Source organism: Esox lucius, chromosome 9, assembly GCF_011004845.1.
Source record: "Esox lucius isolate fEsoLuc1 chromosome 9, fEsoLuc1.pri, whole genome shotgun sequence".
Lineage (NCBI taxonomy): Eukaryota > Metazoa > Chordata > Actinopteri > Esociformes > Esocidae > Esox > Esox lucius.
In genome coordinates, this window is record NC_047577.1 from 4,184,327 (window position 1) to 4,256,415 (window position 72,089).

The window sequence follows — 72,089 nt, forward strand, 5'->3', positions numbered from 1 at the left end:
CTAGCCTACCTGTGAGCGGTGTACTCTCCCGGAAAGAAAGGGTGCGGCCAAGTCTTTTCTCTCTCTCGCTCCCTCTCTCACACACAAGTGTCTTTTTCCTTGCTTTGCAAAGCGCAACCTGGGGACTCAACCTCCGCCCCCGCTGACCCCCTTGGATGCTGTCAGTCAGGTTCCGACAACCAATGAAAAGAGGAGACAGCCTAGGTAGCTACGGAAACACGTCCCGTTGCAAAACGTTTTCCAACGTAGTAGACAGAAACGTCACGAGGAGGGCAAAATCGTGATCCCTCATTCCGTTACGCTCGTTCCACATAGGGTATTTCTATGTAAAATTTCGAAGAAATGTGGTGCTGCAAAACGCACACACAGTAGTTGGCTGACCGTAGGCAGTGGGGTGTAATTTTGTTTTGATTATTTGTAGAAGAGAACAATTTAAACGGGTTCCCAGGACAACAGAATATCATATACAGGAGTTAGGATATAAGCTTGAGAGCTAAATCAAATAATTTCTTAACACTGATCGTTATAAAAGCAGCGATGCACAGCAGTTGCGTCGTTGGGCCTGGGCGTCCGGGGCTTTAGCCCCGGCTCTTTTATGAATAGCCCCGGATCTCAAATTGAACAAAAAAAGGCCCCTGATATATTAATCTAGAATTCCGATCGAGCATTATGGCTATGTAGACGTGTTGGCCGCTATCGTGTACATCGAGATTTTCCGCATGTACTCTCAAAACCCTGTACCTTCTGTCCCGGCCAGGGCGAGGGGTGGGTTAAGCCCCGAATGTTCTGGAAGATCGCCATCCTTGAACACACTCAAAATAAAACGTATCAAGTCTTATCTAGAAAACCTTTCAAGTGTTGCCTAGATTTGCGAAGCAGGACAGTACATAAAATATGTAATGTTATTTCACAATAAATAAAATAAGAACTCCCTTAAATCACACCCTGCTCTAGTGACTCCTTGTGGCCAGTTGACCCCTGAAAACTAACATGGTTGTTAGCGAGTGTTCTCATCCGAGCATATTCGTCCTGACCAACCCCTGGATAAGCAAGAAGTGTGGTAAAAATAAAATCCATGTAACTCTTTACAAGTTCAGCATTGTACTATTATAAGATCAGTGGACAGGTCCTAGTGAATCATCCGATGTGTATCATCCGGGCGGCTGTGCAGTCTTCTCACATGCAAGGCTGAGAACTCTGCATGAACACTCCTGTGTGTGTGTGTGTGTGTTTCCATCCATATGTGTGCGCCATTGTTTCCAGTTATTTTATTAGCTGTCTCCACTTCCTGCTGTTCTCTATGTCACAGGAAGCTGTGCCACTGCTAGGCAACCAAGACAGGCATGCCCTGCACACCTACAACCCCCCCCCCCCCCTCCCACACACACACACACACACACAAACACACGCAAACATAAAAGCACATGCTGGTAAGTGTATATATTGCATCCATGAGCAGAAATAACAAGGCGAATCATCTATGGAGGAAAGGAGGAAGAAGAAAGGGTGTAACGTTGAAAGGAAAAGAGTGAAGTTATGAGAGACAGAAAACTGGAATATATTTTAGAAAAGTGAGCGAGGAGAGTCATGGGGTACGACGGCCAAACTCTCCCCATCAGTAAACCACAACTGCCATCCTAGAACAGTGACTGGGTGTGCGAGAATGGTTGAGCCTGTGTGTTTGTCATAAATCCCATATGGAGCTGCTTATCGTCATCTGGCACTGATTTAGGGAGAGCCTTGATGTCCCAGTGATTACCCCCATCCTCCAAAACGCTTCAAACAAAGAGAGAAAGAGGGAGGAGTGAGAGGGGACAGAGGGGGAGAGAGGGGACAGAGGGGGAGAGAGGGGACAGAGAGGGGGAGAGAGGGAGAGTTAAGTGTGAGGTGGGGTAGGTATAGAATGGAGAGAGTGATGGGAGAAAGAGAGATGGGGAGAGAGATACAGGAGAGAGATGGAAGAGAAAAATGGGGTAGAGATGGATGGAGTAGGGAGAGTTGGAGTACAGAGAGATGGAGTAGAGAGAGATGGAGTAGAGAGAGATGGAGTAGAGATAGATGAGGTAGAGAGAGATAGAGTAGAGAGAGATGGGGTACAGAGAGATGGAGTAGAGAGAGATGGAGTAGAGAGAGATGGAGTACAGAGAGATGGAGTAGAGAGAGATGGAGTAGAGAGAGATGGAGTACAGAGAGATGGAGTAGAGAGAGATGGAGTAGAGAGAGATGGGGTAGAGAGAGATGGAGTAGAGAGAGATGGAGTAGAGAGAGATGGAGTAGAGAGAGATGGAGTAGAGAGAGATGGGGTAGAGAGAGATGGGGTAGAGAGAGATGGGGTAGAGGCAGGTGGGTTGCTTCTTTGCATGTCCTGTGTGTCTGAGTACAGTGTCTTAGCCTGTATGAATCATTGTCTTTCACTGTACAGTTTCTGTTTGCTGTGTGCACACGGGTGTGTGATGTGTTTGTTTCCGGGAATGTGCTCTCACACGGAGGTGTCCACGTACGCCAGGTGGTTTACACACAGCTCAGACCAACGAACTCTGCTGAGCTGGGTCATCAATGGGGGAGTTCACAGTTTCCTCAGGAGAGTTCCTTGGAACGGACAGATGCACAGAACCAGAGAAACACGCTTTCCCAGTCACACATGCAAACACTTCCACACTGAGAACCTGGCAGCTCTTACAACCCAGCGAACTCGGTCCTCTCTCTCTTTCTGTTCCTCTCTTCCTTCTCATTCACCTACTCTCATACACCCCCCCCCCCCAGCTCACCACTCACTCATCTCCTTCTCATTTTCCCCGACTCCTGTACACTCACCCCCCGGGACCCCCCTCTCCCACACATCACTATCCCACCTCCCACCTTCCATTTTTAATCACTCCTTAACATTATTTGGAAAGTGCCACTTATTTTTTTCTCTCACCCTTTTTTTTTACTCCCTCTCTTGCATTTCCTACTCTCCCCCCTCCCCCAGACTCTCACCCTCATATGTATAAAGTGAATCTACACTCCTCCCCCTCCCCCAGACTCTCACCCTCATATGTATAAAGTTCATCTACTCTCCTCCCCCTCCCCCAGACTCTCACCCTCATATGTATAAAGTGGATCTACTCTCCTCCCCCTCCCCCAGACTCTCACCCTCATATGTATAAAGTGGATCTACTCTCCTCCCCCTCCCCCAGACTCTCACCCTCATATGTATAAAGTGGATCTACTCTCCTCCTGCTGGCAGTGGGCCCTGAGCTTGTGTTCTACTCAGTGAGGTCTGGGAACAATCAGTCTTTCAGTCACACCCTTGAAAAGTCTCACAAACAAAATCAGTATGGAGAGGCACAGTTTCTGGAGTGTCTGTGTGTGTGTGTGTTAAAGACAATGTGCAAGGGAACTCATTTGTAAGTCAAAGTTCTAGGATCTTTCTTGAGAGAGCATGGACAAGTTATACTTACAATCTGAGAGCAGGACAGCGTTGGACACACACACACACACACACACACACACACACACACACACACACACACACACACAGAGTAACAAAGCAGAGACAGAACTATCAGTCCTGTTAAGGTCACAGCCTTCCATACACAACAAACTCATGCAGGCCACAAACACAGCACAGGGGAATTATTAGGCTGACGCACACACTTAAGAGCACAGGGGATCTATTAGGCTGACGCACGCATGCACACACACACAATGTTCATTGCTGACACTATAAATCAGATGGCCAGCCACATTAGCTCAAAGATAGACTTGAATATCCTTTCTTTACACACACACCTTGTTTTTACTGTCCTTGAGTCCATTCCTTAACCTTAACCCTAATCTAACCTACTAACCCTAAACCCAACTTTATTAGTCAAACTTTTATGCCTAAACAAATCCCTAACTGGTAATGGCCAGACCTAAAGTAACCCCAATTAAAAAAAACAATTGCCCTTTCAGGACAATTTTGTCAGGTTTTATCTCTTATTGGTACTTCTTGTCCCCAATTAATTGTTGTTTAAATAAATTAACCTCAAAGCCAGAAATGGCCTTTCTCCCTTTGGGGACCAACAAAAAGATAGAGACCACATTCGTTAATCTTTTTTGTTGATGCTTTGATGCGAGGGCCATACATTTAGTACACTCAAAAAGCGGTTTTCCCCACATCCCAGCCCCTAACCGCAGATGTTAAACTTCCTCTAACCCTTATCCCAAATCATAACCTCAATTAATTTTTATTCCTGAACCTGACTACCTTAACCGTTAATTCCTACGCTTAACCAGGCATACAAAACAGTGTTGTCAGTGAGTGGAACAGCTGAACTCAGCCCCACCCTCTACTGGTCGCTACAAGAACTGTAGGCTCCTTACCACTCGGCTCTCAAGCTACATTTCCATTCCTCATTCACTTTCCCAACTGTACCAGACAACAACTGCTTAGTGTTTTTAGATATTTTTTAATAATTTTCTTAAAAAAAAAAAAAAAAAGAGATGTCTTTACTCCATAATCAGAACAGGATTAATCAACCTTAATACCTCACTCAACAACATAACCAAAGGGTACTCAAAACAAACAAACAAACAAACAAACAAAATAACTCAAACATAAACATGTAAGGGAGGGGTGGGTCATTCTAATAAAAATGAACACTCTGTATACATGGCAGTGTGTGTGTGTGTGAGTATATCTCAGGCCAACCTCGGTCAAGCTCGACCACAATGAGTCCTCACACACTTAGCAGAACAATGAATCACACACACACACACACACACACACACACACACACACACACACACACACACACACAAACGCACAGACAAAACTGCTAGCATGGAAACCAATGACAGCGGGAAAAAATTACAAATCAAAAAAGGGGAAAGAAATAAAAGCAAAGATACGGAGGGTGGAGGAAGAAGACAACTGCAAATAGGGAAGCAATAAAAATAATTGTCCTAAATAAGAAGCTACAGAGAATAGAGAGTAGTAACAGGTTGTTGAAACTACAGTACAGTTACATGGTTACAATGCTGTGACAGAACGCTTCCATGAGCAAACTTTTACCCCTTTACAGTGCAAACTGGAGGACAATGGATTGGATTTAGAAAAGGTAAGGAAATTAAATAATAATAATTAAAAAAAAAACGCATTCTTTAATATAAAGTGAAAAGATGTATTTTGCATTGGGTTAAAAAGAAAAAACACGGTGGATTTTCAGCACTCAATAAGATCAATTTTGGCATAGAGTCTAAAAACGACGGTGAAAAGGAGGACACGAGAAAGGAGAATAAGAACAAGAAAGAAAATACATTTTATATCATCAAAACAGTAAAAATCAAACAAAAACAAAAAAACATTATGGAAACCAAACAGAACCAAAGTGAACTGTGACCCCAACAACATAACCCAAGTCTCCACATCTTTATTTTTGTATATAATATATATATATATTTATGCATCTATTTATGTTCATGTATAATCTGTAGCGTGTTCGTTTACAGGTCAGGGCTATAAGGCAAGGGACACGTTCCAACACTCAAAATGCATCCTTCCCTCTTCCCCCTTTTCTCTCTCCCCACCTCCCTCTCTCCCCACCTCCCTCGTCTCTCTCCCCCCTCCCTTCCATCGTCCTTTGTCTTCATTACTTGCCCGGTAATTACGACAGTCAGACTCGACCAAATTCTGTGGAAACAATTTCATGGGAATCAGGCTTTCACACCTCCAACCTGTGTCAAATCAGGGATTTCTGCCTCAAAGCAAAAAAAGACGGCGAGAAGGAAAGGAAACGGGGGAAGGAAAGACCAAAGGGAAGATGGATCTGTACTGGAGCGTGGCCAAGGCGTCTGTCTGAGTGTCCTGAGAGAAACTGAACCCATGTCAAAGTGTTCCAACTGACACCCTAGATGGCACACTTCTTTAGACCAGACCTATGTAGCGGCCAGATCACCAAGAGTCCTAGCGTGAAGCGGTGTATCATAAAGGGCTGCCCATTGGGACGTGACCAAGATAACCCCCCCCACACACACACACCTCACCCAACTAACCTGTTTAAAACCAGACATCAAAACCAGACAGAGAAACAGACTAAGGGAGGAAACAGAAAGCAGTCAGCTCGTGCGCCCCATTAAAAGCCTCTTCCCTCCCAGACCACTGTAAGAACAGACAATAAGAACACCTTCCTTCTTGTTTCTTAAATTAAACCCTCCTCTTTTCTTCCCGGTGAGTCCTCGCCTCCACAGGGTTCAGAATACAAGAGGAACATCAAATAACCCTTGTCCTGTCGGTTTCCGTTTCCACTGTCCCCCGTGGGGCAACTCCGAATCAACAGCCGATAGATGGCCAGTTAGACACAAAAAAAAAAGCATCTGAAATCGCAGAGGGGAAGTGCGACACCAGTGTCCCCCACGAGGAGGCGTCCACTGCCTCAGCCAGTTGACCTCCTCGAATGGGAGGGAGGAAAAGGGTAGAGTTCGTGTATCTCTCTCTTCCTCCCTCTCAAGCATCCTTTAATCGCTCACTCGCTTTCAGAACAGGTTCTCCTCAAAGATGGCCATCAGGTCACTCTGGAAGTTAATGTCAATGGTGTCAGCCATCTGTAGAGAGAGGGATGAGAGAATGAGAGAGGGATGAGAGAATGAGAGAGGGATGAGAGAATGAGAAAGGGATGAGAGAATGAGAGAGGGATGAGAGAGGGATGAGAAAGAGGATGAGGGATGAGAAAGAGGATGAGAGGAGGGGTGAGGGATGAGAGGAGGGGTGAGGGATGAGAGGAGGGGTGAGAGAAGGAAAGAGGGATGAGAGGGAGGGTGAAGGATGAGAAAAAGAGGGGTGAGAGAGGGGGATGAGGGAGAACGAGAGGGATGAGAGGGAGAACGAGAGGGATGAGAGGGAGAACGAGAGGGATGAGAGGGAGAGACAGGGAGGGATGAGAGGGAGAGACAGGGAGGGATGAGAGGGAGAGACAGGGAGGGATGAGAGGGAGAGACAGGGAGGGATGACAGAGAGGGGGATATGAGAGACAGGGAGGGATGACAGAGTGAAGGATGAGAGGAGGAAGTCAGGAATCTTCAAAGTTTTTTTCTACTGAAGGTGATTAGTAAAAAAAAATTGAGGTACGTACCGCCTCTCTCCTCCGCCTCTCCTGCTCACGGCGTCTCGCCAGCTCCCTCTGCTGGTCCAAGGCATTCTGTGCAGCGGCAGATGGCGAGGGCGTGGCCTGTGGCTGGGTGGGAGGGGCCTGCGGTGAGTGGGTAGGAGGGGTTGAGGCAGGAGGTGTCGGAGTAAGAGGCGACTGTTGCTCCTGTCGACGGCGAGAGTCCTCTTGGACACGTCCCCTCCCTTGTTGCTCCACCGACTCCTCGTCGTCACGGCCACTGGAAACAGGAAGTAGGAATGGATTTCAGAGGGTTCTAGGAGATTATTGGGCACCTTCCCCCCTCTATCCATCCCCACCAACCCCAACTCACATTCATTCCCACCTCTCACATCCATCCCCATCGCTCACATCCATCCCCACCTCTCCAATCCTTCCCCACTCCATCCATCCCCACCTCTCCCCACCAACCCCACCTCTCACATCCATCCATCCATCCCCACCTCTCACATCCACCTCTCACATCCATCCCCCCTCCATCCATCCCCACCTCTCACATGCATCCATCCCCACCTCTCCCCACCAACCCCACCTCTCACATCCATCCATCCATCTCTCCTCCATCATCCATCCCCACCTCTCCCCACCAACCCCACCTCTCACATCCATCCATCCATCTCTCCTCCATCATCCATCCCCACCTCTCCCCACCAACCCCACCTCTCACATCCATCCATCCATCCCCACCTCTCACATGCATCCATCCCCACCTCTCCCCACCAACCCCACCTCTCACATCCATCCATCCATCTCTCCTCCATCATCCATCCCCACCTCTCACATCCACCTCTCACAACCACCGTAGTCTCCCCTGGTCTCTCCTGCACTCACCGTAGTCTCCCCTGGTCTCTCCTGGCCTGCTCTGCCTGGGCTCTCAGCTGTTTCTCCCTCTCCTCCTTCTCCCTGGCAGCACGGCGGAACTGTTCAAAGCTGTCGCTGGAGGAACGGACGGCAGAGGCCGGGGTGGACTGGGAACGTTGGGCCAAGCTGGCCCAGGAACCCATGTTCTTCAGCTTCACGTCCTGGGGGAGGAGGGGTGATGTTAACACACACGTTTAACATTAAAATGAGCAAGTGGTTAAGCAGGTCTCCAAAGAGACCAAAGAGACGCACACGCACACGCACACGCACACGCACACGCACACGCACACGCACACGCACACACACACACACACACACACACACCGGTGTCTTCCTGGGGGCAATGGGTGTCTTGGCTTCCTGCTTCAGCTTGCTGTCCTGCTGGGAGGTGGGCGGAGCCAGGGACTCGGGGAGGCGGGGCCCGGGACGAGAACCATCCAATGGCTTCACATCAGATCCTGCAGGTGACATGAAAGTAACTTTGTTGCTTGAACTTTTTAACTAAAATAAGAATTAAAAAAACAAACACACACACACACACACACACACACTCACTGTGTTTGTTGTCCTGAGGTGTGTCATTTCTCAGGGGGGGGCTGAAGGGGGGCGGCTTCTCCTCTTTCACCCCTAACAAGCCCCTCTGGTCCTGGAGAAAAACCCCAGGGTTAAAACACCCCCCACACACTGTATACATGTCCACCAGCGGCAGAATTCAACTTTGGAGGGGATAACACTGTATACACATCCATTACATAAACACACTGTATACACAACCATTACATAAACACACTGTAACACATCCATTACATAAACAAACTGTATACACATCCATTACATAAACACACTGTATACGCATCCATTACATAAACACACTGTATACGCATCCATTACATAAACACACTGTATACGCATCCATTACATAAACACACTGTATACGCATCCATTACATAAACACACTGTATACATCCATTACATAAACACACTGTATACACAACCATTACATAAACACACTGTAACACATCCATTACATAAACACACTGTAACACATCCATTACATAAACACACTGTATACACAACCATTACATAAACACACTGTATACACATCCATTACATAAACACACTGTATACACATCCATTACATAAACACACTGTATACAAAACCATTACATAAACATACTGTATACACAACGTAACGTACACACTGTATACACAACCTAACGTACACACCCTTTATACACAACCTAACGTACACACATTGTATACACAACCATTACATAAACACATTGTATACACAACCTAACGTACACACACTGTATACACAACCTAAAGTACACACACTGTATACACAACCATTACATTAACACACTGTATACATCATATAATGTACACAAACTGTATACACAACCATTACATAAACACACTGTATACACAACGTAACGTACACACACTGTATACATAACCATTACATAACCACACTGTATACACAACCTAACGTACACACACTGTATACACAACCTAACGTACACACACTGTATACACAACCATTACATTAACACACTGTATACATCATATAATGTACACACACTGTATACACAACCATTACATAAACGCACTGTATACACAATGTAATGTACACACACTGTATACACAACCTAACGTACACATAAACACACGGTATACACAACCTAACGTACACACACTGTATACACAACCTAACATACACATAAACACACTGTATACACAATGTAACGTACACACACTGTATACACAACCATTACATAAACACACTGTATACACAACGTAACGTACACAAACACACTGTATACACAACGTAACGTACACATAAACACACTGTATACACAACGTAACGTACACAAACACACTGTATACACAACCATTACATACAAAAACACTGTACACACACACACACACACACACACACACACTAGAAGATTAGCAACATTCGATGTCAGCACTTACTGGTCTCCTAGGCTGCGAAGGCGACTGTCCCATTGGTTGGAACTGAGGCATCTGGGGAGAATGCATCATCAAAGGGGAGGGGCTCTTCCTCAGAGGGCCTATCACAACCAGAGAAACGTGAGTATGCTAATTAGAGTGATGAGGGGTTGTCTCCTTGGGATTGTTGTGTGAGTGTGCGTGCGCGTGTGTGCATGTGCTTGTTTCTCAACTTTTTCAGGACCAAGTGTCTTGACATCACATGAAAACACGTTAAAGAAGCCTTTTGCTGTGTGTCCTGACTTTTCCAAAACCCTTTTTGTAGGCTTATGACTTATTACCAGAACGGAGCGTTTCAAGGTTTGGAGCTGCGAATGGCATTGAGCATCGCTGTGCATGTTCACTTTCCCCACATTTTGATCCCCACTCAATTATGTTTTGACTAATTGAGATCAATCAACACACAAGACCCCATAATGACAAAGCCAAACCAATTTTTTTCAAAATGTACCAATTTCTTGCAAACGAAAAACTCAAATACCTCATGTAGGCCTGAAACATTCACATCCTTCGGGCCTACCTGTACTGAAAGGATCAGCTTGTCTCCGTGGTGATGGTTGCTGCTGCTGTAGTTGCTGTTTAATCTGCTGTTGTTGGTGTTGTTGGTTTATCTGTTGTTGTTGTTTGTTTATCTGTTGTTGTTTGTTTATCTGCTGCTGTTGTTTTATCTGCTGCTGTTGTTTTATCTGCTGCTGTTGTTTTATCTGCTGCTGTTGTTTTATCTGCTGCTGTTGTTTTATCTGATGTTGTTGTAGTTTTTGTTGTTGATTTATCTTTTCTTGTTGTAGGTTTGCTTGTTGTTTTTGGTTTATCTGTTGTTGTTGTTGGTTTATCTGTTGTTGGTTTATCTGTTGTTGTTCTTGGTTAATCTGTTGTTGTTGTATAATCTGTTGTTGTTTAAACTGTTGTTGTTGTTTAATCTGTTGTTGTTGTTTAATCTGTTGTTGTTGGTTTATCTGTTGTTGTTGTTGTTGGTTTATCTGTTGTTGTTGTTTTATCTGTTGTTGTTGGTTTATCTGTTGTTGTTGGTTTATCTGTTGTTGTTGGTTTATCTGTTGTTGTTGGTTTATCTGTTGTTGTTGTTGGTTTATCTGTTGTTGTTGTTGGTTTATCTGTTGTTGTTGGTTTATCTGTTGTTGTTGTTGTTGGTTTATCTGTTGTAGGTGAATCTGTTGCCGTTTCTGTGTCTTCTGGGCCAGGTGTTGCTGGGGAAACAAAGGCCCCGATCCCACCTGTTGCATGTTTGTGTTTGAGTGTGTGTTCAGCTGTGTGTTTGAGTGTGCGTTCAGCTGTGTGTTTGAGTGTGCGTTCAGCTGTGTGTTTGAGTGTGCGTTCAGCTGTGTGTGTGGTTGCGTGTGCGGTTGCGTGTGTGTCATGAGTCTCTGTTGTTGTTGTTGTTGCTGCATTGAAGCGAATGTCTGCATGGCGGGCTGAGGTTGGTCATCGACAGAGGGGGGCAGGGAGGGAGGCAGGGAGGGAGGCAGGGACAACATATACATCTGCATCTGGTTCAGCGGCAGAGGAGTTTCAGAGTTAGTGGGCGTGGCCTCCTCGTCATCCTCGAACAGGGCTTGAGGAGGTTGGGCGGAGACCCCAAGGATTCCGTGGGGGGTGGGGGGAGAAGGAAGGTGAGGCCGTGAGGGCTGTGGGAGGGAGAGGGGGAGGCAAGGTTCGTTGGCAGGAGGAGCAGAGGCGGAGGAAGGGGGGAGGGAGAGGGGCAGGGGAGGCTGGATGGGAGGGGGAGTGGAGGAAGGGGGCAGGGAGGAGGGGGGAGGCTGGGGGGGTTTGGGGGCTGCTCGACTGCTGGGGCGGGACGGCTGCTGGGGGAGAGCATTGTGGAGAGCTACAGAGAGGAGGAGGACAGACAGGAGAGAAGGAGAAAAGAAAGAGAAGGTGGAAGCAAAACAGACGTAAGAATTAGAATATTTCAGGAGAATCCCACATTGTCAACACCTGGATACAGTTGAAATGGCCAGTGAACCTCATTAAAATCCTCTGAAAGTTGTTTCAGTTAGTCAGTAAAACAAACGCATTGCTCTAAATGTGCACTGAAAGGTTAATGAACCTTGGGCATCAAGGGAACATAAAGATTTAATTTCCACAGAGTAGGGTGTGTGTGTGGGTGTGTGTGTGTGTGTGGGTGTGTGTGTGTGTGGGTGGGTGTGTGTGTGGGTGGGTGTGTGTGTGGGTGGGTGTCCACATCTCTGCGTACCTGGGGAGGCCATGACAGCGTGTTGGCTGAAGAAGGGGTGTGTGCCCTCAGCAGAGGGCGTGGCCAGGTGCGCAGCATGAGCACTGCCAGGGTTGAGGTGGGCGGGTCCGACGGCGGCCCCGCCCGGTGCCTCACAGGAAGGATCTGTGTCCCCGCCCCGCCGGCCCAGGTGAGGGGCCAGGAAGCTAGCCAAGGGGTCAAAGGTCAAAGAGGAGTCCAGAGAAGTGTCAGGCGCCGGGGGGAGGGGCAGGGGCGCCGGTTGGGTCCCGGAGGAAGGGGGTCGGGGGGGTGTGACCCGACTCCCACTGGGGTTGGCCGGTCTCTTGGAAGAGGAGGCTGACTTCTTCTGCTGCTGTCTGGGGGCCAGCCCTGGGGAGGAGGGGGAGGAGGCAACACACACCTCCGTCAGATGAGACTGAGGTTCATATTTGGTTTTTTTTTTACTGCGGAAAGGATAATGTAGACGCGCGTTACCCGAGTCAGAATCGTCGCTGTCGGAGGAGTCACTACTGTCCGATGAAGAGCCGGTCTTCATCTTCATCACGCTGGTCACCTCCAAAGCCTTCTCCACTGCAACGGACACACAGACACACAAACACACACTCAGGCACACCACTGGTTTTATCTGTAATACAACGGCTGTGCTGCTTCAGGGCAACGGCGCCGTAGCTGGTTTTGTGAGACGGAGACATGAAGCTCACCCATCGGTCGGCGGCCACGGCTGAGCGTCCAGGCACTGACCTACCTCAAGAAGTCACCAAAGCGCCCCAACACACACTTGCCCCAGCTGGCGCGGAGCTAGTTTGCACCGCCTCTCCGGGACTCCCTGGTTAAATCGCCCCGACCCCCCAACCGCCCTTACCTGGTTGTGTTTTCTTCTTCTTCCTCAGACTCGTCGAGACGTATTTCTCCAGCTCCCGGAGTGTTGACGGCTTCAGCGTTTCGAAGTCTATCTCGATCTCGTCAGGGTTGGAGTTCTTGAGCGAGGGCTCCCGCGACTGGATGATGTGCACAACACGGCCGAGCTTGTCGCCGGGCAGCTTGTTGATGTCCAGGCTGAGCTGGCGCTTCTCCTCGTAGGACATTGGCTGGCACCTTTCCCCAGCCCCGCCCACCCCTGGGAAACAAGGAGGCGACAGCGGTTTAATAAAACAAAACGTGTTTCTGACATTTTGAACAAAATTTTTAAAGAAACAAGCAGGACGCTCATCCAGACCCACCGGTGTCATCCTCCGCTTCCAATGAGGCTGAGGGGATGAGGGGGGTGGGCGGAGGGGCGACGCCCGGACGACTGTTCTTCACCCATTCTCTCTTACTAGTGAGGACAAAGGGAGAAATACTGTACAGTTATTATTATTAGGTCTGATTCTGGAACAGAGACAGAGAGGCAGACAGACCGATACAGACAGACCGATACAGACACATGGGATTCTGATTATGTAACCTCTGCTGTCTAGGATCCTATTGGTCCGTCCACTCTAACCCCACCTGGTCTTCTTGATCTTTTTAGGCGTTGCCTCCGGCTCCTTGCTGTTCTTGCTCTTCCTGGCAGGCTGGAGGACGGCAGGGGGCGGGACCTCCGGGGGCTCCTCCCCTCCCATCTTCTTCTTGTGCTTGTCTTTTTTCTTCTTCTCCCTCTCCTTCTCCCTCTCCTTCCTCTTGGGCTTGGCTGCCTGGGGCGTGGACAGAGCGGCCAGCTGCTCGTGAACAGCTTTGAGCTGCAGGACAGAGAGACACATTTGAGCAGACCCGGCTTCCTCTCAGAACCAAGGCGCCGTTCACACAGGTAGTACAAATCTGATCTCCCATCACTAACCGGTCCTACGATCAGTTCAACCAGCACTGAAAAACACCCCCCTCTCCCACGTCCACGACTAAACACTCCATCAGGAGCACTGAACATCTATTCAGTCCTCCGCAATCGCCACCGCTCCTGCTCCTCTGACCTGTTCCTGTAGTTCAGCCAGTCTCTGTGCTCTGTCGTGCTCCGAGCCTCCCTCCGAGGATTCCGATTCCGAGGAGGAGCTGTCAGAGGAAGAGGGAGGTCGCGGGGCAGGGGGAGGGGCCGGTCTGGTTGAGGGGGCGGGGGCGGGAACGGACGCCGTCTCCTCGGGCTCGTCCGGCATTTTGGCAAAGCGCATCTCAAACACATCCTGGTTGGTTGGACGGATGGTGAAAGAGAGGGGTCAGGGGTATGCACCGTGGGAACTGTAGTCCGTGGCACCATAACATTTGTAGTACCTTTGTTTGTTTATTCACCACTGAACACCTGTTACTATAGTTGTCAGATTATAACAAGGATGCAATTACAGATAAGATTTCAAAGTAGTTTGAAGTTTCCCCTGTAGGTTTTACAACAGATTCATGTGCCTGTAGTTTTTGTAATGGACTGGTGTGCCTGTAGTCTTTGTAATGGACTGGTGTGCCTGTAGTCTTTGTAATGGACGGGTGTGCCTGTAGTCTTTGTAATGGACGGGTGTGCCTGTATTCTTTGAAATGGACGGGTGTGCCTGTAGTCTTTGTAATGGACTGGTGTGCCTGTAGTCTTTGTAATGGACTGGTATGCCTGTAGTCTTTGTAATGGACTGGTGTGCCTGTAGTCTTTGTAATGGACTGGTGTGCCTGTAGTCTTTGTAATGGACTGGTGTGCCAGTATTCTTTGTAATGGACTGGTGTGCCAGTATTCTTTGTAATGGACTGGTGTGCCTGTAGTCTTTGTAATGGACTGGTGTGCCTGTAGTCTTTGTAATGGACTGGTGTGCCTGTAGTCTTTGTAATGGACTGGTGTGCCTGTAGTCTTTGTAATGGACTGGTGTGCCTGTAGTCTTTGTAATGGACTGGTGTACCCGTAGTCTTTGTAATGGACTGGTGTACCCGTAGTCTTTGTAATGGACTGGTGTACCCGTAGTTTTCAGAACAGACTGATATACCTGTAGTTTGCGTGCCATGGCAACCACATCGTGGTCAGGGGGATTGTATTTGTAGCAGTTAGAGAACATCAACCGGACGTCAGCAGCAAACTCCTGAGCGTCCCTGTACTGTCTGTCGTCCAGCTTGTTCTACAAGACACGCACACCAACAAACACAGGCCAATGTTAAGAACCTGAAAACCTACAGCTACAGATGTCCACCTCTGACGTCACTGCAGATCACAGTAAAGTCTTGGCAAAAACCTCCTAAACCTGCCTCTATTTAAAAGGGGCGGTATGCAGGAAATATCACTGTAATATAAGACAACTACCACGATACACCTGGAATGAGTGTTTCACATATTTATTCACTGGAAATTATATTTTAAAAACTCAGTTCAAATGGCTAAATAAACCCGTATTTTACATAAAAAAAAAAAAATCAACAGACATTGTTCTGACAGTATTTGTGATCTGTTCACCAGAAGAGGAAGTGAGATTCACTAGCGTCTGTGCGAAACCCGTTCTCTCAGGGTCAACCTTTCAATCGCATCAGCGGCCACTCACCTTGATGGTCCCCAGGTCCATGGGGTGTTTGATGATGTCATGGTAGTCGTGGAGACCAAGGGCGCGCGCGTCGACAGGCTTGTAGAAGGGCCATCCATATGCCACGTGCTTCTTCGACAGCATCTCCTTCACCAGGCCTGCGCAATACCAGAGCTGCTCCTGAGGAGGAGGGCAGAGGAGGAACAGCGAGGTGATAGGCGGATGGAGGAAGAAGGACTAGGGATGAAGAGGTGGACAGGACTTAAACCGTACATGACCCAAGCCAGCGTTTGCTCGTAACCAACCCCGTTTGAACACAAACATATATTGCATTTGTACATCTAAAACTCTTAAACATTACAGCCATTTGACAGACTCGTATCCAGAGTGACATTTAGGCACAAATGTTATAGCTGTCAGATCGGGGATTAGAACCAACAACCTATTGTTTACTGGCGCAATGCTCTAGAACACTAGGCTCCATTTGGGTTACTTTACCCCAGAAATTATTCTTCTCAGCCTGGACTGCCACTGACGTGTCTCCTATATCAATTTTACCAGTTAGCCTACGGTCATATGTAGAAGACAGATTTTCTGTTACTCCCGTCAGCACTGGGAGTTGAACCAACAACCCTCCTGCCCAATTCAAATGTTCAAAATAAGAAAAATAATACCTGACGTTTGGGGCTCCTACTGGTCTGAGCTCCGCCTATGACCCCCGCCACATCCCCGGTGACCCCCGCCCCCAACCCCAGGTGGTGCTGGGAATCAGGCTGAGCAGGATTCCGTTTGGGCTGCTTCGGCGGGCGGCTGCTGCTCTCACGGCGGGGGCGGGGCTCCATCGACACAGGAGACGACTCGCTGAGCTGGTCATTGGCAGTGGGCGTGGTCGTGTCTGCCTTCCGCTTCTGGCTCTTTCTATGCTGTATGAGATCAGGGGGCGGAGGTCAGCACAGGAGATTACATCAAAGGGACTAACATAATAAAACTCCTTAACTGTTAAATTTTATGGCCTCTGGGTGCATGCAGAGTGCAGGAGAGGTAATGTTCAACTTGAAGTTTTTCCAGCTATTGGCTGATTCGAACTGGGAGTTCCAAAATCCGTTTACTACATTAAAAAGGTAGATGTAGTCAATGTTGTCGCAAAAACAGCCATTTAGCCACTGGAGAGCTCCATCACTCTCTATGGGACAACTCCACAGTTTAGCCACTGCAGAGCTCCATCACTCTCTATGAGACTCCACATATGCCCAATCTAACTGAATAACGAGACAGTTTATTCACGGCAGAAACAGACAGGTTTCAATCAAATCAGCTGTGGCCACACACTTTCAACCCCACCCCCCCTCACCTTGGTGGGGGGCTTGGTGCTCTTCAGGACCGGTGGGTTGGCGGGGAGAAGGCCAGGGTGGGCGGGGACAGAGGTGACGCCCTGGGCCAGGACATCCAGGGTGCTGACGGGGAAGGGCGCTATCGGCTGGGGGCCAAGGGATGGAGGGGTAGGGGGCACGCAAGCCGGCTGGGTCTGAGGAGGGAGGGTCGGGGGGAGGATGGGGGGCCCCTGAGGCACGGGAAGACCCCGGGTCTGAGGGCTAGGCGACGGGGAGGAGAACCCTCGGGTGTGGGGGGTTGAGGAGGGAGATGAATCCTGGCCCGAGTCAGACTTAGACAGCAGACCTGGGAGGGCGGAGGAGAAAGGGGGAGAGGGTGAGACAGGGGTGGGGATTTGGGGAGAGGGTGAGATGGGGGTGGGGATTGGGGGAGAGGGTGAGGATTGGGGGACACAATATTAATAACAATCAAAACACCGGAATGATCGCAAATATGATACCTTTAACCACTGCACCCTCCCTCGCTCCTCCCCCACACCCCCCCTCTCTACCTGCTTCTCGCCTTCCCCCTCTCCGCCCCTTGGTAACCACAGGAATCTCAGTCTCCTCCTGGGGCATCTCAGATATCCTCTGGAGGAACATCTTCTCTAGAGCTTCAGCCATCAGGACAATATCATCACCAGGCTGTGCACACGCACACACACACGCACGTTAATCCGGTCTGTGTTGCCGTCTGTGTGTGTGTGTGTGTGTGTGCGCGTTTCAGTCTCTGTGTGTGTGTGTGTACCTTGTTGTAGATGTAGCAGTTGGTGAACATGGTGTTGAAGTCCTGGATACATTCCTGTGCGTTGTCATAGTAACCGTTCTCCAGCCTCTTCTTGATGGTCCCCATGTCCATGGGGACTTTAATGATCCTGTAGTAGTCCTGGGGAGGGGAAAAACAAGGGTTCAACTGGAGTTCCATTCAGCCCCCCCTCGTCCCCCCCCCCCCCCATCAGCCACTACTCACAGGAAGGCATAGTTTAATGGCGTCGACGGGGGCCTGGAAGGGCCAGGAGAAGTGATGTTTCCACAGCGTCTTCAACACCACCTTCTGTAGGAACTGAGCAAAACAAGCCTTACTGATTAGAAGGGGCCTAAAAAACTGGGATCTGGGACGCAGGCAGACACACACACACACACAGTGGATTGGACGGACAAACATGGAGACAGGCCAATCTGACGGACAGTACCTGTAGCTGGTTGGTCTGTCGTTTGGGCCTTGACGGGTTCCATGTTTCAGGGGGCGGGGGATTGAAGAGGAGGGGCCGGGGGGGCGGATCTAGGCTGCTGCCCGCCTCCAAGCCGTCTCCCATAGTGACAGGGGTGGGGCGTGGCAGAGGGGGAGTAGTCCCAGTGAGACAGTTTGGATACGGGGAGGGGAGGGGGGGGGGGGCCGTTCTCAGGCCATCACCCACAGGACCGTCTAGAGGAAGAGGAACGTCCTCGTTAACATCATCATCACAACATTCCAGTCTCAGGACCAAAACTCACTCATGGAACCCTAATTGTTATGGTGTCTCTCTCAGCCTATTGGTCTCTTTCAGCCTGACTGTCTCTCTCTCTCTCTCTCTCACTCTCTCAGTCTCAACCTGTCTCTCTCTCACTCTCTCAGTCTCAACCTGTCTCTCTCTCTCTCTCTCTCTCTCAGTCTCAACCTGTCTCTCTCTCTCACTCTCTCAGTCTCAACCTGTCTCTCTCTCTCTCTCTCTCTCTCAGTCTCAACCTGTCTCTCTCTCTCAGTCTCAACCTGTCTCTCTCTCTCTCTCTCAGTCTCAACCTGTCTCTCTCTCTCTTTTGCACAGTCTCAGCCTGTCTCCCCCCCGAACCCCCGCACTCTCCCCCTCTCTCCCTCACCTCCTCCATCAGCCACTCTCTCTCAGTCAGCTACAGATAGAATGCAATTCTCTTCCTGGTTGGAGCTCTTCCCTTTCTTCATTTTCCCAGCATGAGCCAGAGCATTCCCAGCTTGTTCTCACATACACATACACACAAACAAACAAACAAAGGACTTACACATGGCTCCAACAAACACACACACAAACGGCACCAACACACAAACATACACACCTTGTAGAGGAAGCAAAACGAGGATCTGTTGGCACTAACAGCCTGTCAGTTCTACTCACATATACAGGAAACTAACCTGGCCAACTCTCATTTTATAAACAACACCAAAACTACACATTCCATTTGAGGGAAACAATAAGGGCATGTTTCATTTAAGTTTCACAATATTTCCATGCATAGGTTTAGCTACACAACAATCAATCAATCAATCCAATGTATTTATAAAGCCCTTTTTACAACAGCAGTTGTCACAAAGTGCTTTACAGAGACACCCGGCCTTAAACCCCAAGGAGCAAACAACAGTAGAGTTGAATTTCAGTGGCTAGAAAAAACTCCCTAAGAAGGTCGAATTTTAGGAAGAAACCTAGAGAGGACCCAGGCTCAGAGGGGTGACCAGTCCTCTTCTGGCTGTGCCGGGTGAGATATTAAGAGTCCAATTGGAATAATAAATACATTTCTCTGGGCTAAATCCAGAGTCTAACAACTCAATACTTTGTTAATTCTAGCTTTACAATAACTCCATACTTCATTTGAACTACACAAAACAATGTTCACTTACTTATGCAGGTAAATACTTTGGTACATTAACTGGAATTTTAATTCAGGAGCACCAGTAAGACTAGAAAAATCAAATATTCTAGCATGGATATCTCACATAGTTGTTATAGTGCCGCTAAATTCGTGCACACCCATTTTCCAGCCGAAAATGCTGTGTTTTCATTCATAAACAATTATGCTAATTACCGGAGATTCAAAACACTTGGTTGTAAACAGTGTAGAAAACCTCACTTCTAATATTAGATCACAGGAATAGCCTGCATAACGGGCCAACCAGCGATTCCGACGTGTGTGAATACTGCAACACTGACTGTGATTCAATCACTCGTGTGGCCCTGACGAGCTGTAGTTAATTTGGCGCAGAGATGCCAATGATTAAGTTCCAATAACCAAAGACCAGACAATACAAGCAGCGCGTACACACACACACGCAGAGCAGTTAGGGTTGGTCGATGGACTTACATGTTTTTTGTTGCGGTGGACACAGTTTAATGCAGAAGGGGTGTCATATCTTCCAGCGTGTAGGGGGGGGGGGTGTCCTGACCCGGGTGGACGAGACACCTGGGGGAGGTTTGGGTGACAATAGGACAGGCTGGAGGGGGTGTGACTGAGCTGTCGCAAGGCCAAGGAAATCACAACACTGGCAGTCGGACGGGAGACACCTCAACGGGAAACGGAGAGAGTCAGAGAGAGAGAGAGGGGAATAAAGTCCATGGTAACAGTTGTAGATAGTGTGACTGTGCATACATAACATCAGGAAGGGAGGCAACGTGCGTGAAACAGACCGAGGAAAACTACTACGTAGTCACGTATCATGAGAGAAAAACAAACACACAGTCAAAACACAACGAATATGATCTCAAAACAACAAAATGGCGTCGTTGTCACCTACGTCTGTCTACTAATCAAATAGCAAATCTGATAATTGCGAGGGTTGGAGGAGGCATAATTGATTGCTGTCCTAAAAGGTAATCGAGTTGTGAATAACCTAGTCATTACCGCTGTCTGCGTTTTTGACAGCTCCGTACGTAAACATGCTTTCAGAATACAACTTGGGAGGGTGTTGTTATTCTCGAAATAACCTACGTCGTATTGACATGTGCTTTCTGCGCCATCGAGACTAAACTGCGTTCGAAATCGGGCGTAACTTATGTCACGAATACGGCCTACGGGGCTACAAACAAACAGCTCGCTAACAACTAACGTTAGCCTGCTACCGTTCCTCAGCTGCCGTGTGCAATGACAATGAGGAAGATCGTTACCTATGAAAAACAACATTTTATTTGACACCAACACGCTAAAGGAAAGAAAACACAGCATGTGCAATAAACTGCACTTCCGTTAACGTAAAGACAGGGAAAATGCATCTCTCTGTGCACTCGGACCGGCGACAGGCCTGTAAATAAGACAGCTCACTGACAGCAGCAGAAATACCACCCCGAACCCGGCTCTGAGTGTTTTGTCAGACTACTGAGGTCGAATGTCTTCGCATGCCATAGAGGTGTCCGCGGACAGAAATCCCGAAACACGTTTATTTACCTTCTATCAGTTGTCAGCGCGCGCAGATCTTCATCACCTCAAATCCAGAACAAACAGCCCCGTTCGACGTCGTTGACGTCAGACGCAGGTGGGACGTCCGTACGTGGGTCGGAGGAATGTCACCTCTCCACGTTTCTCCTCCTCCAAGCTCTTCCCTGATCATGCAATACCATGCAATGATTTCGAACTTGGGTGGGGGGGACTCAGATTTCCAAATATTCCATTATATACATAAATGGCCATTCATATATACATACATACATACAGACACAGTAACATTATAAATCAATGCAGGGTGACGCTGCCTTGTTGTACCAGGACGGACCGTACTGTTCGTGACTCTGTGAAATTATACAGTTGAATAGAAGGCTTACTTCTGCGTTATGATACGGTAAATGGCATGAATGTAATTTCACAAACCACATAATTGTACAATGGTAAACTCGATTAAGTCCTCTTTTAGTGGAATTGGTGTGCCACCTAGTGGTCAGTAAACAGCATGTCGTCATTTGGCAGAGCGTCTTACGTACAGCGCGAGTTACCATTGTGGTTGGATTCATTTGTATCCCCCGTTGGAACTCGGTCCCTGCGATTAACGGGATGCTCCTAAAGGGTCTCATTCTGGTGATATGATGATTCATGCATGTCTGCCTACAAATACAGATGATCTTGTGTCTGATCCATAATATGTACATGACGTACGCGGTGTATCCAGCGCTTGACTTGGGATAAGTGCGGGAACTGCACATTATGCTATGTTCAGCAATATGTTTGTGTTAATAATGCGTGCCTAAAAAAGGAATCGGAACACTGTTTGCCCAAAATTTGTGTCCACACCAATTCCGACCCACTAAAGCAACATCACGGGCCAGCAGCAGAGCCAGTTCACATTTTAGATTTTTGTTTTCATAAGAAGTGCGCCAAAGTTTCAGCGCCATGGTTTGAAAGCGATCTAGCTGAGCATAACGCAACACTCGTCCTCGTTGTCACGCGAGTTGCTGGCCACAATTGAGTCCTTGTAACTAGGACAAACGTTAATTCCGAAAACTGTCTGTGTGCCTTAATTAAAGAGTTGTGGGATATGTACAATACAGATGTGTTTCTCTAATACTTTTTGTTTATTCTATCCAGAAGTCTTCATGCTCTTTCCAGGCTTTGGGAATTATGGCTGAGCAGCTTAGTCTTGCCTTCGTTTTAAAACTCTTTTCTTTCAGTTAAAGTGTGCAGTAAATGAAATGTCGCCTGTTCTACACAAGGTGAAAAATCCTGTTCTGACCATGAGCAAGGCAGTTAAGCCAAACTTGCGCCTAAGTTGTTCCTCTAAATAAGAATCAGTTCTTAGATTAATAACCTGGTAAAATAACGGTAACCAAAAACCTCCAGTGTATATTTGACCTTTTAGTGTTGATTATTGTCCTGATGAAAAGTGATCACCCTGGCTACTAGTAATCCAGCATAAAAAAAAAAAAGAAAAAAAGATCACATCCAGAAACAAATGGATATAAACATTTATTTTTCTGTCAAAGAAAATAAAAACACAAGATGACATTCAACGTAAGAACAATATCCTGCCCCTCGATCTTTGAATCTAAACATGAAAAGAACCCCACAATTTCAACAGTTGTGTTTTTTGGATGCGTGGTATCAGTCAACAAGAGGAACCAACCCAGTGACACCTCCTAGGTACCAAGTCATGACTCACTTGGGTGTCCAATTGTAATAACAGGTGTGCAGTCATCAAAATGGGAAGAAAAAAAAAAAGCTTCTCCGTCCTCTAGCTACTGAAACAAGGTCAAAGTTCACCAACATAGCCTGACAGATTTCGAGCAAAGGCACAAAAAAAAAAAAAAGTTCAAACACAAAGAGAACATAGGTACATAAAAACCAACGTATCTAGATGGGAGGCGGGATGTACAACAAGTATAAATAAATCTGACTGGCTGACTGAGAGGAACAGTGGGATTGGCAGGGAAGGGAGGACTGTGTTGATTGGTCCAGAGGGAAGTCATTTAAAGGTTAAAGGTCACTCTATGACGACCACATCACTGTTCTCTTTTCCTTCCTCCACTACTGCCTCCACACCATCATCTTCTCCCCCAACACCTTCATCTTCCTCCTCCTCACCCAGCTCCCCTTCCACTCCCTCGTCCTCCTCACCCAACTCCTCATCTGCAAATTCGTCACCGACCTCAAACCCTTCTTCCTCATCCTCTCCTCCCTGCTCCCCTTCTCCCTGCCCAGCTGCTTCCTTATCCGGTTTCACCTCCTCCAGTTTCACCTCCACTGGTTTCACCCCCTCCTTCGCAACCACCTCTCCCTCCTGAGTCTCCCCTTCTCCTCTGTCTGCCAACACTGCTCCCCCCTCCTCCATCTTCTCCTCCGCCCCGTCAGGCCCGGCAACTGCCTGATCTGCCTCTGGCTCCGCCTCTTCCTTGCTGGTCTCCGCCTCGGCCAGGTTGTCATTGGTCACCTCGGCCTCCGACACCTCCATCATGGAGTCGTCGGGATCTTGGTCGTCCTGGTTACCCAGGAAGGGGTTTTCACCCTGCAGAGAACAGCAGCAGGTGGTGATCATTATTCATAATCATTATTAGATTATAAAGTACTCAATTGCTGGTCCTCAAAGTCTAGTGAAACAAACCGGCCTCTAACCTTGAGGTAGCTCTCCAGCTTCTTGCTGATGACTTTGTGGTTCAGGATGCTGCGAGCCACTGACAGGCTGGCCCTCTTGGACTGCTCCATCATGCCCTGGGGTCAAAGATCAGGGGGCAAAAGGTCAGCAATAACATTTTATTTCTTAAAATGTGAATACAACCATCCATGCTCCCCACAGATGTCAGGGGGCCATCTGGTTGGGAAAGGAACGCTGCTAAATGGATCAAAACTGGAAACCTGTCCCATTTAGACTCCTGTTTTGGTTGCTAAACACTGGGTGAGAATTTGTTAATAAATAAAACTCTGTAGGTTTATATTATAACCCTGTTCCTGGAGATCTACCCTCCTGTAGGCTGTAATTATAACCCTGTTCCTGGAGATCTACCCTCCTGTAGGTTTATATTATAACCCTGTTCCTGGAGATCTACCCTCCTGTAGGTATGTATTATAACCCTGTTCCTGGAGATCTACCCTCCTGTAGGTATGTATTATAACCCTGTTCCTGGAGATCTTCCCTCCTGTAGGTTGCAGTTATAACCCTGTTCCTGGAGGTTTCGGGCCGAGCGGGGTTGTGCTCTGACCTTGCGTTTGAAGTTGTGGTCGTTGGACTTGAGGTGTTTCTGGATCAGGTGGAACTGCATGGGGATGAAGAGGTCACAGGCCGCACAGTGAGCCGCCTCCACCTTACGCATGAAGTGCTCCATGCCGAGCTCTGGAGGAGAAAACACACACTGTAGAGGCCGACACACACACACACCCACTGTAGAGGCCGACACACACACACACACACACACACACACACACACACACACACACTCCACAGAGCTTCAATAAGTGGACATGGCCTTCCTCTGCGTACCTCTAGTCAGGTCCTGCTCCTTGTAGACCTGGCAGATGGCGGCGCTGTGATTCTCCATCTGACTGGTCCTCTGCTCTGTCTTCTTGTACTTGTTATTTAGATACTCCTGTCGGGGCAAGAGGACGGCTCCACGTCACACGTCGGGAAGAATCAGAGGCAAGGACATTGTGTGTTTAAGGCAGGGGTGTCCAAACTGTACCAAGGGGGGGCCGAGTGTCTCCAGGTTCACTCTCACATTGTACTTGATTGACTAATTAGGTTACTGATTGGTTAGTTTCTACGCTCACCTGGTGGTTTAGGTGTGAACTGGGAATCAATTTATAGGAAAAACCAAACCGACAGACACTCGGCCCCTCTGTGGAAACGGCTTGACACGCCTGGTTTAAGCCCCTACCTGCAGGAAGTCTGTAGTGGGTTTGAACAGCTGACTGGTGAGGAACTTGAAGTGTTCTTTGTGGAACTTGCTTTCCAGGTGGGCGGCCATGTCCTCGTGGTAGAAGGAGCGGAACTTACACACGGAGCACGCAAACGTCACCCTGGCAACCACACAAACAACCAATCAGCTGTCAGAACACAAGCCTGCTGGGCCAACCACAGCCCAGTACGCTGGAGAGCAAGTGGTGACTGAAAACACAGCTATGAGACAGAAGGTATTTGGTAGAATGTCTCAGAGCAAGACATGAAAAGGAACAGAGAGGAGCATTTTGTGCCAACCCTGACCTCTGGGTTCGACCTCTGGGATTCAGTTTGACCCCGGAGTTCTCCAGGAAGCCCCTTCTCCTCCGGACTTTGCTCGTCTTGTCTTGCGGCGGAGTCTGTTTCCCCGTCTGCAGCTTCCTCTTCACTTGGGAGATCTCCTCCTCCATGGTCACCACTGGGCGGAGGAGCAGGGGGTTACCGCGGTCAACAGAGGGTTAGCCGAACGGTACACCCCGGGCCGGGTAACGGGCGGTCACAGCCCTACAGGCGCCGTTGGTTTCCGACCGGGGTTGTCCGTATGTTAAAAACGTACAATGAAACTAGGGCGCACAGGGTTCCAGAGAATAGTGCACTTCATAGAAAACAGGATGGGGTTTGGGACACGCTCATTTTGATGAGGAGACGCAGGAGAACGGTTGAAGGGAAACATGTTTAGTAGAAGATCCAGCTCACCTTTCTCGCCATCAGCCGGGCCCTTTGTTGCCTGGAGAAGAGAGACCACCACGAGATTACACTCAATACGTACACACACACACACACACACACACACACACACACACACACACGCACACACACGCACACACACGCACACACACGCACACACACGCACACACACACACGCACACACACGCACGCACACGCACGCACACACACACACACGCACACACACACACACGCACACACGCACACACGCGAGCACGTTTTCTGGTTACTCACAGGAACAGGGGACTTGACCTTGGCTTCTCCGTTTTTCTCGGCGGGTTCTGTTAGATGAAGACATGAAGGGTCAGGCAGCCCTTGCATGGTGTAGCACGGACGTGTGTGTGTGTGTGTGTGCGCGTGCGGTACCTTTAGCGGTCTCTCCTCCTGCGGTCTCTGTCTTGTTCATCTTGGACTCGGGTTCGTCAGCAGCCGTCACAGTCTGTTTCCTCTTCTTCTGTCCGTCACGCTGACCTCCTCCAGGCTTTTGTTGTTGTTGTTGTTGTTGTTGCTGCTGCTGCTGCATGGGGCAGGAGGGGTTAACACCAATGTTTCACATCCACACATCATCTACAAGACAGGCCAGAAGCCTGAAGTCTGGATTAAGTCAAAAAGGTCTGTCCAGACGGTTGTTCTCTAACTGTCTCAGAGCAGAACATCTAGCTCATTTCTAGGGGCAGCTGGTCGCGCAGGGATCAGTCAGATCGACTCCCAGAGGCTTCAAAGTGGAAAATCCTTCCCTGTCCCTGAGCGAGCTGACCCAACTGTCCCCCAGGTTGGTGTGGTGAATTACAGCTTTCTCAGTCAACTTACCTGGAAAACTAGGGTACAAGAACATGGAAGAGAACTTGCACCAGCTGAGATAAAGCCAGCCTTCTATTTCCATGCAGACTGAAACTAAACAATTAAAGTGGTACAGACATGTGTTCATCCTACCACAATACACCGCACACCCACGGAAATGGAAGGTGGACAACCAACGACAGGTATGTGCCAAAATAAAGGGAAACCAGCGTACTGAACACTGGGAGGCTCAAAAGTACTGTGAAGAGGCAAATATTTTGGACAGGTGCTTCAGGGGGGCAGACTGCTCAATGTGCTGGCATTTGACCTCAGCTACACAGGACCCAGACGTCAACTCCCATCTTATAGGAGATTCTGGTCCTGGCCTGAGATGGCATTATTCACCAAACGGAAAACACCAAATGACTACATTTTCTTTTGGAATTTCTTGCGGAAGAGTTCGTGGCACGGGTAACATCACGCGCCAAGGAACGGCAACGTTATCCCGGTGCCACGCCGTCCCCTCGGAAGACCGTTCATTTTGGCAAATACCCACATGCCGCGACGGAGCCGCCTTGGACACACCAACATGTGCTTCGACCCCTGATGACAGAATAACTTCCCAAATCCACACGGTGCCGGCTACACTACGGTTAACTTGGATCTGCGTAGATTCGTCAGGAACGCCAACAGATTCTCTTTCAATGGACCCTCTGAGGACTTCAGCCCGCCTTTACCATTACAGATGAGGGAAAACAATGAAATGAAACCCAGCGCAAAGCCAAAGGGGCGTTACAACGGGAGGTAGACGTCTGGATGCCTTCCTTTGGCGGGCATGTTTGTCTCAATGGGACTGGGGGATTGGTTAAATCAATTAGGCATCCGTGGGCACAGTGCCGGGAATCGGGGTTGGCACGACAACCAAACTGACTGGGGCTGGGATTACATGTGCAGGTCTATGGGTTCTGTGACAACATCCACGCCTCCCACCTCACTGTGAGCGGGGGCATTTTGGGGACGGGGGGAGGGGGGTCGTGCCCTACTGTGGGGGCTACCAGACTGGGGTACGGTAAGGTACAGTACTTACTCGGTTGAGGGGCCTCTTGCGCCCCCGCTGTCGGCCTGCCCTGGGACCGCCTCCAAAGTTGCGCCCCGGGAAGTCCTGGGGCCCGGTCTCGGGGTACATGCGGTGGCCAAGGAGGGACGGGAGCTTGCCCCTGCCCCCAGGGGAGTGACCGCCTCCCCGGCCTCCTCCACCCATGGGAGTGGGGTCGGACCTGCGGCCTCCAAACCCCCCGCGCCCCCCCCCCACCAGCGCCACCACCCCTTCTCGGGGAGCGTCGGCCAGCTCCGGCCCATCCTCCTCCTCCTCCTCCTCCTAGGCCACTGGAGAAGGAGTCTCTCATGTTCTGCCGCTGGAACTTAGAAGCTACGTAGGAGGAGGAGCTGTCAAAGCCTGAGCCCCCTCCTGCACCTCCTCCGAAGCCTGAAGCTCTCTGGGTCATCCCGTCCCCTCGGCCATCGCCGTAACCATAGCTACTGGATCTGTAGAGATCCCGGGAGGGGAGAGAGGAGGAGCCCCGCGAGTCGAAGGACTCGTATTGGTCAAACCTGCGAAAAGGGGGAAGGAGGGAGCGGTAGAACGAGCAGAGAGTGAGGGAGGGAGTGAACCGGGAGGTGGGGTTTGGGATTTCTCCTCTTCCCCTCCTTTTTACTCCACCTCCTCGATCTCTCTCTCTCTCTGTCCTTTTGATGTTGTTCTGGTTCATTCTCCCCGCCTTAGGCGAGCCTCATTAGTGATGTCATAACAGTGATGTCATAACGTCTCTGACATAACAGTGGGCATTCATGGCAGACAGGCACAGTAAACGCTCCCCCATCGTAAACATTGTTCTGGTTTACACACACTCAAGCACCCCCCCCCTTCTCATCCAGCCCACCCCTCTCTCTGAGACCCAAGGGGTTTCTGTCGGGTTAAGTACACCTCGGGTGGAGTGAGAGTGCGGTGGGGTTACCCAGTAGGACAGGGGGGGGCGTCCAACTGTTTGGGATGGAGGGACGGGGGGGGGGGGGGGGTGTCGGAAGCTTTTTGTGGGGTTGGTTCGTGGGTCAAGAGGCAGACAGTGGTTCCCCCCAGGTGGAAAATAGACCACCCCAGGAGGCTGGCTGGGCTGTACCACAATACTGAGTGGTGGGGGTGGCTGTATCAATCGTGTGTTCCATGTGTATTTAAAGGGGGGGGGGGGGGGCCTGGCCCACCCTACATCATGCAAACTCCCACTCAGACACAGAGAGAGTTCGACCCCCCCCCCAGGACTGATGAAACAAAATATAGAAGACAAATGGGCAGTCGAATGAGAACAGCAGAACACAAATGTTGAGATCAGAGACCTTGAAGCTGAGGGGGATGAGGGGGGCATGTTTGTTCGTCCAGCGGTTTTAACACAGGAGTGGTCAGGGGTCTGATGCACTTCTTCCTCCTGGACACAGGGGGCGATACACAGCCTCCTACTTCCTGTGAATAGGACTGACCTACTTGGTTTCAGTAACACCAGTTGGGGCCGGGTCGACACAGGGCTCTACCTCCACAGAGTGGCTAGACGAACTGGGGTCTAATCCTCCGCCAACACAGGTAGAAAACCAAACTAAACGCTCTCTAAGTAAAAGAGCCGTGGTATTGAGGCTCAGCTCTACTCATCCCTAGAAGTACCTCAACAACCAAACATGGACCACAAAAATCTAGCTAGCGTAGACTCCTCAACCGGCCCCTGTCAAACGAAACAACACGCTCTGCTTATGCTGCTTTATCAAACCCATAGAAAATGAGACGAGTGTATCTGTCTAGTAGGCTAAAGAGGCACCAAACCCAAACAGACTAACCTTTACTATTTTAATATCCCAGTCAGGTCTAGCGGGAAAAGCTTCAGCTGTGTGTGCTTAAGTGTTTACAGGTGCGTCTCAAAATGCATACACCTGGACTCCTCCCATGCTACGCCGCCATATATGCTCACAGTCAACGAACAGTCGGGAAGGAAGAGAAGCCCTGTGGAGATGCGCCGGTGGTGTTGGTTTGGGGGCGCATAGGCCGTTATGGAACGACGGGCATTTCACGGTGTGTTTCGGTGGATGAACTGTGTGGGTGGTGAGGGATGACCACAGCGCAGCGAGGTGGATGACACCAAGGAGCGATTGTCGGTTGGGGGGGGGTAAATGCAGCGAGGCTGTTGTCCGGGGAAACGGGCAGTGTGAACAATGGGGGGGGGTTCAACAAGGTGTCAAAGGTGGATGAATACAGGTGCGTGTGAAGGTGTGTGTGTGTGTCTGGGGCTGAATCAGGGAGAGTCGCTAGTTAGACAGTGAGTCAAGTCAAATGCGCATCAAAGAGAAATATACTTTTGCGACACCCCGAGGCTGCTGAGGTGACCACAGCGTCCGTAGGACGAGCTCCACGGGTCATTACCTGTCGCTCCGGCTGCCCCCCTTCACGCCACCCTCCAGCTGGGTCAGCATGTCCAGGCGCTGGTTGATCTTGGCGATGACGGCGTCCGCACTGGTGCCGGTCGACGACAGGGAAAGACCCCGCTTCATCTGACCCCCGCCGCCGCCGTAGCCCCCGCCGTAGCCCCCCAACCCTGACATGGAGTCTTTATAACCCCCCCCATACAGGTCATAGCTGCCTGATCCTGGTGGTAGAGCAGAGGCGGTTACACGAGGGTTAGTGGAGGTTTGTTTTGGTAATACTGGGCTTTACTCCTGCCCCAAGAAAACATCTAAATGAAAGGTCGTTGACACCAGCAGTTGAAGTAGCAAGAGAAAAACAGAGCAGGTAATTCGTACTAGCATTAAAAATCCCACTGTTACTCATAAATAAACGACTCCGCGAAACATGTACAACTATGTTCTCTGCCACCAACAGGCCACCCGTGATCCCGCGCTGCGATGTTGGCGAAAACAAAAATTCGCGTCAAAAAAGGGTGGTGTCAACACCCGGAGTTACATGAGATGCCCAGTATTTCCTATTTCAAGTGAATTTGGACAGCACCGGAATTGCTTAATTGATGTTACATAAAATATTACTGTTTACAGAGAATGCAGTATATAAGCCTCTGTTTCAATACTGCGTGAACAGGTAACCAAAGAACATAATTGGCCTTACCTCGGCTCCCTGAGCCCCCACCTCCGCCGCCACCCCAACTCGAGTATCCTCCTACATAAGAGGTAAAGGAGAAAATACCTTTCAAACTGATATCTTCAAACTACTCAAACTATGTTTAAAACGAATGTAATTGTAACGAATTGTTAGGACCCCGGCTAACAAAAATCCGTTCACACGTTGAACGTTCGACAACAAAGACAGCCGGCTAAAGTACAGGCAGTCAGTAACTGCAGTAGCAAAAACCGAGACCAATTTCTGCGACTGGTCGACAGAGGCAACGTCAGTAAATGACATTACCTGTATCAATACCAGTGGAAACACTAGTTATATACGCTGCACATAATTTAAGGCTGAGTGAGAGTGACTTATTTATGTTTTGTTTAAAGAGAGTGATTCTATAGCCTAGGTATGGCGGCCATTTAAGTCGTGGCAGGCCGACTCCATTTTAATGAGATTACGCTCAAACGTAACAACACAAATAAGGTTAGAGAATTACTATTTTTTGGTATAATGTCAATGCAGTTTGTTTAATTTTCATGCTAAATAAAACAACTCGTTTCTGCTAGAGCAGAACTCTGGCTAGTTAGCTAGCAATAATATATACCGTAACGGTGATTAGCTACGGTTAGCTATAGCTAGCGTAGCTAACGTGAATGTGGACACATTTATTTTACAAATGCATCTGGCTAACTCGGTGAAAACATTAACCCATTACAAAGCAAATGTTTTTGATAAATACCTGAACCGTATCCACGGCCGTCCATGATTTGAGAATTTGTTGTTGTTCACCGTAGGAATCTATATAGCTGGTTAGCAAACGCAAATCAAACCGAAACTACCAGCACATCCAAACCTGTGTGAGAAAGCGCTTAGGAGGATCAGCAAGATCCACCCCCCCCCGTCTCTCCCATTCGCTCAACGGTTCTCCCCGTGATGCTATTGGCTGATCTGAAAACTACATTGTGATTAGTTATTTGGTCTTTCTATCGGTTCAGTTATGGTAGTGATTGGTCAAATAGTTTTACCACGAAATGGAAAATCCTATGTCCCGCCCTGGTGCTTAGTTTCGTAGGTTTAGAATTTGCTGTACTTACAAAATCGTATTCAATAAAATTCATGAAAAATGTAGGGTCCATGGCGAGTGTTGGTACCCTTGACAAATAAAATATTTTGAATTGTTGTTTATTAGCTTGATCTCACACTGAAAATATGCTAGACACTTAATCATTAACTGAGCAAAACCAGTGAAAATAAGTCACAAACCTTTAATTTAACAAAAAGTGGTGAAAGAAAAACTCTTCATAAAGAAATATATATTTTACTTTACAATGTAACAGACTTCGTTATCCAGAGTGCCTTTAAACTTCGGGTTTCAGCTTCTATATAATAGATATTATATTTAGATTATATATTATATATATATATATATATATATATATATATATATATATATATATATATATATATATATATATTTAAGTATTTTTGCTAAAAGGGCAGTAGGATTCAAACTCACAATCTAACAGTACATGTGTATCGGAACCAGAGTCTTAGAGAGGAGTGAAATATGTTTTGGTAAAGAATATTTTTGCAGCAAACCTAGTGAGCCATTTCACCAGAAGTGAGCCATTTAAAAAATGGTACAACAATGGTCCTTAGAACAGCCAAGACACAATGGTCCAGGCAGGGTCCTTAGAACAGCCAAGAGAAGTTTAAGAGAAAATCTTCAAGCAGGCAGAACCCTTTAAACAGAAGGAATCAGTAGACATAGCACAGAGGTTTTAAAGGAATAAAGAAATGAGTGTTATTTTTCATGCTTTGTACAGTGATGAAAAATCTGCAAATAGTTACGAGTGAGAATGTCGAGGTTAAATAAATAACGACACAGGTTAGGTTAAAAAAAGGTTTATGTTCACAGTGTTATTTGCGCTCTACCAGCAGTGGGTCACAAATCATGCTACTGTGTTTGCACACTGCAGCATTTCCCACAGCAAATATAGGAGTTCCTCAATCTTTGGTTTGATTTTAAATAGTGTGTTTTAGGGTATTATGTGAGGAAATGTTGTGGCTCTAATATGGTCAGGAGGTTAGGAAGTGCAGCTCGGTTTCCACCTCATTTTGTCAGCACTGTGCACATAGGCAGGTACATTTCATGTTTTTGGTTGCGGAAAAGGCCCTTCTGGCCTTGTGTCTCTGGTCATTCACAGCCTTATTGAAGTTGCCTGTGGTGTTGATGTTTAGGTTGAGGTAGATACAGCCATTTGTTAGCTCTTTGAGAAGGGTATTAAAATCTGGACCTCGAAGCCTGTTACACTGTATTTTTTCATTGCAACCCTCTGGGACACCTGGTGAGTGCAATTAATATATAGTTGGAACAAAAAAAACAGCAGGCTCCGGACCTTGTAAAATTTTAATACCCCTGCTCCAGGACAACAGTGTCTAGATAGAATTTAGATTCATTGTCCAAAACATCAAATATGAAATGTATATAATTACCCATATAATCTGAAAAACAGACGCACACAGAAATATTTCTCAAGAGTGTTATGTAACCATATGTCCACTGGAGGGCGGTGTTGATCAGTTTAATGGCTGCCCGGATCTCAAGAGGATTCTTAAGGCTTGTTTCAACGGCTGGGTCATAGGCCTCGTCACCGTGCAAGAGTTTAAAACAAACTGTATAAACACACTAAATAACATTCTTTAATTTACACAACGGTCGTGTAATTAAACTTAATAAAGAGATAATGGAGAGATTATCTATTGTTAGGCCAGTTAGTTAAACTAATTAGATGATTTAAAAATATTAAATAAATAAGAGGACAAATATTTTTTTGCTTTTATACAAAACTGTATAAAAAAACTATTCAATGTTGATGAGATATATTTTGGACAATCCTGGTGGATTGATGATGGGGGGAGTCCTCCAGTGAATATTTATTGTTCATTTAACATTATTCAGCTACCCATTTTACTATTTTTGGAAATATATATGCCCATTTTGAATGTAATGCCAGCAAAATGTTTCAAAGGTTGTTAACCACTGTGTTACTTCACCTCTTCATTTTAACAATACTTTTAAGTTTGGGAACTAAGGACACCAATGCTGTAGCTTTGAAAGTGATATGTTTTATCATTCTTGCTTGATATAGGAATTCAGGGTCTCCTAAAGCAGCATTTGTTTTCAATAGGTGACAGGTCTGGACTGCAGGCAGGACAGTTTAGCACCCAGACACTTTTACTACAGAGCCATGCTATTGTAATACATGCAGAGGGTGGTTTGGCATTGTCTTGGTGAAATAAGCAAGGCCTTCCCTGGAAAAGACTTGATCTGGATGGCAGCATGTATTTCTCCAAAACCTGCATATATTGATCAGGATTAGTGTTGCCATCACAGATGTGCAAGTCACCCAAGCCATGTGCACTAATGCACCCCCATACCATCATAGATGCTGGCTTTTTAACTGTGCACTGATACAAACTTGGATGCTCCCTCTCCTCTTTAGCCTGGAGGATGCAGCGTCCTTGATTCATAAAAATAATTTAAATTTTGTATATTTACAGATTTCCACTTTGCCTCAGCCCATCATAAATAAGCTTGGGCCCAGAGAAGATGGTGTTGTTTCTGGATCTTGTTCATATATGGTTTCTAAATTGCAGAGTTTTAAATTGCATTTTTTTATGCAGCGATGTACTGAGTTCACAGACAATGGTTTTCAAAAGTGTTCCTGAGCCCACGCAGTGATGTCCACTACAGAATCACGCAGTGATGTCCACCACAGAATCACGCAGTAATGTCCACCACAGAACCATGCAGTGATGTCCACTACAGAACCACGCAGCGATGTCCACTACAGAACCATGCAGTGATGTCCACTACAGAATCACGCAGTGATGTCCACCACAGAATCACACAGTGATGTCCACTACAGAACCACGCAGTGATGTCCACCACAGAACCACGCAGTGATGTCCACCACAGAACCACGCAGTGATGTCCACCACAGAATCACGAAGCGATGTCCACCACAGAACCACGCAGCGATGTCCACCACAGAATCACGCAGTGATGTCCACTACAGAACCACGCAATGATGTCCACTACAGAATCACGCAGTGATGTCCACCACAGAACCACACAGTGATGTCCACTACAGAACCATGCAGTGATGTCCACTACAGAACCACGCAGTGATGTCCACTACAGAACCACGCAGTGATGTCCACCACAGAATCACGCAGTGATGTCCACTATAGAATTGTGTCTGTTTTTAATGCAGTGCTGCCTGAGGGCCCAAAGATTACCTTGTGGTCTTGTTATGTTCGAGTGATCTCTGTCATAGGCTAGTGTATGTTCAAGTAATGTAAGAAATCCTCTCTCATCTAGTTTTCTAACAGATACATTTTTTTTTACATAAAATTGTGGGTTAGAATTGTGGATCATTAGATAACAGACAAAAATGCTACCATTAAGGCTTATTTTATTATTAGTTGATTAATATTGTGTAGACATTATTGATAATGAATGATAATTGACATGTACAGAACTATAAAAACGAGTGTTTCACCTTGAGGTGTACATGCTTAGTATAATGCATAAAACAATGTTCACAGTCCAAAATGACATTGATGTAAGGCTTGTTATATTTGATAACACTTCACAGCAGGCCTGAATATACAACCACACTTTCAAAATGTTAATTACTGACATATTGATAATTTCACTTTTATCTGTTTAAATAAATCTTAGCATTTCATTTACAAAATGCGTTATCTTACAGTCAGCAAGAAACTCTTACGTACTGCAGCGACCTTGGTAAAGCCAATACTAGCCTATCCTCTTTTGGAGCAGCGTGTAGGGCGCCCTACAGGAGAGCGGAAAGTTGCGGGTTCGTAATACAGCATTTAAAGTAAAGTTTTTTCGAAATATATTTAAGGAATCCAATTGCAACACATTGACATACATTTATCAAATGTATAGCGATAATATATTTAAAATACATATATTTTACTTATACGCTTGTTAATACTGAGAGAAGTCCAACAAATTGAATTGGCAAACTAAGATCACAGCTGCTTTGACTGGCTGTGCTAGCTAACGCAAACATAGCATTTGTCATTGCAACAATACTGTACTACACCCACATGTTAAACAACACAATATACTTGCTTTCTGCTGCTGTTTTAAAAAAAGATCCATGGATGCAGACTCGCAAAGATCACAAGGTTAGGGTTAGCAGCGCAAACAAGCTTAGGTTATTAGACGCTTTTTAGAAGGAAGACAATGTCGGGAACGAGCAGCAACAACTGTACGTACAGCATCCATATTATGAACATTATCATTCCTCCCCAGACACCACCCCTCCCGCGTTCAAACGTCACCCCTCCCTTGGTCAAGTATCTGCTCTCCCCTTGTCAAACATCACCCGTTTAAGCTTCAGTCCTCCCCTGGTCAATCGTCAGTCCTCCCCTAGTCAATCACAAGCACTCCCCTTGTCAATCGTCTGCCCTCCCCTAGTGAATCGTCAATCTTCCCGTTGTCAATCGTCAGCCCTCCTCCAGTCAAACATCAGCAATCCCCTTATTAAAGTATCAGTCAAAAGTATACGATTTGTCCCAGCGAATAAAACAAGCAGAAAAACTGGAACTGTAAACACATGCGCTCAATATAGAAGAGGTGCTATAGCTTAACTAATAGATCCACTTAAAAATTATGTTTTTGCGTTTCCATAATCACAACATGTCACCTTTATTGAAATACTATTGCATATTTGCTTAGCTAGATTCAGTGCGTAGTCAATTCTTTAGCAGAACGGCTTAACTGAAAATAATGAATCTATCTAAGCAAGTACACAACAGTATTTCAATAAAGGTGACATTTTGTGATTATGAAAGCGCAAAAGCATTATTTTCAAATTGATCTTACCTTAGACAAGCTAGCACCTCTTCTGTATTGAGTCAATGTGATAATAGTTCCAGTTTTGACTGATACTTCACTAAGGGGAATGCTGATGTTTGACTGGGGAGGGCTGACGATTGACAAGGGGAGTGTTAATGACTGAAGAGGAGGAAGAACAGAGTTTCTGGGGAGGAATGATAATGTTTCTAATGTGGATGCTGTAGAACAAATATCCATTGAAACTGGAAAGCTTTTTAAGGATAATACCTGATTTTCTTTATTTCATGGACTGTCTTTGCACACACCTACACCTAGACAATTGATTAGTTCAAATTTCCGACTCTCAATTTTTCAGTGTCAATTCTATAATGTTTTGCTGTGTTAAAACTAGTATATTCAATAATTTGTTACATTTACATACAATTTAAAGAATTGCGTTTATATATGTTCACATTTCCCCCAGAGCATTATAGAGAAACAAAAAAACGTGTAAGCTCCTCCCTTCATTAACCTATGCAAATGATGTAATGATCTGCATGCAAGACATTGACCCCACCTGCAGAGATTATTCTGGTTACCCACAACTATTGATGGCCATTCGAGACATCATTACCGTTTTTCTAGCAGCAGGATATTATGCTAGCAGCGCAAACTCAGATTTACCTTTTCAAAATAAAAGCCAAGTTCTCCTGGATCCACTTCACAGTGTTCTGCTCCTCCTCTGTGAACCTCACTCCCAGTCTGACCACCAGGAGGAACACGTGGGGTCCTGGGACAGACATGTCAATGCACCTCCCTATCTCTTTCTTAATTTTGTCTTCCATTCCATTCTTCACTTTTTCTTCAATCTCTTTATTAATTTTGACTTCCATTTCTTTCTTCATATCTTCTTCAATCTCTTTCTTCATTTCGGCTTCAATCTCTTCATTTCGGCTTCAATCTCCTTCCTTTCTTCTTCAGTCAGTGTTGTTTCAAAGAGCCCTGGGGTGTCAATGACATCAATCCTCCTCTTACCCACATCAACAATCTGTTTCTCACACCATTTGGTCACAGAGCTAGGACACATGTCTTCTTTAAAGGCTTCCCTCCCCTGGATGGTGTTTCCCTTTGCACTCTTCCCTGATCCAGTCTTCCCCAGCAGAACAATCCTCAGGTCAGACACTATGAAGAGGGTTACAGGCAACAAGCTTCAGAATAGTTATGTGTTGACCTTGATTGATATCTATTGGGAAAATTAAATACCTGTAATAACGGTTATCTGTCACGACTCCCTCTCTTGTGGCTCCCCCTGCTGGTGCACACCTGTTTCTTGTTATGTTATTAGTGTAGGTGTATATCTGTCGGTCAGGGAGGGGTTTTGTGGGTTATTGTTTGTCGTCAATGTTCTTTGTATGTTCAGGACTATGTCGTGCCAGTACAGTACAGTACAGTACAGTACATTGCCTTGCCAACTAGTCCTGCATTATGAACCTGTTTGGTTCTAGCTGGGATCTCTGTTTGCTCGGCTATTTTGTGTTTTTGCCTGCTTGGCCATTCTGAGCTTGCTAAAACTACATAATAAAAAGAACGCAAGCTACCCTCCTGCGTTTGACTCCTGTCTTTCTACAACAGACCGTGACATTATCAGATATTAAATAGTTTTAATGTGTTTCCTGGCTGCAGACTAAGCATGGAGAATTTGTGTAAGTATGTAAAAGGTCCCCCCCACAAAAAAAATTGCCAGATACCAAAATTATCTTGAATTATTACTGTCAAGTTCATGTCCTGAAAACGTGTTATCCAATCTCTCTATTAAGGCCTGGTTAGCTGGCTCATTCATTGGTTAGGACTTCACAAGCATGTGTGCCATTGGACCTGTTTATGTTCTTTACCTTACATGTCTAAGTGCAGCCCAACCGTCATCTTACTCTTGTGGTTTCTATCTTGTGTTTCTGCTTAATTCCCCCCTGCCCAGACTATGTGTGTGTGTTGTTAATCTGTCCCCCTCTGTTTCCTGTTAGTCTGACACACAGGCTTAGTCAACTCTTCCACCCCAGAAACAGCCTAAAAAAGATTTCCTGTTTTCTACTTGCAACTTTCAGTTTCAGCTTATGCTACAGACATTCAACATTTTTGCTTCAACGCTCACAACAGTTTGACAGCTTATACATTCAGTGTATTGTGATGGCAATTTCTAAAGTGCAAAACAGTTCTATGAAAATGGTAGGTAAGACAGGAGAAATCAATTACGCAATAAACGGTTTTAATATACTTGCAAGGAGAGAGTACGCAGGTTACAAAGTAACAGTGAATAGTCTCTAAATAAAAACAGGCAATCGACAGTATTTAAAGACAGGAGAGGGGTGTGACAAATCCTGCACATTCCAGCTCAATCAGGACACATTCCCTTTGTTCCATTATAACCTAAACATCACACAAAGGACAGCTTTCCTTTCTGCCATAAATACCTTCTTCAACTCTAAGGGTTCCAACCGAACCCGAACAGACACTAGATGCCCTGATGAGTTATACAGATAAGGAGATAAAGAGTAACCCTTTCATCAGCTGATACCAGTCAATGATGCCCCCTATGCAAATACCAGATCCCCCACATTCCTCTACCTATCTAAACAGTGGGACTCAGTCCTTTAATCAGTGAGAATACATTGTATAAAGACATTTCCCTGACAGTATCCACAGTGGCTAGCGTGATATTATATAAAAACTTGAAATAATAAAAAAACGGAAGACCAACTACAGAACTGGAATAAAAAGAAAAGGTTAAGAAAGTGGAAAGGCATTTCAAGACCGAAAATTATCAGCGATATCCATGGATGACAGGCTGTAAGAAAACAAACAGGCTGTACTGCTGGAGTTGTTTACTTTTTACAACTGACAAGTCATCACCCTGGGCGGAGAATTAAGGAGGTATAGTAGAACCTAGAAATTAAAATTGTGACTTTAATTTATTGCCCCAATAAATTTATTGCCCCAATGCGTAATTCCGCATGGAGAGGCATTTGCACTTCAATGCAAACATAGTCTTTGTATTACCAGCTTTGTGTAACTTTTGGCGTATTGTGATTGTGAAATTGTATTGTAGATTGATGATGCTCATGAATTTATTTGTCAATGTGTGAATGATTTGTAATGCGCTGTGATTTCATAGCGCTGTCCATGGTGATGAAACGAGCCTCGGTGTCTGTGTCGGCAGCGTCACGGGGTGACATTCTGGGTGACCTCATTTTATATTTCCAGATTTTGGGTTTAGAGTAGGCTTATTTAATTTCAACTATGTAGCCTAAGTGGTCTCCAGTTTTCTGAAGTTAATGTTAAGAATGTCTCTTGTTGTGGAGAATGTTATTGACGTTATGGTCTATTTGTTTACGTCCTTGTCATCGTTAATTAAAGGATTGCACTCGTTGAACCCTTTCAATTCATCGTACTGTTACTTTTTTCCGCGATGATTTCTTTTCACGGCGGTGATGGCCGAGGTGACACCATACTAGGAACACCATACTAATACTGTGTTTGACCCCCTTTCGCCTTCAGAACTTCCTTAATTCTACTTGGCATTGATTCAACAAGGTGCTGAAAGCATTCTTTAGAAATGTTGGCCCATATTGATAGGATAGCATCTTGCAGTTGATGGAGATTTGTGGGATGCACATCCAGGGCACGAAGCTCCTGTTCCACCACATCCCAAAGATGCTCTATTGGGTTGAGATCTGGTGACTGTGGGGGCCATTTAAGTACAGTGAACTCATTGTCATGTTCAAGAAACCAATTTGAAATGATTCGAGCTTTGTGACATGGTGCATTATCCTGCTGGAAGTAGCCATCAGAGGATGGGTACATGGTGGTCATAAAGGGATGGACATGGTCAGAAACAATGCTCAGGTAGGCCGTGGCATTTAAACGATGCCCAATTGGCACTAAGGGGCCTAAAGTGTGCCAAGAAAACATCCCCCACACCATTAAACCACCACCACCAGCCTGCACAGTGGTAACAAGGCATGATGGATCCATGTTCTCGTTCTGTTTAGGCCAAATTCTGACTCTACCATCTGAATGTCTCAACGGAAATCGAGACTCATCAGACCAGGCAACATTCTTCCAGTCTTCAACTGTCCAATTTTGGTGCGCTTGTGCAAATTGTAGCCTCTTTTTCCTATTTGTAGTGGAGATGAGTGGTACTTGGTGGGGTCTTCTGCTGTTGTAGCCCATCCCCCTCAAGGTTGTGCGTGTTGTGGCTTCACAAATGCTTTGCTGCATACCTCGATTGTAACGAGTGGTTATTTCAGTCAAAGTTGCTCTTCTATCAGCTTGAATCAGTCGGCCCATTCTTCTCTGACCTCTAGCATCAACAAGGCATTTTCGCCCACAGGACTTCAATGTAAATAAAATACACAAAAGGCTTATAAAGTAATACTGCTACTAATAATTATAATAATAATAAAACATGTAAATCTTCCAAAAACCCCTGATGCCTCACTGCTGTTATAAAGCAATTAACAAAGCAATTAGAGGTGTGGTGCATCAAAGATCCGGTTTCTTACATCTACGACACAAAATGTCAATCAAAAACCAAAACCTACCTACTATTCTCCACACTAACTGAAAAATATTTAATATTTCTGAGGCAAGAACATAAAGGTTACAACAAAAAATATATTATTATATATATTATATTATTACATGCATTGGAATATTGTTATATTACTTTTTACACTGTCTGTAAAACACAGCAGTGTTTATTTAAACCTCACTGTTTTTCTCAGGGACAGAGACAGTGCCGGCTTTAGCCTTTTGGGGATCCTAAACAAAATTTGAGTTGGGGCCCCCTCTCCACTATTGGTCGGTGTCTTCATGATGGTTGAGGCCCCCTAGTGGTCGAGGGCCATAAGTGCTCACGTATGTCAAAGATGCCTAGAACCGGCCCTGGACAGAGTTACAAGGAATGGGATGGGAAATCAAACAAGAACAAACAAGGCTATAAAATCAATGGAAAACTTGTTTAACTACTTTTCAAACCATATACAACATGCCTGCGAAGCATGCAGACCAGCAAAACCTGCATCATCTAAATTTAGTGAAATAAAATGCTGACAAGAATCTGCAGTGAAGTTTTATATACATTGTTTATATTTAACTTTTTATGTTAAGTCCAAAAAAAACATTGAAAATGTTGAAAATTTACACATTCACTATTGTAAGTAAATCTGAACAAGAGCATCTTCCAAGATAATTCAATTTAAATAAAATACACAAAAGGCTTATAAAGTAACAATTGTAATATTAATAAAGCATGTAAATCTTCCACAACCCCCAGATGCCTTATTGCTTTTATAAAGTGATGACCAACTCAATTGGAGGTGTGGTGCAGCAAAGAACCAATTTCCTACTTTTACAGCACAAAATGTGAATCAAAAACCAAAACCCTACTAACTATTCTAAAACAAAAACATACTAACTATACTCCACACTTACTGAAGAATATTTCAAGGCTTCACTTATGAAATCCTGGATTAATAGGGATTAATTTGCCTGTAGTTTCTGTATGTGTTAAAATATCATAACATTTGACATAGTTGACATAGTCACTCACTGTAGCGCTGACAACATATCACAAATTTGGTAACTTGCCATAATACTTTTGAGTGCAAATTTATAAGCATTTGTAGTTTCTTTAAAAAAATGTGTCCACCATCATGCAGACTTTATATTTTCTCGACTCAAATATGTTTATCCTGACAGGAGAGTATCAAACCTTTACATCAAACAGGGCAGCCGGGTTAAAAATGACATGCTTATTACAGCGCCACATATGGGCCAATCATTATCATGGACAATTTATAAGCTATGGCCTGAGATATGTGATGGTATACCCAGGGGTGTAGCACAAAATTCTGGGCCCTGTACATAGGCGGTCTCTGAGGGCCACTCCCCTATATTCAAGATTCAAACATTTTCGAGGACCCTTCTACATGTTTGGCCCCCCCCCCCCCCCCCCCCCCCCCCCCCCCCTCCCCCCCCCCCCCCCCCCCCCCCCCCCCCCCCCCCCCCCCCCCCCCCCCCCCCCCCCCCCCCCCCCCCCCCCCCCCCCCCCCCCCCCCCCCCCCCCCCCCCCCCCCCCCCCCCCCCCCCCCCCCCCCCTCAAGAATTTGTTTTGATTTCCTTATATAGTATATTCCTGCTGTTGCTGCTACTATTAGTCCTGCTGCTCCTGGTTGTCCGGTTGCTAGTGCTCCTACTGCTCCCACAACGCCCATCCCAATGAGAAGTATATTCCTCCAATCGAATCCATCGTCTTGTTCTTGTTGATTTCCTTCACCAACTACAGAAGAATAACAATTAGCCACCAAGCCATAAACGACAAATGAAGCATTTCACTTTGATGATCAACTATGTCTCTTTCACAACTGGAATTAAATTACCCAGGAAGTGAAATGACCACAATCATTAGATTAATTCTCATTGTGCAGAAAAAATATTTTGACTGAAAAATGGCCTGCTTAATTCAAGATTTGTACAAACACTACTCTAGTTTCAATCCATGCTTACAGTTGGGAGGTACTTCTTGGCTTCTTCTTCTCCTTGCTGAAAAGGAATAGAATATTAGGTAACTCTATCATCTTGTCATCAATTACAACAAGCTCTGAAAGTCTCTAGTCTACAACAATCTTGACACACTTACCTATGGGTTGCATATTTCTATCCTGGGGGTTGACTCTGAAAGTAGATCAGTTTGTTATCAGTGTGTCATATCAGTAATATTTTAATCAATCTCCGGTAGGGTTTCTCCGCTAAGATAAACCCTATTGTAATTGTTAGTTTTATTATTAGGTGTTCTCTGGTAGGAACTAGTCCACATGTAACAACATACAGACCCCTCCCTGATTCCTCCACCAGGGGCGCTATAGTACACGATTCAATTTGCTAATTTCCAAATGATGCCATTTCCACCCCGTTTGTACTACAGTACTGATTGTTTTTTGTACCTGCCTCATTTCTCATGATGAATAACCTATATAATCTGCCATGATGGATTTTTTTTGTACAATGAAAATTTGTCCAAAACTACAAATATTTTCTCATGAACCGTAAATCCAATTGACTTGTCCTTTGGCATACAGGTGTCTTATACATGCCTCCCTAAAATCACTCACTGTAGCGCTGACAACATATCACAAATTTGGTAACTTGCCATAATACTTTTGAGTGCAAATTTATAAGCATTTGTAGTTTCTTTAAAAAATTGTGTCCACCATCATACATTTTCTCGACTCAAATATGTTTATCCTGACAGGAGAGTATCAAACCTTTACATCAAACAGGGCAGCCGGGTTAAAAATGACATGCTTATTACAGCGCTTATTATTGCTGATCCAACAGCTAATCCAGCTACAGATATGGGTAGTGCTACTCCCACTGCTACTCCCAACGCTCCTCCCACTGCTTGCACTGCTGCTCCCACTGCTCCTTCCACTACTCCCACTGCTCCCACTACTCCCATTGCTCCCACTGCTCCTCCCACTGCTCCCACTGTTCCTCCCACTGTTCCTCCCACTACTTCCACTGCTCCTCCCACTGCTCCAATTGCTCCTCCCACTGCTCCTCCCACTTCTCCTCCCACTGCTCCCACTGCTCCCACTGCTCCCACTGCTGCCTGTCCAGCATCAGTAGCCTTATCTATTCCTCCTTCTTCCATTCCTCACATTCTTTCATCTTTCTCTGAGCCTCCTCATACTCCTTACTGGTGTAGTGTCCTCTGTTCCAAATCCATTTCATGTTTTTAGTATACATCTTTGCCACGTTTTAATAAAAAAATGTCATACAATTGAATTTAGTTTTTTCATACGATTACATATTTTTTGTTAACCTTGCATTTATTTCAGTTAGGCTTTTCTTTTCATATGGTCAACATATTTGAGCTCAATTTGGCTCCATAAATTTAGGTCTCTTTAAGGCTTCATATGAATTGCTTAAACTTTATTTCTCTTTTTTTTTATTTAACCTTTAACAGGGAAATCAGGCTTAAGACCAAGGCCTCTTACACACTTTCTTTTAACACCACGCTGCACTTATGAAATGTCAGATATCTGTGCCTACTACCGACCAAATTCCCCTATTTATTGGAAGCTGACACCAAAGCGATGGGGTTTTTAGATGTTTTAAATCCTCTATTGTGGACGACGTTAATATTGGGTAATATTTTATAATAGCTCATTGATTCCGTATTTACAACACATTTTTCTAAATTGGTTACTGATCATCAGAACAATCCAAGGCAGCTTTTTTCAACCATTAACAGTTCAGACAGAAAACACCACCATTTATTAGAAATGCACAATTTTATTATTCATGTTTTGGCGTTCGTTTCGGCTCCTCTGGGGTGACTCACTGCCATCACATGATCGTGTTGTTGATACTACTAATAACGATGTCAACACCATGATATCATTATTATCAATCCCCATAGACAATGAGCAAGGTACACAGTACTGACCCCCCCCATGAAAAGGAAACACAGAATCAAACAAGTGGAGGCAGGGATGGAGGCAGAGCTGGTGGGTGGGTTCATGCTAGTAGACCAGCACACATCAGACTGAGTGAGTAACCTGATGATTAAATTGTCAGCATGAAATCTGATACTGTGATTGGAGCGATCCCAGCGTCAGCTGATACGACCAATGGCCACTCGGGGTTCCTGTCTGAACTGGCTATGCTAATTCTTGTGAATCCTGTTGCCTGTTCTGGTCCTGTTGATTCTGTCCCCGCATTACTTTTAATAACTGCATTTAACTGTATACATTTGGAAATACCAACTTTTCAGGTACTCGTGGTTCTCAGGCACATGTTTACTTAATCTGTACTTAATGGAGCCATCACAAAGGAGGAACTGGTAGTTCAAAACACACACTAGATCCTAAAGCCCCAAGCAACTATAGACACATTATTCTCTAAATAACAGTTATGTTTTCTCCACACCTTCTATTTGGTATACATTGTGAACATCTGTAAAGATGTGACATATTCAAAAATGATTTTTCGAACAAAAATCTAGAAAAATCCTCTAAATTCACCAATTACAACGAGAATCACTGTATCAAATGCAACTGAAGCAGTGGTCATGAGCATCTCTAATCTAACTGATAGGAGCCCCACTGTATAACTGCCTCTATAATCTGTCCAGCCTCTCTGACATACAGACATAATTCAACCAATTAAAAAACATATAATCCAACTTCACCTCCTGTGAACATAATCTGCATTCATTCATTTTTTCTTCATGTTAATGTTTATTATTTACTCATGTCGTATGTCTAGTCTAAATACATAGAAAAAACGAAATATATTTTTGTCAGTAATTAACCTGCTTTAGTGGACATCTCCTATTTGACCCCCTGACTTGATAACGCTATATTTACACTTTGTATTATTGCTGATCCTGCAGCTACTGCATCTAAAGCTACAGATCCTGGTTGTGCGACCTCTGCTGCACCTCCTCCCATCGCTGCAGCACCTCCTCCCACCACTCCTGCTCCAATGGCTATCTTGGCTAAATCAACAGCCAAATTCTTTCCCGTTTCCATCCACTCCTCCCATTTAATCTTTCTGAAGCCACCGCCCCCCCCCCGCATCATTACCAGGCACACCTGTTTCTTGTTATGTTATTAGGGTAGGGGTATATCTGTCTGTCAGGGAGGGGTTTTGTGGGTTATTGTTTGTCGTCAATGTTCTTTGTATGTTCAGGACTACGTTGTGCCAGTACAGTACAGTACATTGCCTTGCCAACTAGTCCGGCATTATGGGCCTGTTTGGTTCTAGCAGGGATCTCTGTTTGCTCGGCTATTTTGTGTTTTTGCCTGCTTGGCCATTCTGAGCTTGCTAGAACTACATAATAAAAAGAAAGCAATCTACCCTCCTGCGTTTGACTCCTGTCTTTCTACCACGGACCGTGACATTATCAGATATTAAATAGTTTTCATGTGTTTCCTGGCTGCAGACTAAGCATGGAGAATTTGTGTAAGTATGTAAAAGGTCCCCCCCACAAAAAAAATTGCCAGATACCAGAATTATCTTGAAGCCTTTTACACCCCAACTAAGATTTTAGGAAAACCTTTTTCAGAGTAGGGTTAGGGTCAGGGGTCCCAAAGTAGAACTCGCCAGTCGCCCAATGTGGGGATATGTTGTTAATAATTTTGATAATAAGGAAATTTCGACACAATAAAGGTGTTCCAAGAACATGGCTGGACTTTAAGGAGGGGGTGATGGTTTGCAGTGTGTGTCGTGTCAACAAAAAGGAAAAGCGCAGAGGCAGTTCCTTTATTGTTGGCACTACAGCCATGAAACTGGGGAATATACCATTTCACGAGAGCTCACAATGTCACCGTGGTTACACGTCAGTCACCAGGGCACAGTCTCTGCCCCTCCAGGCTACCCCATCAGTAAAGCCCCTCACAAAACTTTCTGATGCTACCGCTAAGAAGATGACCATCATTTTCTAAACCGCACATGCCATTTCGTGTCATGAGAATCATGACAAAGGGTCTAATCTACTACTGAGTTTAAGACTTTTAAGTTAGGATAGACAAACCATGTAAAAATGTTGATTTATTACCTCTAGCTGGAACGATTCAAGAGATGCTGTTGAACAGCTACACATGTTAAGGGTTAATTGATGCTGATTTTGTAAATTACAATAATTAGCATAATCATAGTTGATAAACAATGTAGTTAAGACTTTTAATTTGGGATAGCCTTAACATGTGAAATTAAGTTGGTTTAATTTTTCTAGCTTGAACAGTCAAAGATTTACAGTTTTAGGGTTAATTATTGTGAATTACACAAATTAAGATAGTTAATATAGTCATATTCCATACACGTTTTAAGAATTTTAAATTGGAACAGCCTAGACATGATAAACAAAGTTGTTTTCATCTCTCTAGCTTGAACAGTTGAAGAGATACTGTTTTCGGGTATATAAATGTTATTTATGCAAATTAAGGTAATTAATATGGCCAATGCCAATAAACGTTTATGCATTTTCAGTTGGGAAAGCATAAATATGTGAAACAAAACTGGTTTTGTCCTAGCTAGAACCGTTTAAAAGATACAGTTTTAGTGTGAATTAACACAATTAGGCAAATTAAATAGTCCAATGTTTATAAACATTTGATGCAACTACAATTTAGGGCGGCCTTAATGCTTTCAAATTGGTCTTATAGGTTGATTGGCCAAGAAGCATCATCATTATCCATAGAATCCTTTGGGTTTGAAACTTTGAATAGAATATTGTGTTTGAACATTTAAATACATAAAAAGGACCACACCATCAATATTTGCCGGACCGCATAAGCAGAGCCGTCCTAGAAGAGCGAATGTCTCTTTGAGTGACTGATGAGTGACTGACTGACATGGAGAATCCATATGCTTCAGGATGTGTTCAGGAGAGACAAAAACTTCGCTGGCTACAACCCTTCAGTAGCTACATTATAGGAAGCCTGAAATAGAAGTTCTGGTGGATTTTCTAATTATACATTAGGATTTGTTCAGGATAGACAAACACTTTGCTGGCTACACGGTTTTCTCGTTTTTGCGTCACATATATTAATAGTTACAGTACCAATGTCATTCGCAAATGGCTAATAAGCTGTTAAAACGGCCACTGGCAAAATACATACAGTTCGTTGTGGTGGAGGAAAACTTATTAAGAAACATTAGTCAGTTTAACAAAGGTTTATGGTGTCTAGCGACATATTAAAACGTGATGTCGAGACACAATACCGACACTTGAAAAGCGTGCAGTTCCGTGATGTGATGGCTAAAAACTTAGCCTCTCTTATGCAACTTTTCCCCACTTCCCCGGTGAGTTAGACAAAAAAATCTATATTCTACACCAACTCCAATGAATTTGCTTCCCTTTGGCACTAGTGTGAAATACTTTCTGTACCACACACAACTGGTTAATGTGAGCCACCCAAATGTTTCTAAAGTGTTCCAGACCTAATATAAATGGGGTATACTTTAAAGCAGGGATTCCAAAAGTGTGGTACGCGCACCCCCAGGGGTACGCGAGCTGCCACCAGGGGGTGCGCGAGAGGAAAAATGTAATGGCGGTCTGTTTCTTTAAGTAGGATTTTCCCATACAATAAAAAAACATGAACAGTAAACATTTCCATAATCGCTTTTATTTAAAATAAAAACTATAATTTATTTGTTTTATTTTTAGAAATGTAGAAGAAGACAGCTGCTGTCTTCTTCTATGCACTGCTTTTCTTTTATGCACTGCAGCCGCTACTATAAGCGTGCCGACTCGTTTCATTCATTCCATATACATATAATAAATATGCTTAACTGGCTGAAATCAGGGAAACTGTCTAGTGGGACATCTACTGATAAAGTTGTTAGTCACGAAAGAGGAGAGGGACCAAGAGAGAGTGAGGATTTGGAGGCAACAGGGACGGAGAAAATAGAGAAAGAAAAGGAGCAGTAGTCAGAAGTTGCGCTGGAGGAAATCGAAGAGGAGGGAAGGAGATGGGGATTGGGGGTGCGCCAACCCGGTTGGGACATAGAAGGGGGTGCATATAATAAATATGCTTAACTGGCTGAAATCAGGGAAACTGTCTAGTGGGACATCTACTGATAAAGTTGTTAGTCACGAAAGAGGAGAGGGACCAAGAGAGAGTGAGGATTTGGAGGCAACAGGGACGGAGAAAATAGAGAAAGAAAAGGAGCAGTAGTCAGAAGTTGCGCTGGAGGAAATCGAAGAGGAGGGAAGGAGATGGGGATTGGGGGTGCGCCAACCCGGTTGGGACATAGAAGGGGGTGCGCAGGAAAAAAAGTTTGGGAACCGCTGATGTAAAGGGAAAGAAATGTCACCCCCTCTAACATATAAAATGTCCAGTTAGCGTTCACTTTACCAAAAATATATATTGTCCAGACAAATCTTCAGCAAGTGTATTTACCAAAAGTAAAATAAAATGTTCTGGAATAGGTCAAGTCTGGACACAGATGTATTTAACTTTCACATTCGTTTCTGTCTATTGACCCATTTGGAGTGGACGTGACGTTACGTAACTGAAGTTTGGGTGTGGCAGAAAACTGCAGGAAAACGGCCAAGACCCCCGGAGTAAAGGAAAAAAATATTGTTGTGGATGAAAAAATACATAACATCCCTAAAGGGAAAGAAATGTCACCCCCTCTAACATGTAAAATGTCAGATTTAACTCTTACTGTGAGTACACACTGAGATCTTACATATAAGAGATTTTCAAACCAGCTAACCAGATAACTATCTGAGTAACGAGTGATCCACGATGTCAAAGGCTTTGGATCAATAAAGTGGTGCACCGTGTTCCCTGTTATCGACACTATTTATAACATCATTTACAACCAAGGAAGCCATAGTTCTTTGACCGGGTCTGAACACTGACAGGTTCTCTGTTCTGACTGACTGGTAAATGCGAGGATCAAGTGATTAGTCCGTTCCGTCATCAATCCCAACTAAGTTTGAGCTCTCCACTCTCAGTCAATACTTACTTTTTATCGATGGAATGCAGTAGCTCTGATTTTCTCCAGTTTGCGTTCACTTTACCAAAAAAATATATTGTCCAGACAAATCTTCAGCAAGTGTATTTACCAAAAGTAAAATAAAATGTTCTGGAATAGGTCAAGTCTGGACACAGATGTATTTAACTTTCACATTCGTTTCTGTCTATAGACCCATTTGGAGTGGACGTTACGGTTACGTAACTGAAGTTTGGGGGTGGCAGAAAACTGCAGGAAAACGGCCAAGACCCCCGGAATAAAATATTGTTGTGGATGAAAAAATACACAACATCCCTCCTAGGGGATACCAGGGACACTAATTAATACCAGTCATAGACATGATCTGTTCACATCCACTGTAATATTGTGATACACTACTAGGCCTGCAAATCCTGCATCATCTGAATGTGATGAAATAAAATGCTGACAAGAATCTGCAGTGAAGTTTCGTATTCATTGTTTTTATTATTTATGTATAGTCCAAACACAATAATAAAACATTTAGAAAATTTACACATTCACTATCACCAAGTTATTTCAATGTAAATAAAATACACAAAAGGCTTATAAAGTAATACTACAACTAATACTATTAATAATAATAATAAAACATGTAAATCTTCCAAAACCCCCCTGATGCCTCACTGCTGTTATAAAGTGATTTCCAAAGAAATTAGAGGTGTGGTGCATGAAAGATCCGGTTTCCTACATATACGACACAAAATGTCAATCAGTTATAAAACCTACCTACTATTCTCCACACTTTTACTGAATAATATTTAAATGGCTCCACTTGTGAAAACCTGGGTACATACATTCAGGTAAGGATTAATATATGTGAAAATATCATGACATTTCACATAGTCACTCATCATAGTGTGGCAACATATAACGCCATAATACTTCTGAGTACAAAGTTACAAGCATTTGTAGTTTCAACACATGTTTTTGTCCAGGACTTTTTACACCCTTTTGGAACACATTGCTTTGCATTGTCAAAATATTGTTACGCCTATATCATGAACCAACATATAAAATCTCAAGTCAATTGGCTTTATGGGAGGAGTTTTCTTTTTGTTATAAATGCTTGAAAATCCATCGTATTGACTTTATATTTTCTCGAGTCAAATTTGTTTATCCTGACAGAAGAGACCAGCACGTTGTACCAGACCTTCACATAAAACAGGGCAGTGGGAACATTTGAAAAATTACATGATTATTTCAACGCCACCTATGGGCCAATCAGTACCATGGACAAATTACAAGCTATGGCCTGAGATATGTGATGTCATAGCCGTGGTATACAGTCTCATATACCACAGCTATCTGCCAATCAGCATTCAGAATTTGAAGAACCGGTTTAGAATTAAGGATATAAAGGCCAAATCCAGCAATAGGTAATAATATGTAATTATTAAATGATACATTCTGTGACACTTTTAGATTCTTATCTCCTCCTTGACCCACCGACTTGATCAAAATAATTTTTGACGTTGGAATGTTGCTGATCCAACAACTAATAGAGTTGATTCGGGTAGTGCTACTCCCACTGCTCCTCCCACTGCTCCTCCCACTGCTATTTTTGTAAAATCAATGGCCTTTTCTTTCCCCCATTTCTTCCATTCCTCCCATTTAATCTTACTCTGTGCCTCCTCATACATCTTACTGGTGTAGTGTCCTCCTCCATTCGCCTCCACCATCTCATCTATCTTCCTCAGAAGCTCTGTGACCTGAGTCTGGTCGTCCTTCTTGTTATTGTTGAAGACGTGATATCTGTTTCCACATTTGTTGTTAAGCCTTTGTAGCTCTGTGCTTTCTTTCAAATACTCCCTGATTGTTTTCTTCTTTAGTATCTCCATGAGTGAAGAGCACAATGGTGTACATGGAGGCGTCATCTCCAAGGTTTTTCTGAATCCACTTCACAGTGTTCTGCTCCTCCTCTGTGAACCTCATTCCCAGTCTGACCACAAGGAGGAACACGTGGGGTCCTGGGAAAGACATCCAAATACAACTCTCTATACTTTCCATCTCTTTCTTTATTTTATTCTTCTTTTTTTCTTCAGTCTCTTCCTCTATTTCTTCTTCCTTCAGTTTTGTGTCAAAGAGCCCTGGAGTGTCAATGACATCAGTCCTCCTCTGATCCATAACTCCACTCTGTTTCTCACACCATCTGGTCACACACTTAGCAGACACGTCTTCTTTAAAGGCCTCCCACCCCAGGATGGTGTTTCCTATTGCACTCTTCCCTGATCCAGTCTTCCCCAGCAGAACAATCCTCAGGTCAGACACTATGAAGAGACAGTTAAAGAAAACAAACTTCAGAATAGTTATGTATTGTCCTTGATTAATGTCTCTTGTCTGATATTGTCTGACATTATCTGATATTAAATCGTTTTAATGTGTTTCCTGACAGTAGCCTAAGCATGGATAATTCTTGTAACCTCATCTCATGTTCATCCGCTTATCCGGTATCGGGTCGCGGGGACAGCAGCTCCAGCAGGGGACCCCAAACATCCCTTTCTCGAGCCACATTTGCCAGCTCTGACTGGGGATCCCGAGGCGTTCCCAGGCCAGTGTCGAAATATAATCTCTCCACCTAGTCCTGGGCCTACCCTGAGATCTCCTCCCAGCTGGACGTGCCTGGAACACCTCCCTAGGGAGACGTCCTGGGGGCATCCTTACCAGATGCCCAAACCACCTCAACTGGCTCCTTTCGATCCAAAGGAGCAGCGGCTCTACTCCAAGTTCCTCACGGATGACTGAGCTTCTCACCCTAAATACTTGTAACCTTATCTACAAAAACGTTTTCCCCTCAAACATTTTTTTTGCCAGATACCAGAGTTAGGTTCAGAAAACTTTGTATTTTGTATAGCCCTAAAAACTGGGATCAGTGTATGAACCCATTCTCCAGTCTGGATTTGGGTGTTTGGGAGAAGCCTGAAACACGGGAGGTGTTGCCCGAATACAAACTAAACCTCTACACATATCTCCTCCTACATCGTTCAAGCGATCAACTCCAAACCAGCGATGATATGTTCACACTGACCCAACTTGACATGTTCCATTCTCAGTTTTGATGCTACATTAAGTGTGATATTATTAATGGAAGTTAAACTGGGTTTGAATGGGAGCCAGAAGGATACAGAGGATTCTATTCAAAGTCATCATGCTTCATGGTGAATCAAGCTAAAGTAACAACTTAAAATCTTTAAAGCTATCCTAAATGGAATATATTTATCTATAGACTACTTCAATCAGCCTAATAAAATATTTTGAACAGCATTAATTAACCCTAAAACCGTTTCTGTCCAACAGTTCAAGCTTCAGTGATTTAACAAACATTTCTATTATAACATGTTAAGGCTATCTCAGATTAAACCAGTAAATATTTATGGACTATGACTACATGAATATGCCTCATTTGCATTATTTGTGATAACAAACTCTTAAGAGTATCTCTGAACTGTTTCAAATAGAGACACCAAGCTAACTTCAAATTCTTCATAGACTCCTCTATTAATTTGCTTAATTTGCTAATTAACCCTCTAACAGTATCTTTTGTACCATGAAAAGTAGGGAGAACAAAGTTATGTTTTTTCAAATGTTTAAGCTATCCCAACTTGACATTGTTAACCTTTTATTACCTATGACTATATAAATTTACCTAATTTGCATTAATAACAGTACTTAACTCTATAACTTTTCTTGAATCATTCAATGTAGAGACACTAAAATATGTTTGTTACATAGGTTAAGGCTTTCCCAACATAACATTTTTACAATCGTATGACAATTTAAATTATCATAATTTGCATTCTTTGCGTGAATTTACTCAAAAACAGTGTCTCTTGAACCATTAAAGTTTAAAAGACCAAACCATCTTTCTTTTATTTTAAAGTACGCTTTTTTAATGTAATCAAGCAAGCAAGCACACAACATTTATTTCTGTCTAGCTCAGCTTTGTTTTTAAATAATTTTCTTTTTTTCTTTTTGTTTCTGATATAATAATTTTTGTGTACAATTCTGTACATTTTGCTTTAGATTTTCTTTTGATCTCAACATCCAACATCATTTTCACGGTTGCTCTGAAGTATAGTTTCTATATTTTAAAATCTCAATCAATACTTACTTTTAGTCGATGGAATGCAGTCACCTAGGACGTCCATAGATGCGTTTGGAAAGTTCAAATATATCCTTTGGTAAGCGGTCAGTTAACAATAGGGTTTAATGTCTACCCAAATCTTATGCAAGTGTTTTTCTCTCAAGAAAGATAACTGTTGGGTGCATCAGGTCTGGAAACAGAATACTTTTTGTAAGCATAGATAATATACCACTAGCAGCTATAGTATGGGTAACTTTCTTAATTGAACACGCTATATGAAATGAAAAATGTTACCATACCTTTTTACACTAATACTGATGAACGATGAATGATTCCCACCTCCTTCGTATCTTCCATGTTTAATGTGGAGCAATTTGCTGCTGCACAAAATACCACCATCACGTGTAAGATGGCGGACCTATCGGGACGTAAGTCCCATCTATGCTTTATATCTGTGTTTGTAAGTTTCACATTCGTTTCAGTCTAAAAACTGCACGACTCGGACACGTAATCATTACCAGATAAAATCCATGCTGCCATTTCAATTAATAACTGTACAGAGTTAAAACGTAAAAAAAGACACGCTCCTGTCCAGATCTCTTAAATTATAAACATTCATCTCACATTCACCTCTGTAACTCCAAACGATACTCCAACTTCAACCAGTAAACAATTGCGGTTAGCAGCGAGTCCATCATGTTACTTTGCTACCACACCCTACACACGAAAACGTATATTTTAAATGTATTTTGAAGTTGTATTCAGACATTTCAACTAACGTTCCCAGCTATAGAACTCATTATATTTTATGAACATGATTAAACAACGCTAATTTGGTGGTAATTTAAATAGACACAAATGCAGATTTGAGGCATGTCTTAGGTGGATGGGCGTATCTACTGTAAAACATCCCATTATAATCAATATTTACATCTATTCATTTAGCAGATTGCGGATCCTTATTTACGTTCATTTATTAAGCAGTTCCTCGGGTCCAGGAGCATGTCTAATTGTGCCTAAATCAAATAAATGTAAACAATTTCCCCCGAAGTGCATAAAATAATTCGATATATTTTACATATATTACTGTATAATCGCTTCAGAGTTTAAAAGTCATTTAAATGTAATTTCCTAAACCTTACCTCTCATGGAATCATGTTATAAACCCTATTAATCTGTTATAATCTGTAATAAACCCTATGCTTTGGAGAAAAAAACTATTTGATATAATTCACATATTATATATTAGGATTTTATAATCGCTTCAAATGTGAAAAGTAGTAAAAATGCCGTCAGTTCCACTTAACTCCCAACATGCAAAACCATTGGCCGGTCGATTTTGAGAGTAGCCTTGTATTTAAAAGCGTCTTGCTGCCGGACGACAGCGGTCCTTTAGACTGAGGCAACCGCCAAAGAAAATTAAGCAGTCGGACCGCCGGCCGGCGGCATCTTGCAAGAAATGGGAGTGACGTATTTGGCGGCAAACGTTTCATCCCCGCCAGCAGGACGCACCTACAGCCGACAGTTTAGGGCCGGCGGCAAAAAGAAGCTGTGCGGATATTTTTTGCTATCTGGGCTAGGACATAATGTTAAGAACACCACAAAAACGTAAGATAGGTATTGAACACTACGCATAAGTATCATATATTACGAATTTACACCAAACACATTATATTGTAGCGATTGCCAGGCAGGGTCTTGAACCCATGTTACAATAGGTTCATTTTGTCCTCAGTTGTATATTAAGAATGTAATCCAGTACTGTTCTGTATTGTGCATTAGCCACAAGGGGGCACTAAGGTGCAGGCTAAAGAAGACGTGTTTGCATTATTGTTTGTTTGTCCCAAATGTTTTACCGTATTGAAAACTGAAGGCTTTCTGGCCATGAGACTGATGTGTCTTTAGCTCGTGAAATAAATATGCCGAAAACGGCTAAAGATGGCTCATCTCTATCGTCCACTGCGTGTTCAGGCCAGAAACGCACAGTGTCGAGCTGGCAGACGGCGCCCGCTGCAGCGGGATCGCTCAGCGGAGGGGAAATGCTGAGGTTTCCCTCATCGACAGCAGAGGACAGCGACGCAAGGCGGTGCTGAAAGACACTTTGTTCGTACCGTCGTACCCCCAAAGCATCTTCTCATTGAAGGCAGCGACCAGCAGTGGGGCTACAGTTGTCTTTAAAGAAGATAAAGACGCCCTGATAACCAGAGACGGTACCAGGTTTAACATTTACGTATACGGCAGGTTGTATTTTTTGCACACTGAAGCTGAGTCTAATGATAAGTGTAACACATGTCACGACATACAGACATGGCACGAGATATTGGGCCACTGTAACTATGACCATGTTGTTAAGTTGCAGAACGTTGTTGAAGGTATGGAGATCAAGGGCAAAACAGGCAGACCCAAACAAGAGTGTGAGGTGTGTATTCAGGGGAAATTTGCCCAAACCGGAAATAGGGACCCTGATACCAGAGCAAAGGCTCCCTTACAGATGGTACACACAGACCACACAGGTCCAGTAGCCACAGAGTCAATAGATGGCTGCAAATATGTGCAGTCATTCACTGGTGATTACTCAAGCGCAGTATTTGTATATTTTCTAAAGAAGAAAAGTGACACTATATAAAAGTTCCTAGCAGATGTATCCCCTTATGGGAAAGTGAAGTGCATCAGATCCAATAACGGAACAGAGTTTACGTGTGGTGATTTTCAAGCGCTGTGGAGGTAAAACAAGATCAGACATGAAACGTCCGCTCCGTATTCCCCACACCAAAACGGAACTGCAGCGAGGGGTTGGCGTACTCTTTCTGAGATGGGTAGATGTATGATGGTTGAAAGTGTACTACCAAAGCAGCTATGGCCCTACGCAGTACAAACAGCAGCAATGGTACGCAACAGGTGCTTCAACAGGCGTACAGGGCAGACTCCTTATGAGATGTTGACAGACAAGAAGCCTAATGTATCTAAGATGCAAAAGTTTTGTTCTGTACGCTACACTTACAAACAGGAAAAGGGAAAACTTGATTCCAGATGTGACATGGGGTGTTTTGTAGGTTACGATAAGAACAGCCCGGCTTATTTGGTGTTTTATCCAGATACAAACAAAGTTCAAAAACACAGGCTGGTGAAGTTTGTGAGCAAGGAAAAACAGAAACAGACAGGTGAGCCAGATACAAGCCACGACTATGACAGTGTGAGACCCCTGACTGGCGAAACCACACAGAGTAGGAGTACAGAAAATGCTCCAGAGCCAAGTGTACAGAGTAGAAGTGCACATAGTGATAGTCCAGGGGCAGAAACAAGGTCTAGTGACCATAATCAAGCACAACAGAGTGTGGCAAGTGGTGAACCTGAGGATGCAGTAAAGATGGAAGATGTCAGGATGTACGGAGAGGCTGTGGGAAGTCTTATATATCTGACTGTTTGCACCAGACCTGATTTAAACTTTGTTGTGAGCAGGTTGTCACAATTCTTTGCTGAGCCTACAGAGGAACAGTGGGTCACTGTGAAGCACGTACTTCGGTATCTCAAAGGCACAAGCAGAAAAGGGTTACGTTTTAGGAGAAAGGACAGTGAGAAACTAGGTATACATGCCTACAGTGATGCCGACTGGGCGACTGATACCAGTGACAGATGCAGTACCACAGGATACTGTGTGAGCCTTAGTAAGAACAGCTCTCTGATCTCATGGAAGACCAGAAAGCAGCCTACTATTGCTCTCTCCACATGCGAGGCAGAATATATGGCACTGGCTTCAACCATACAAGAGTGTCTATATTTAGAGCAGTTACTGGGAGGTATAGATAACTACAAGTACAAACAAACTATAGTACATGAGGACAATCAGGGAACAATCGCTCTCGCTAAACACCCTGTAAACAGACAAAGATGTAAACATATTGACATAAAGTATCACTTTATCAGGTCTACTGTGAATGGGGGAAGAGTTACTTTGATTTATTGTTCTACTGATAACATGATTGCTGATGCAATGACCAAACCTGTAAATAAGTTGAAACTGAAGAGGTTTGACCTGACGTAAATGATCTTACCCAAGTTCGGCTGTCAAAGATTTCTGTAAAATATTTTACATATGTCCCTAAGATCAGGCTGGAAGAATGGTTCATTCTCTCCGTGCTTTTGAACTTACAGCACAGTGCTGACACCTGCTGGTCAGGAAAACCTATAACATGTTTAATGTTTCGGTGCACATCTTTTTGGTGGTTAATGGGTACGCTTTTGTTGGCCTCCCTGATTCATACCATTCTTGCCCTGATACTTTCTGAGGCAAGAACATAAAGGTTACAACAAAAAATATATTATTATATATATTATATTATTACATGCATTGGAATATTGTTATATTACTTTTTACACTGTCTGTAAAACACAGCAGTGTTTATTTAAACCTCACTGTTTTTCTCAGGGACAGAGACAGTGCCGGCTTTAGCCTTTTGGGGATCCTAAACAAAATTTGAGTTGGGGCCCCCTCTCCACTATTGGTCGGTGTCTTCCTGATGGTTGAGGCCCCCTAGTGGTCGAGGGCCATAAGTGCTCACGTATGTCATAGATGCCTAGAACCGGCCCTGGACAGAGTTACAAGGAATGGGATGGGAAATCAAACAAGAACAAACAAGGCTATAAAATCAATGGAAAACTTGTTTAACTACTTTTCAAACCATATACAACATGCCTGCGAAGCATGCAGACCAGCAAAACCTGCATCATCTAAATTTAGTGAAATAAAATGCTGACAAGAATCTGCAAGTTTTGTATACATTGTTTATATTTAACTTTTTATGTTAAGTCCAAAAAAAACATTGAAAATGTTGAAAATTTACACATTCACTATTGTAAGTAAATCTGAACAAGAGCATCTTCCAAGATAATTCAATTTAAATAAAATACACAAAAGGCTTATAAAGTAACAATTGTAATATTAATAAAGCATGTAAATCTTCCACAACCCCCAGATGCCTTATTGCTTTTATAAAGTGATGACCAACTCAATTGGAGGTGTGGTGCAGCAAAGAACCAATTTCCTACTTTTACAGCACAAAATGTGAATCAAAAACCAAAACCCTACTAACTATTCTAAAACAAAAACATACTAACTATACTCCACACTTACTGAAGAATATTTCAAGGCTTCACTTACGAAATCCTGGATTAATAGGGAAGACAGTTCACAGGATTAATTTGCCTGTAGTTTCCGTATATGTTAAAATATCATAACATTTGACATAGTTGACATAGTCACTCACTGTAGCGCTGACAACATATCACAAATTTGGTAACTTGCCATAATACTTTTGAGTGCAAATTTATAAGCATTTGTAGTTTCTTTAAAAAAATGTGTCCACCATCATGCAGACTTTATATTTTCTCGACTCAAATATGTTTATCCTGACAGGAGAGTATCAAACCTTTACATCAAACAGGGCAGCCGGGTTAAAAATGACATGCTTATTACAGCGCCACATATGGGCCAATCATTATCATGGACAATTTATAAGCTATGGCCTGAGATATGTGATGGTATACCCAGGGGTGTTGCACAACATTCTGGGCCCTGTACATAGGCGGTCTCTGAGGGCCACTCCCCTATATTCAAGATTCAAACATTTTCAAGGACCCTTCTACATGTTAGGGCCCCTCCCCCCCGATTATACGCCACTGGGTATACCCAAGGTATTACGGTCTCATATACCACAGCTATCAGCCAATCGGCATGCCAGATTCGAAGCACCCGGTTTATAAACAACTCACAGCTTTAGTTCAATATGAGGTTGTTTGTCTTGATTTCCTTATATAGCATATTCCTGCTGTTGCTGCTACTATTAGTCCTGCTGTTCCTGGTGATCCGGTTGCTAGTGCTCCTACTGCTCCCACAACGCCCATCCCAATGAGAAGTATACCCGTCCAATCGAATCCATCGTCTTGTTCATGTTGATATCCTTCACCAACTACAGAAGAATAACAATTAGCCACCAAGCCATAAACGACAAATAAAGCATTTCACTTTGATGATCAACTATGTCTCTTTCACAACTGGAATTAAATTACCCAGGAAGTGAAATGACCACAATCATTAGATTAATTCTCATTGTGCAGAAAAAATATTTTGACTGAAAAATGGCCTGCTTAATTCAAGATTTGTACAAACACTACTCTAGTTTCAATCCATGCTTACAGTTGGGAGGTACTTCTTGGCTTTTTCTTCTCCCTGTTGAAAAGGAATAGAATATTAGGTAACTCTATCATCTTGTCATCAATTACAACAAGCTCTGAAAGTCTCTAGTCTACAACAATCTTGACACACTTACCTCTGGATGTCATATTTCTATCCTGGTGGTTGACTCTGAAAGTAGATCAGTTTGTTATCAGTGTGTCATATCAGTAATATTTTAATCAATCTCCGGTAGGGTTTCTCCGGTAAGATAAACCCTATTGTAATTGTTAGTTTTATTATTAGGTGTTCTCTGGTAGGAACTAGTCCACATGTAACAACATACAGACCCCTCCCTGATTCCTCCACCAGGGGCGCTATAGTACACGATTCAATTTGCTAATTTCCAAATGATGCCATTTCCACCCCGTTTGTACTACAGTACTGATTGTTTTTTGTACCTGCCTCATTTCTCATGATGAATAACCTATATAATCTGCCATGATGGATTTTTTTGTACAATGAAAATTTGTCCAAAACTACAAATATTTTCTCATGAACCGTAAATCCAATTGACTTGTCCTTTGGCATACAGGTGTCTTATACATGCCTCCCTAAAATCACTCACTGTAGCGCTGACAACATATCACAAATTTGGTAACTTGCCATAATACTTTTGAGTGCAAATTTATAAGCATTTGTAGTTTCTTTAAAAAAATGTGTCCACCATCATGCAGACTTTATATTTTCTCGACTCAAATATGTTTATCCTGACAGGAGAGTATCAAACCTTTACATCAAACAGGGCAGCCGGGTTAAAAATGACATGCTTATTACAGCGCCACATATGGGCCAATCATTATCATGGACAATTTATAAGCTATGGCCTGAGATATGTGATGGTATACCCAGGGGTGTAGCACAACATTCTGGGCCCTGTACATAGGCGGTCTCTGAGGGCCACTCCCCTATATTCAAGATTCAAACATTTTCGAGGACCCTTCTACATGTTAGGGCCCCCCCCCTCGATTATACGCCACTGGGTATACCCAAGGTATTACGGTCTCATTTACCACAGCTATCAGCCAATCAGCATGCCAGATTCGAAGCACCCGGTTTATAATCAAGGATATAAAGGCCTGTTACCTCAATAAGTAATTATAATTTTAATCATACATTCTGTGACTCTTTTTGATTTTTATCTCCTCCTTGACCCATTGACTTGATGAAAATCATTTCAGGCCTTGTATTATTGCTGATCCAACAGCTAATCCAGCTACAGATATGGGTAGTGCTACACCCACTGCTACTCCCAACGCTCCTCCCACTGCTTGCACTGCTGCTCCCACTGCTCCTTCCACTACTCCCATTGCTCCCACTGCTCCTCCCACTGCTCCCACTGCTCCCACTGCTGCTCCCACTGTTCCTCCCACTACTTCCACTGCTCCTCCCACTGCTCCAATTGCTCCTCCCACTGATGCTCCCACTTCTCCTCCCACTGCTCCCACTGCTCCCACTGCTGCCTGTCCAGCATCAGTAGCCTTATCTATTCCTCCTTCTTCCATTCCTCACATTCAATCTTTCTCTGAGCCTCCTCATACTCCTTACTGGTGTAGTGTCCTCTGTTCCAAATCCATTTCATGTTTTTAGTATACATCTTTGCCACGTTTTAATAAAAAAATGTCATACAATTGAATTTAGTTTTTTCATACCATTACATATTTTTTGTTAACCTTGCATTTATTTCAGTTAGGTTTTTCTTTTTATATGGTCAACATATTTGAGCTCAATTTGGCTCCATAAATGTAGGTCTCTTTAAGGCTTCATATGAATTGCTTAAACTTTATTTCTCTTTTTTTTATTTAACCTTTAACAGAGAAATCAGGCTTAAGACCAAGGCCTCTTACACACTTTCTTTTAACACCACGCTGCACTTATGAAATGTCAGATATCTGTGCCTACTACAGACCAAGTTCCCCTATTTATTGGAAGCTGACACCAAAGCGATGGGGTTTTTAGATGTTTTAAATCCTCTATTGTGGACGACGTTAATATTGGGTAATATATAGCTCATTGATTACGTATTTACAACACATTTTTCTAAATTGGTTACTGATCATCAGAACAATCCATCCATCCATCTTCTTCCGCTTATCTGGGGCCGGGTCGCGGGGGCAGCAGTCTAAGCAGGGATGCCCAGACTTCCCTCTCCCCAGACACTTCCTCCAGCTCTTCCGGGGGGACACCGAGGCGTTCCCAGGCCAGCCGGGAGACATAGTCCCTCCAGCGTGTCCTAGGTCTTCCCCGGGGTCTCCTCCCGGTGGGACGGGACCGGAACACCCTCCCAGGAAGGCGTTCCGGAGGCATCCGAAACAGATGCCCAAGCCACCTCAGCTGACCCCTCTCGATGTGGAGGAGCAGCGGCTCTACTCTGAGCTCCTCCCGGGTGACCGAGCTTCTCACCCTATCTCTAAGGGATCGCCCAGCCACCCTGCGGAGAAAGCTCATTTCGGCCGCCTGTATCCGGGATCTTGTCGTTTCGGTCATGACCCAAAGCTCATGACCATAGGTGAGAGTAGGAACGTAGATTGACCGGTAAATCGAGAGCTTCGCCTTGCGGCTCAGCTCTTTCTTCACCACGACAGACCGATACATCGACCGCATTACTGCAGAAGCTGCAACGATCCGTCTGTCAATCTCCCGTTACATCCTTCCCTCACTCGTGAACAAGACCGCTAGATACTTAAACTCCTCCACTTGAGGCAAGAACTTTCCACCAACCTGAAGTGGGCAAGCCACCCTTTTCCGACTGAGGACCATGGCCTCGGATTTGGAGGTACTGATTTTCATCCCCACCGCTTCACACTCGGCTGCAAACCGTCCAAGTGCATGCTGAAGGTCCTGGCTTGAAGGGGCCAACACTACAACATCATCTGCAAAGAGCAGAGATGAAATTGTGTGGTCCCCAAACCTGACACCCTCCGGCCCCTGGCTGCGCCTAGAAATTCTGTCCATAAAAATTACGAACAGAAGCTCCTGCTTCGGTCGTACAGGGACCTGACAGCCCTTAGCAAGGGACCCAGGACCCCGTATTCCCGAAGCACCCTCCACAAGATGCCGCGAGGGACACAGTCGAATGCCTTCTCCAAATCCACAAAACACATGTGAATTGGTTGGGCAAACTCCCATGAACCCTCCATCACCCTGTAGAGGGTATAGAGCTGGTCCAGTGTTCCACGGCCTGGACGAAAACCACACTGTTCCTCCTGAATCCGAGGTTCTACTATCGGCCGTATTATCCTCTCCAGAACCCTGGCATAGACTTTCCCGGGGAGGCTGAGAAGTGTGATCCCCCTATAGTTGGAACACACGCTCCGGTCCCCCTTCTTAAAAAGAGGGACCACCACCCCGGTCTGCCATCCCAGAGGCACTGTCCCCGACTGCCACGCGATGTTGCACAGGCGTGTCAGCCAAGACAGCCCCACAACATCCAGAGACTTGAGGTACTCAGGGCGGATCTCATCCACCCCCGGTGCCTTGCCACCGAGGAGTTTCTTAACCACCTCTGTGACTTCAGCCCGGGTGATAGACGAGTCCACCTCTGAACCCTCATCCTCTGCTTCCTCAATGGAAGACGTGACGGCGGGATTGAGGAGATCCTCGAAGTACTCCTTCCACCGCCCGACGACATCCCCAGTTGAGGTCAACAGCTGCCCACCTCTACTGTAAACAGCGTTGGTAGGGCACTGTTTCCCTCTCCTGAAGCACCGGATGGTTTGCCAGAATCTCTTCGAGGCCAGCCGATAGTCCTTCTCCATGGCCTCACCGAACTCCTCCCAGGCCCGAGTTTTTGCCTCCACAACCACCCGGGCTGCAGTCCGCTTGGCCTGTCGGTACCCGTCAGCTGCCTCAGGAGTCCCACAAGCCAACCAGGCCTGATAGGACTCCTTCTTCAGCTTGACGGCATCCCTTACTTCCGGTGTCCACCACCGGGTTCGGGGATTGCCGCCTCGACAGGCACCGGAGACCTTACGGCCACAGCTCCGAGCGGCCGCTTCGACAATGGCGGTGGAGAACATGGTCCACTCGGACTCAATATCTCCAGCCTCCCTCGGGATCCAGTCGAAGCTCTGCCGGAGGTGGGAGTTAAAGATCTCTCTGACAGGAGACTCTGCCAGACGTTCCCAGCAGACCCTTACAGTACGCTTGGGCCTGCCGAGTCTGTCCAGCTTCCTCCCCCGCCATCGGATCCAACTCACAACCAGGTGGTGATCAGTTGACAGCTCTGCCCCTCTCTTTACCCGAGTGTCCAAGACATACGGCCGCAGGTCAGATGAAACGACAACAAAGTCGATCATCGACCTGCGGCCTAGGGTGTCCTGGTGCCACGTGCACTGATGGACACCCTTATGCTTGAACATGGTGTTCGTTATGGACAAACTGTGACTAGCACAGAAGTCCAAGAACTGAACACCGTTCCTCCCAATCACGCCCCTCCAGGTGTCACTGTCGTTGCCCACCTGGGCGTTGAAGTCCCCCAGTAGAACGATAGAGTCCCCAGTCGGAGCACTTTCCAGCACCCCTCCCAGAGACTCCAAGAAGGTTGGGTACTCTGCACTGCCGTTCGGCCCGTAGGCACAAACAACAGTGAGAGACCTATCCCCAACCCGTAGGCGCAGGGAAACGACCCTCTCGTTCACCGGGGTAAACTCCAACACATGGCGGCAGAGCTGGGGAGCTATAAGCAAATCCACACCAGCCCGCCGCCTCTCACCATGGGCAACTCCAGAGTGGTGAAAAGTCCATCCTCTCTCAAGGAGTGTGGTTCCAGAGCCCAAGCCGTGCGTAGAGGTGATCCCGACTACCTCTAGTCGGAACCTCTCAACCTCACGCACGATCTCAGGCTCCTTCCCCGCCAGCGAGGTGACGTTCCACGTCCCTAGAGCTAGTTTCTGTGTCCAGGGATCGGGTTGTCTAGGCCCCCGCCTTCGACTGCCGCCCGATCCTCTCTGCACCGGCCCCTTATGGTCCCTCCTGTGGGTGGTGAGCCCACGGGAGGGCGGCCCCATGTCGCTCGTTCGTTCCACCAGGCGCTCGCGAACGAGCCCCAACCCCCGGGCCTGGCTCCAGGGTGGGGCCCCGGCTGCGCCATGCCGGGCGATGTCACAGGACACAAATTATTTATCATCATTAAGGGGTTTTTGAACCGCTCTTAGTCTGACCCGTCGCCTAGGACCTGTTTGCCTTGGGAGACCCTACCAGGGCATATAGCCCCAGACAACATAGCTCCTAGGGTTACTCGGGTACTCAAACCCCTCCACCACGTTAAGGTGGCAGATCAGAACAATCCAAGGCAGCTTTTTTCAACCATTAACAGTTCAGACAGAAAACACCACCATTTATTAGAAATGCACAATTTTATTATTCATGTTTTGGCGTTCGTTTCGGCTCCTCTGGGGTGACTCACTGCCATCACATGATCGTGTTGTTGATACTACTAATAACGATGTCAACACCATGATATCATTATTATCAATCCCCATAGACAATGAGCAAGGTACACAGTACTGACCCCCCCATGAAAAGGAAACACAGAATCAAACAAGTGGAAGCAGGGATGGAGGCAGAGCTGGTGGGTGGGTTCATGCTAGTAGACCAGCACACATCAGACTGAGTGAGTAACCTGATGATTAAATTGTCAGCATGAAATCTGATACTGTGATTGGAGCGATCCCAGCATCAGCTGATACGTCGCTGACCAATGGCCACTCGGGGTTCCTGTCTGAACTGGCTATGCTAATTCTTGTGAATCCTGTTGCCTGTTCTGGTCCTGTTGATTCTGTCCACGCATTACTTTTAAAAACTGCATTTAACTGTATACATTTGGAAATACCAACTTTTCAGGTACTCCTGGTTCTCAGGCACATGTTTACTTAATCTGTACTTAATAGAGCCATCACAAAGGAGGAACTGGTAGTTCAAAACACACACTAGATCCTAAAGCCCCAAGCAACTATAGACACATTATTCTCTAAATAACAGTTATGTTTTCTCCACACCTTCTATTTGGTATACATTGTGAACATCTGTAAAGATGTGAAATATTCAAAAATGATTTTTCCAACAAAAATCTAGAAAAATCCTCTAAATTCACCAATTACAACGAGAATCACTGTATCAAATGCAACTGAAGCAGTGGTCATGAGCATCTCTAATCTAACTGATAGGAGCCCCACTGTATAACTGCCTCTATAATCTGTCCAGCCTCTCTGACATACAGACATAATTCAACCAATTAAAAAACATATAATCCAACTTCACCTCCTGTGAACATAATCTGCATTCATTCATTTTTTCTTCATGTTAATGTTTATTATTTACTCATGTCGTATGTCTAGTCTAAATACATAGAAAAAACGAAATATATTTTTGTCAGTAATTAACTTTAACCTGCTTTAGTGGACATCTCCTATTTGACCCCCTGACTTGATAACGCTATATTTACACTTTGTATTATTGCTGATCCTGCAGCTACTGCATCTAAAGCTACAGGTCCTGGTTGTGCGACCTCTGCTGCACCTCCTCCCATCGCTGCAGCACCTCCTCCCACCACTCCTGCTCCAATGGCTATCTTGGCTAAATCAACAGCCAAATTCTTTCCCGTTTCCATCCACTCCTCCCATTTAATCTTTCTGAAGCCACCGCCCCCCCCCCCCCCCCCCCCGCATCATTACCAGGCACACCTGTTTCTTGTTATGTTATTAGGGTAGGGGTATATCTGTCTGTCAGGTTGGGGTTTTGTGGGTTATTGTTTGTCGTCAATGTTCCGTGTATGTTCAGGACTACGTTGTGCCAGTACAGTACAGTACATTGCCTTGCCAACTAGTCCGGCATTATGGGCCTGTTTGGTTCTAGCAGGGATCTCTGTTTGCTCGGCTATTTTGTGTTTTTGCCTGCTTGGCCATTCTGAGCTTGCTAGAACTACATAATAAAAAGAAAGCAATCTACCCTCCTGCGTTTGACTCCTGTCTTTCTACCACGGACCGTGACATTATCAGATATTAAATAGTTTTCATGTGTTTCCTGGCTGCAGACTAAGCATGGAGAATTTGTGTAAGTATGTAAAAGGTCCCCCCCACAAAAAAAATTGCCAGATACCAGAATTATCTTGAAGCCTTTTACACCCCAACTAAGATTTTAGGAAAACCTTTTTCAGAGTAGGGTTAGGGTCAGGGGTCCCAAAGTAGAACTCGCCAGTCGCCCAATGTGGGGATATGTTGTTAATAATTTTGATAATAAGGAAATTTCGACACAATAAAGGTGTTCCAAGAACATGGCTGGACTTTAAGGAGGGGGTGATGGTTTGCAGTGTGTGTCGTGTCAACAAAAAGGAAAAGCGCAGAGGCAGTTCCTTTATTGTTGGCACTACAGCCATGAAACTGGGGAATATACCATTTCACGAGAGCTCACAATGTCACCGTGGTTACACGTCAGTCACCAGGGCACAGTCTCTGCCCCTCCAGGCTACCCCATCAGTAAAGCCCCTCACAAAACTTTCTGATGCTACCGCTAAGAAGATGACCATCATTTTCTAAACCGCACACGCCATTTCATGTCTTGAGAATCATGACAAAGGGTCTAATCTACTACTGAGTTTAAGACTTTTAAGTTAGGATAGACAAACCATGTAAAAATGTTGGTTTATTACCTCTAGCTGGAACGATTCAAGAGATGCTGTTGAACAGCTACACATGTTAAGGGTTAATTGATGCTGATTTTGTAAATTACAATAATTAGCATAATCATAGTTGATAAACAATGTAGTTAAGACTTTTAATTTGGGATAGCCTTAACATGTGAAATAAAGTTGGTTTAATTTTTCTAGATTGAACGGTCAAAGATTTACAGTTTTAGGGTTAATTATTGTGAATTACACAAATTAAGATAGTTAATATAGTCATATTCCATACACGTTTTAAGAATTTTAAATTGGAACAACCTAGACATGATAAACAAAGTTGTTTTCATCTCTCTAGCTTGAACAGTTGAAGAGATACTGTTTTTGGGTATATAAATGTTATTTATGCAAATTAAGGTAATTAATATGGCCAATGCCAATAAACGTTTATGCATTTTCAGTTGGGAAAGCATAAATATGTGAAACAAAACTGGTTTTGTCCTAGCTAGAACCGTTTAAAAGATACAGTTTTAGTGTGAATTAACACAATTAGGCAAATTAAATAGTCCAATGTTTATAAACATTTGATGCAACTACAATTTAGGGTGGCCTTAAAGCTTTCAAATTGGTCTTATAGGTTGATTGGACAAGAAGCATCATCATTATCCATAGAATCCTTTGGGTTTGAAACTTTGAATAGAATATTGTGTTTGAACATTTAATTACATAAAAATGACCACACCATCAATATTTGCCGGACCGCATAAGCGGAGCCGTCCTAGAAGAGCGAATGTCTCTTTGAGTGACTAATGAGTGACTGACTGACATGGAGAATCCATATGCTTCAGGATGTGTTCAGGAGAGTCAAACACTTTGCTGGCTACACGATTTTCTTGTTTTTTCGTCACCTATATTGATAGTTACCGTACCAATGTCATTCGCAAATGGCTAATAAGCTGTTAAAACGGCCACTGGCAAAATACATACAGTTCGACGCTATTTGTGGTGGAGGAAACATTAGGAAACATAAGAAACATTAGTCAGTTTAACAAAGGTTTATGGTGTCTAGCGACATATTAAAACGTGATGTCGAGACACAATACCGACACTTGAAAAGCGTGCAGTTCCGTGATGTGATGGCTAAAAACTTAGCCTCTCTTATGCAACTTTTCCCCACTTCCCCGGTGAGTTAGACAAAAAAATCTATATTCTACACCAACTCCAATGAATTTGCTTCCCTTTGGCACTAGTGTGAAATACTTTCGGTACCACACACAACTGGTTAATGTGAGCTACCCAAATGTTTCTAAAGTGTTCCAGACCTAATATAAATGGGGTATACTTTAAAGCAGGGATTCCCAAAGTGTGGTACGCGCACCCCCAGGGGTACGCGAGCTGCCACAAGGGGGTGCGCGAGAGGAAAAATGTAATGGCGGTCTGTTTCTTTAAGTAGGATTTTCCCATACAATAAAAAAAACATGAACAGTAAACATTTCCATAATCGCTTTTATTTAAAATAAAAACTATAATTTATTTGTTTCATTTTTAGAAATGTAGAAGAAGGCTGCTGTCTTCTTCTATGCACTGCTTTTCTGTTATGCACTGCAGCCGCTACTATAAGCGTGCCGACTCGTTTCATTCATTCCATATACATATAATAAATATGCTTAACTGGCTGAAATCAGGGAAACTGTCTAGTGGGACGTCTAATGATAAAGTCGTTAGTCACGAAAGAGGAGAGGGACCAAGAGAGAGTGAGGATTTGGAGTCAACAGGGATGGAGAAAATAGAGAAAGAAAAGGAGCAGGAGTCAGAAGTTGCGCTGGAGGAAATCGAAGAGGAGGGAAGGAGATGGGATTGGGGGTGCGCCAACCCGGTTGGGACATAGAAGGGGGTGCGCAGGAAAAAAAGTTTGGGAACCGCTGATGTAAAGGGAAAGAAATGTCACCCCCTCTAACATATAAAATGTCCAGTTAGCGTTCACTTTACCAAAAAAATATATTGTCCAGACAAATCTTCAGCAAGTGTATTTACCAAAAGTAAAATAAAATGTTCTGGAATAGGTCAAGTCTGGACACAGATGTATTTAACTTTCACATTCGTTTCTGTCTATTGACCCATTTGGAGTGGACGTCACGGTTACATAACTGAAGTTTGGATGTGGCAGAAAACTGCAGGAAAACGGCCAAGACCCCCGGAATAAAGGAAAAAAATATTGTTGTGGATGAAAAAATACATAACATCCCTAAAGGGAAAGAAATGTCACCCCCTCTAACATGTAAAATGTCAGATTTAACTCTTACTGTGAGTACACACTGAGATCTTACATATAAGAGATTTTCAAACCAGCTAACCAGATAACTATCTGAGTAACGAGTGATCCACGATGTCAAAGGCTTTGGATCAATAAAGTTGTGTTCCCTGTTATCGACACTATTTATAACATCATTTACAACCAAGGAAGCCATAGTTCTTTGACCGGGTCTGAACACTGACTGGTTCTCTGTTCTGACTGACTGGTAAATGCGAGGATCAAGTGATTAGTCCGTTCCGTCATCAATCCCAACTAAGTTTGAGCTCTCCACTCTCAGTCAATACTTACTTTTTATCGATGGAATGCAGTAGCTCTGATTTTCTCCAGTTAGCGTTCACTTTACCAAAAAAAGATATTGTCCAGACAAATCTTCAGCAAGTGTATTTACCAAAAGTAAAATAAAATGTTCTGGAATAGGTCAAGTCTGGACACAGATGTATTTAACTTTCACATTCGTTTCTGTCTATTGACCCATTTGGAGTGGACGTTACGGTTACGTAACTGAAGTTTGGGGGTGGCAGAAAACTGCAGGAAAACGGCCAAGACCCCCGGAATAAAGGAATAAAATATTGTTGTGGATGAAAAAATACACAACATCCCTCCTAGGGGATACCAGGGACACTAATTAATACCAGTCATAGACATGATCTGTTCACATCCACTGTAATATTGGGATACACTACTAGGCCTGCAAATCCTGCATCATCTGAATGTGATGAAATAAAATGCTGACAAGAATCTGCAGTGAAGTTTCGTATTCATTGTTTTTATTATTTATGTATAGTCCAAACACAATAATAAAACATTTAGAAAATTTACACATTCACTATCACCAAGTTATTTCAATGTAAATAAAATACACAAAAGGCTTATAAAGTAATACTACAACTAATACTATTAATAATAATAATAAAACATGTAAATCTTCCAAAACCCCCCTGATGCCTCACTGCTGTTATAAAGTGATTTCCAAAGAAATTAGAGGTGTGGTGCATGAAAGATCCGGTTTCCTACATATACGACACACAATGTCAATCAGTTATAAAACCTACCTACTATTCTCCACACTTTTACTGAAGAATATTTAAACGGCTCCACTTATGAAAACCTGGGTACATACATTCAGGTAAGGATTAATATACATGTGAAAATATCATAACATTTGACATAGTCACTCATCATAGTGTGGCAACATATCACGCTATAATACTTGAGTACAAAGTTACAAGCATTTGTAGTTTCAACACATGTTTTTGTCCAGGACTTTTTACACCCTTTTGGAACACATTGCTTTGCATTGTCAAAATATTGTTACGCCTATATCATGAACCAACATATAAAATCTCCAGTCAATTGGCTTTATGGGAGGAGTTTTATTTTTGTTATAAATGCTTGAAAATCCATCGTATTGACTTTATATTTTCTCGAGTCAAATTTGTTTATCCTGACAGAAGAGACCAGCACGTTGTACCAGACCTTCAAATAAAACAGGGCAGTGGGAACATTTTAAAAATTACATGATTATTTCAACGCCACCTATGGGCCAATCAG

The 72,089-nt window shown here is 44.5% G+C and overlaps 2 protein-coding genes, 1 long non-coding RNA gene and 1 pseudogene across 3 annotated transcripts; all 4 read right to left on the reverse strand.

The window, feature by feature from the left end:
• Window positions 1-4,420: 4,420 nt before the first annotated feature.
• LOC105005715 (bromodomain-containing protein 4) lies at window positions 4,421-21,197 on the reverse strand. Its single transcript, XM_034294453.1, has 23 exons — window positions 20,135-21,197; window positions 18,238-18,470; window positions 18,015-18,107; window positions 17,793-17,930; window positions 17,557-17,689; window positions 17,026-17,351; window positions 16,349-16,597; window positions 15,696-15,854; window positions 15,150-15,278; window positions 14,166-14,372; window positions 13,708-13,937; window positions 13,440-13,534; window positions 13,082-13,336; window positions 12,694-12,789; window positions 12,220-12,588; window positions 11,339-11,850; window positions 10,528-10,660; window positions 9,972-10,069; window positions 8,547-8,637; window positions 8,316-8,449; window positions 7,962-8,152; window positions 7,098-7,350; window positions 4,421-6,570 (listed from the first exon to the last, which is right to left on the reverse strand). The coding sequence occupies exons 2-23, from the start codon at window positions 18,358-18,360 to the stop codon at window positions 6,502-6,504; spliced, it is 4,083 nt and encodes a 1,360-aa protein (XP_034150344.1). The 5' UTR covers window positions 18,361-18,470; window positions 20,135-21,197; the 3' UTR covers window positions 4,421-6,501.
• Window positions 21,198-22,704: 1,507 nt separating this feature from the next.
• Window positions 22,705-31,715, reverse strand: akap8l (A kinase (PRKA) anchor protein 8-like). The gene is given in 14 exon segments (XM_013132046.4): window positions 22,705-23,756; window positions 23,864-23,959; window positions 24,448-24,578; window positions 24,726-24,831; window positions 25,120-25,261; window positions 25,446-25,599; window positions 25,878-25,908; window positions 26,142-26,188; window positions 26,274-26,424; window positions 27,775-27,972; window positions 27,974-28,298; window positions 30,148-30,370; window positions 30,844-30,894; window positions 31,583-31,715. Coding segments are annotated over 14 exon segments (2,202 nt in total). The 5' UTR covers window positions 31,608-31,715; the 3' UTR covers window positions 22,705-23,234.
• An 11,176-nt stretch (window positions 31,716-42,891) lies between these two features.
• LOC105010202 lies at window positions 42,892-71,029 on the reverse strand. The gene is made up of 4 exons (XR_004576210.1): window positions 70,827-71,029; window positions 60,704-60,738; window positions 43,286-43,321; window positions 42,892-43,058 (listed from the first exon to the last, which is right to left on the reverse strand). It is a non-coding gene; the product is annotated as an uncharacterized LOC105010202 (long non-coding RNA).
• Window positions 50,719-54,990, reverse strand: LOC114839847 (annotated as a pseudogene).
• Window positions 71,030-72,089: the final 1,060 nt, after the last annotated feature.

Coding starts and splice junctions, on each gene's coding strand:
- LOC105005715 (XM_034294453.1), bottom strand. CDS start 18,360: ATGGGAGACGGCTTGGAGGCGGGCAGCAGCCTAGATCCGCCCCCCCGG. Junction 17,690..17,792: donor ACTGCTACATCTACAACAAG/GTACACACACAC, acceptor GCGTGTGCACAG/CCTGGTGATGATATTGTCCT. Junction 13,938..14,165: donor TGGCTGAACTACAGGAACAG/GTCAGAGGAGCA, acceptor TCTGTCCTGCAG/CTCAAAGCTGTTCACGAGCA.